Below are 72,089 nucleotides of genomic sequence, written 5' to 3' on the forward strand. Positions count from 1 at the left end.
TTCAGGCTTTGGGCTTCTGCTTCTTCCAGAAGCCAGCTTCTGTAAAGAACAAACCCTTATGATTCAAATAAAGTTATTGATAAAAATTCATATATGAATTCTACAAGTTTTGCCAATTGAAAAATGAAAACAAAAAAAAAAAAATTATGGATTTGTATGATCCAAACTAAAATTGAAATTTGGAATTTTAATGGGTTCATGAAACCCAACCAAAAATCGAAATTTGAACTTTGTGGGTTTGAATATCCCAAGCAAAAAAACCGAAATCTGAAATATATGGGTTTGAATAACCCAAGCATCGAATTATGAAATATATGGATTTAAATAACTCAAGCAAAAAAAACGAAATCTTAAATCTATAGGTTTGAATAACCCAAGTAAAATCGAAATCTAAAATATATAGGGTTAATGCCCAAAACGAAATCTGAATTTTAATGGGTATAGTACCCAAAACAATATTTGAATTTTATGGGTATAGTAATCAAAAACGAAAATTGAATTTTATGACATATGGATTTAATAACCATAAAGTTTCTATAAGATTTCAAAAAAAAATCTTGCCAAAATAGTAATCAAAATAGACTTTAATTCTATAATTGAGATTTATAATTAGAGATTCAAGAACCTATGGGTCCGATACCACATGTGAGATTTATAACATACAAAATCTTTATTCACATAACTATAAATCTATAATTTACCAAGATTTAAAAATCATTCTTATATATCAAGAAACCTATTCATATTCCTAAAAATCAAAAGTTTAGGGTACTTACCTTGTGTCATAAATTAAATCGACGATCCAAGATATAGTTGGAGATGTGTCTTTCATAATCCACGTGCAAAAGATCTGATGTATGCAAATTCCCAAGTCATGAACCTTGATCCACGTGTTCTTTAATTTTCAGACTCACCTTATCTCTCCTCTCTATGTTGGATCGACTAGAGTTCTAGTGATTGATTGAGATCACCTCAATTCAAGACCCAATCTCTTCTCACATTTTATGCGCATATCTTATTCTATTATAGGATGTTGATCCACTTAAATAGATGGAAATAGAGGGCCTAAAGATCATCTTTTAGTAGGATTTCTATCAATTAAGGTTTCCTACTAAAACCTAAAGTGTAATTCTAATTCTAATTTAATTAGAATTTTTCCTTATTCATTGATGTCTCTACAATATAGAATCCTTGTACAAGTCAAAAACTTAAAACGTGTAGGTCAATTGGGCCACACGGTTATTGAGTTCTAACACCACAATGCTCAAAGCAATGACTATATAAAGTTTGAGTTAATTGAAGTTATTTTGAATCATTTTTGAGTAAAAATTCAATTGAGCATTTGTACTTCGGAATAAAATTTAGGATACTTAATACAAAAGCATATCCATATAAATAAAATACTTGAAAAGTCATTTATAATACTGTAAAATCAACTTTTTAAAATAAATAAATGCGAAGCACAATTTTGTTGATGTTCCTAACAATAGAGTTGGAGATATGGTCTTGTGTTTCAAACATAGGGTTTTTTAATTCTTTATAAAATAATATTAAAAAAAAAAAAAAGACAATATTGGGTCAATGAATATAGTCTTTTGATTCCAAACTTTCCTTAAGGTGTTTTTTTCCTAGAAAAAAATAATAATAATTTAGGGAAGCTTGTTTGCAATGCATTCATGGTATAAGACCCTTGGAACATGAACATCAAAAGTGAACCAAAAAAAATAAAAAATCGAAAGTTTTACCCTAAGTCCCACTTTCAAAATTTTCTCAAAATTTCACTATTTGATTTCATAGATATACGACTTAAAAATTCAGGGAATTACAGATGATCTAAGATATACTTGGAGATGTGTTTTTCATAATCCACGCGCCAATGATCCGATGTGCGTAAATTCCCAAGTCGTGAACCTTGATTCACGTGTTTTTTTAATTTTTCAGACTCACCTTATCTCTCCTGTCTATGTTGGATGGGCTAGAGTTCTAGTGATTGATGGAGATCATCTCAATTCAAGACCCAACTTCTTCTCACGTCTTATGCGCATATCTTATTTTATTCTATTATAGGATGTCGATCCACTTGAATAGATGTAAATAGAAGGCCTAAAAATCCTCTTTTAGTAGAATTCCTATCCATTAAGGTTTCCTACTAAAACCTAAAGTGTAATTCTAATTCTAATTTAATTGAGATTTTTCCTTATTTATTAACGTCTCTATAATATAGAATCCTTATACAAGTCAAAAACCTAAAACGTGTAGGTCAATTGGGCCACACGGTTATTGAGTTCTAACACCACAACGCTCAAAGCAATGACTATACAAAGTTTGAGTTAATTGAAGTTATTTTGAATCATTTTTGAGTAAAAATCAATTGAGCATTTGTACTCCAGAAATAAAATTTAGGCGGCTTAATACAAAAGCATATCCATATAAATAAAATACTTGAAAAGTCATTTATAATACTGTAAAATCATTTTTTTAAAATAAATAAACAAAAATACTAAGCTCGATTTTGTTGATGCTCCTAACAATGGAGTTGGAGATATGGTCTTGCGTTTCAAATATAGGGCTTTTTTATTCTCTTATAAAATAATATAAAATAAAAAAAAGACAATATTGGATCATCGAATATATATAGTCTTTTGATTCCAAACTTTCTTTAACGTGTTTTTTTCCTAGAAAAAAAAAAAAAACAAACAAACAAACAATTTTGGGAAGCTTGTTTGCAATGCATTCATGGTATAAGACCCCTGGAACATGCATAATCTGCAGTTTTTACTAGCCAAGATTGCCCCATAAAATTTTGCATCAATCTTGATCTGTGGAGATATGATGACAAAAGCAAATAAATCCATGATGCTCGTATACAATTTGAATAGAAAGGAGATATTGGGGCTGTAGCCATCCAAAAGGTAAAACAGGCATTCATTGTAATAATAAAAAACAAATAAAGAATATCAGATGCAATCACAATAACTTACAAATGATGTTCAAATGTTTATCATCACACATACAAGCAATCCACATGAATTTATTTGTAATTTTCAATGAAATACAAGAATAAAAATAATGAAAAAAACAAAGTCGAAATAAAGATGACATAAGAGTTGCAACTCCTCCAGATTTCAATCCTTATTATAAATTCATGCATACAACCTAAAGCCATTATACAAATGATTTCCCTCAGCTGAAACGACAAAGAGGTCGAAGCACACCTTCAACTTTAGAATCTTCCCATACCAATGCACGCCACCAGTTTTCTTCACATTCAATCAGTCTCAGTTTTTTTGCATTATCCGTTCTCAAAGGTAGTTTCTTTAGCTCTTCACAACTTAATATCTGAATCTTTTCCAAAGATCGCCAAACCAATTCTTCTCTACAAATTTTTACCAATTTTGGTAGTTCAATGAGTGTCAGAGTAAGCAATTCCGGAAGCACGCTACATTCTTGTATTTCGTTGTCCGCTTCAGTAATTATTTGTTCAATCTTGGAACAATTCTCTAATCTCAGTTTTTGCAATTGAGACAGCTGTTTAATCACTCCCCTCGAGAAAATGTACTCCATCTCTGGACATCCTTTCAGTGTCAATGTCGTTAATTTAGCAAAACTTCCCGAATAAAGTTGCCCCTCCCAAATACACCTCAATTTTGGGAGATTGATCATCTCTAATTTCTGTAAGAATTTGAGTGCAGCTTTTGTTGTCCCGATACCGCTGTTGTTGATGCTCTCTATCTCATTGCATCCTTCAATCAGACAAACTTTCAGATTGGTCATCTTTTCTATTTCAAGGTCGCAAAATTTCTGAACACTTTTGTGATCAACTAATTCAAAAGCATCAGCGTGTCCGAGTACCTCCAAGATTGTAGGGTGGATGTCTTCTCCGGAAGAAAATCTTAAAAATCGCGTAATTTTATAATCATCAAGTCCTTGAGAGTTTACCGAGCCATGGGAACCAACAAGAATTTTGAATGATCTGAAGAGATCTTTCTTCCATGAGGGACTATTTCCAATAAAATTCTGAAGGCACTCCAACCTAGAGAAGTAAAAACAGATGCTGCTCAATTCTTCCAATATAGACATTCCCTGCACGACAATGTCTACAATGTCATTCCACCCTGGATCATTTCCTTCCACGTCAATGCTCAATTCTTCCAATCGCAAAAATCTTGAAAGTACTTGATGAAACATCACCCTTGCTGGCATCTCTTGAACATGGTTGTGCCTACCAACATCAATAAAAGAAAATCGTAGACACTTGAGATGAGCCAATTTTCCAGTCTCAATGGGTAGATTACTAATTTGAGTGCCACGTATATCAAGCACCTCAAGATCATCCAGTGCTTTTATTGTGATTGGGAGCTCCACCAAGTGTCTGCAAGAATTTAGATATAACGCTTTAAGGCTGGTCAAAGAAAACAGAGATGATGGTAGTGTCATGATTCCAGTTCCATGTAAGTCTAGAACTCGAAGACTACACATAGAACCAAAGAATGATTCGGGGATTAATGTCAAATCTGAATTCCTCTGTAATAACAATGTTGAAAGCATACAACAATCGAGCCTTTCTGGTAGACAACGTAATTGATTGTCCATCAATGAGACCCTCTTGCACCCTTTCCATTCTTCTTCTCTTGGGGCCTCTTGCATTTCTTTTCTTGTTCTCACCAACAACTTACATTTCTTTTCATTTGGGGAAGTAATCCTCAGCGCAAGTCTTCGAAGCAACGCATGCATCTTTACATATCTCACTCTTACTCTCTCAATCAAAGATTTATTGATAAGCTCTTCCAATATAGCATGACCCCTATCCCGTGCATCTCTTAATTTCTCTACACCAACAATAAACCCTTCTGCTTTCCAACATTCCATCAAATAATCTTCGCAAATTTCACCGTCTTCAGGATATAATGCACCATACAGAAAGCAATTCTTTTCAGCATCATCTGTTAACATGTCATAACCAAGTTTCAGGGTCCTCAATATCTCATCCAAATATTTAATCTGAGTGTTTGGTGACTGCAACTTCATCAAGGCATCCCTCCACAAACATTCATCATCTTTCCCTTTTAGTGATTTCGCTACTATGTCAATCACTTTTAGCAACCCACCGCACTCCTTGACCACTTGCTCAGCAAGGTATTTTATGCGTGGATAATCAACAACATCACCAACTGTATCTCGAAACAATTTCCATGCATCTATCTCGCACAATTTCTCTACTTGTATTTCATCATCGGCTTCCATATAGGAGCAGGAATCTTTGAATCTACTTGCAAAAACCACTTTGCTATCCTTCTCATTTTCACGAATTCCCACATCATGCAGATTAACAAATTCTTGAACATCATCAAGTAGAAATAAATACTTCCTCGTCGCTAGCGTTGCCGATATTATCTCTCCAATTGCCTTGCTGTCGCTGAGGTCATTCACGCTTATCTGTAGCCTTTGTATAATTTGTCGTTGCATGCTTGACTCTTTTGTGACATTCGCATAAATGACAGGATCAAACATTTCAGTTATTTTTACATTGTTCTTCAATTTTTGCAATATTGTTGTTTTTCCCACGCCTGGCATACCCCAAATTCCAATTCTCTTCACAGCCTGATCATTTAGGAAATCAATTATCTTTCCTTCAATTGCTTGATGAGATGGTATCTCTTTCTTTCTCCCTGGATGAAGCATCTTCGCAATTGCATCTGGTGGCCTCTTGACGACTATTCCATTTTCAAGTCTGCCTTCCTCCCTGAGATTACGAACATTCTCCATCATCTTTACCATATCTTTGCTAAGATTTAAACGTGAAAAGAAGGGGCACCAGCCACATAGACATTTCCTGCCATTACTATATTTGGTTTCTAAAGCCTTCACTTTATTTTCTGCCTTGTCCACCTTTTCAATCCAATGCAGACATTCATTTGTGGGCATCATTTGAACCTCATCCCTTTTTATCACACATTTTACATCCGCTATCCTTTTGTAAAGACTCTCTGCTTCATCCTTCAGCGCATTAAAATTCGTATCAATGTCTTTAACATAATCAACTTTGGAACCCACACACTTGCATAAGACTGTTATGCATTGGTATGCTGGTTGGATGACTCCCCCAACTACTGCCGGCAACATGCTTAGGTTCACTGCGAAAAGTTGAAAATGTGGACAAATAAAAACTAGTTAAACATTCACTCCAATGATTATTTGAAGAAAAAATTCAAGGTTTTTTCTTTAAAAAGACAGGCAGTAATGTAATTTCAATAAGAGAACAATTGTAAAAAAGTTATATTTGCTTGCTGAATATACAGTAACTAGAGAATGGTGGAGTAAATCTAGAAAATTAACTACTTGAGTAAACTCTGTCCCCTCAAAAAATTAACTACGTAAATAATGCTAACCAAGGTTCAAAATCGAGATAGTCTCAACAGAAATGTTATGTAACATCCAAAACATTCAATTCAGGGTCCATCCATTTTATATTAACCACAAACACTTAATTTAAATTCATATAAATCATTTCATCATCATCATCAAAGCCTTATCCCATAGATTTGGGGTCAGATGAACGAATCTTATTCCTCCATTAGACAAAAAACATTTGAGGTAGGAAAAAAAAGGTCTCTCATTAACATTTATGTGTTATCTCAAGAAGCACAAAATCAACCCAAGAGTCAAAAATTGCTATGCTTTACTAGTAACAACTCTTTTTATACCCCAAAGAGAAACTTCGACTACTTAAAATAATAGAAAAATATCACGCTGTTGACATATATTGTATCAACAAAGCTTAATTGGCTTGAGTGATGAAGACAACCCATTTAGGACCTTAATACGCACGAAACAAGTTCAGAAAAATTTCTAGATGATCCTTTACATGTCTACCATGTGCCTTCTGTAAAGAATTTTAATGCTCTGAGTGCTAAATTAGTGCCTACTATTTTGTTTGTGGTAAGAAATTTCACGAGTTCAGCGTTTGGGGTAATGTGTTCCTCCATCATAATTTTTTTCTTAGAGGTAATTTCGGTCTTTTGCATGGACTATAATTTAATAACCAACTTATATTAGGATTTATATGAGAGAGATTTTCAAGATGGACGTAGGTAATCTTGTCGAACCATGTAAATTTTGTGTCAGTTATCTTTGATTTGTGTTTTCTTTTGATTGTTATAACGTGTCCACATACAGCCGTGAAGAAAATATATCGGAATTGAAATAGATACCACACAAGAAAAATATAATTTCTTGAAATAACATAAATATAGAGAAGTGTTTCCACCAAAGTAAAATAATGAATAAAAGGTGCCAGATAGCTTAGTTAGTAATTCAATAGGTACCGATTCTAGGGTAGTCAAATATTGTGCTTAGGCCCTGCGTTGGCCGCTTAGACTATTCAAGCACCTAGGCTCCACCTGCTTTAAGTGGGACTCTAGAAAGTGAGGTTAAAATAGCAATTTTATATAATGGTGATTGATAGAATGCCTAGAGGAAGTCGTAAAGAAGTGAATAAAGGTGGGAGTAACAGAAAAGACACCGCTTGGAAGCATGAGGTTGAAGTTAATGAACCAAGTTCAGAGAAGTTATGTCTAAAAAAATGTCTTTATTGTTCTAAAATCGTTGCGGGAGGGGTCAAGAGGTTGAAAGATCATCTTACGGGAACAAGAAAAAATGTTACTCCATGCCCACATGTTCCCGAAGATGTTAAGAAAGAGATGAAAGAGTATTTATTGAAGAGGCAAGAAAAGAAGAAGATGAACCAAAGACAATTTGAAATTTTGGCCAATGAAGGGACATATTTGGTGGCACTATAGAAGACGTTGGCTCTACACCAAGTATTGGAGGAGGTAGTAGTGGAGGGTGTGGGGGATTATTCAGAGTTTGGAGTTATTTTTTTAAGGGAAATTATGGATAGGTATGTCATTAATGTTGATGAAGATGATGGAAATCCTTTGCCCCATGTCCACAAAATGCTCCTCCGATTATAAATAAAAAAGAATTAGGAGACTAAGCATGCTTGGAGATTAGGAGGATTCTTTTTTTTAAATGCAATATCTTTCAACATATGTAGTAGTCCATCTTTTGTGAACATGATACACTTAGTTGGTAGTTATGTGAAAGGTTTGAAGCCATCAACTTCACATGAAATGCGTACATGAGTTATGAAACAAGAGGTGAAAACTACATACAAGATGATGGATGAATACAAGAAGACTTGGAAAAAATTCGAGGTTACCACTATGGTGGATGGTTAAAAACACCACATACGTGGAAGACAATTGATTAATTTCCTCGTTAATAATCCAGAAGGGAGTGAGTTTTTGAGATCTATTGATTCATATAATGCAATGAAAGATGTTAATTTGATGTTCAAATTGTTAGATGCAATCATTGATGAGGTTGGAGGAGATAGTTGTGCAGCTTATGACATATAATGCTTCTAACATGAAGGTAGTTGGGGCAATGTTGATGGAAAAAAGGAAAAGATTATGTTGTGTACAGTTCATTGCATGGACTTGATGCTTGAGGAAATTGGTGAGCAACGTAGACATGTCCTAGCATTAAAGAAGAATGCAAGGAAGGTAGCGAATTTTATTTATGGCCATGAATGGGTGCTAGATTTGATGAGAAACTACACAAAGAGATTATTCGACCCGCATTGACTCAATTTGCCACTGTCTACTTGACATTATAGAGTAAGATGCAATGTAAGCAACCTCTTGAGTCAAGTTTGCATAAAAAAGTGGGCAACAAGCTCTTGGAAAAAGAAATAAAGAAGTGAAAGATTTGATTTTGAAAAGCAAAAAAATTTATCTGATAATTATTTTGCAATAAAGACCACGAAGTCCTTAGTATGTGTCTTGAGAAGAGTGTATTTAGAGAGAGTCGTTAATGTACTTTATATATGGGTTTATGGATGTTGCAAAAGAAGAAATTGCAAAGAACTTGGGTGGGAGAAGTTGATGGCAAATCCAAAGGAGAGAGAGAGAAGGCTCACTTGTAGATTGATGACTTCACACATAAGAAAGACTTCTTTGGTCTCAATCAAGCAATATCTACCAGAAACAAGTGTAATCTTGTTAAGATTTTAAAAGAGTTTTTTACTTCTAATTATTTTGTTATTAATCTATATTTATCATATTTGTCTCTTGTTAATGTGAATTATGTGATAGAAAATTGGTGGATTGCTTATGGAGATGCAACACCAGCATTGACAAGATTTGTCGTCAGAATCTTGAGCCTTACATACACATCTTTAGGGTATGAAAGAAACTGGCATGTTTTTAATCAAGTAATTAATAAAATATAAAAATAGTTACTATTGATTCATTAAATATTTATGATGTTACTTTACTTATGTATTTTCTCCCTCAATAAATGCACACTAAGAAAAGAAATCGATTGGAACAATCTAAGCTCAACTCCTTAGTATATGTTATGTACAATAGGAGCTTGAAGCAAAGGCAATTGAAATTGAGAAAGAAAATATATCATGACCCATTGTTGATGGAAGAAATCGAGTTGGATGATAAGTGGGTTGTAAACGATGGTCATGAGGATGGGGATCATAGGGTTGATGAGGACGAGGGTGAGAAAGCCGAGGGTGAAGATGAGGGAAATGGTATCATTTTTCAATTCTGACATCCCAAACCAGAATAACTATTTATAATAGGAAGAGAAAAAAACCAATAAGTCAGCATAAGGCAAGAGATGAGCAATCAATTAGTTTAGTCTATGTGGTTCACTTATTCTTAACTTGTATGTAAGTTCAAGCTTTCTTCAACTCTATGTTATGTAATTATTGTAATTTTGAATTTGTATAGACACAAAAAATGTTAAAGGCAAAGAAACCAACCCATTACATGTGATAGATGAAAAGGAGTACAAAGTAATAGAGACAGGTCTAGAAGATGATAGAGGCATCCGATATCATGATGACTCTTTGGAGGACCCTACTAGTGAAGATGATGAAAATGATTTTTAGCTATTTTTTTTAATTCTTCTCTAGTTTAGACTAGGGTCGAAAATTTCATTCCTAAGCCTAAACTAGTTGTTTATTTGATGTTTGACACTATGAGTAATGATGCATTGCTACCTCCCTACATTTTTATTATTTAATGTTTATTTGATGCTTAATGGTTGTTTATGTTGGTGTGTATAGAATAGTTAGAGGGGTGTGTATAATAAGATACATTTGAAATTATATTAATTTATTGTTAACATATATCCTTAGTTGAGCACAATAAGAGAGATTATTCTCAAACAATTTGGTATCAGCGTATACTCGGTCTATTCGTGTTCTTCATCGTTGATGACACCAGTCCTCGTTTTTTCGTCGAATCACTTCGAAACTTCAATGTCTGAAAGATCTTGCTCTCCTCAATCCCATGGGCTTCTTCCAAGTCTGCTATGATGATGTTGATGTGTTTTTTCTTATTCTAAAGGATTGTAGAACAATTTCCTCCAAACTCGTATTTTTAAGATCCAATCATGATCCATTTTTCCGGTTGCAAAACCCCCAAAAAGGTCTGGTCATTTTTGTCCTTAGAGGCCATCAATTACCCCCATTTGCCAATCCGTTGGCTGTTTAATGCTCTTTTAGGACCTCTATTTGTGTCATATGAGGGTTTGGACTCCGATCTTTGTTGTTTTCCTTTGGATTGATTGGTTTTATTCCTAGAGGCCATCTATTGCCACCTTTTGCCAATCCATTGGTTGGCTGATGCTTCTTTGGACCCATCTTTGTCAATCCATTGACCGACATTGTGAGTCACGATCTTAGATTGAATGGAGTTTCATATCTTTCTGACTATCTTCTTCACTATATCGCCAATATTAAATTTAATGGTGATAATTTCTTGGCTTGGTCTCGTGCTATCAAGCTTTATATGGGGGGCCATTCAAAGATGGGTTTTCTTACAAGAAAAACTCCTAAGCCTCTGCCTGGGTCTCCAGAGGCTGACAAATGGGAAGTTGAAAACTGCATTATTCTAAGGTGGATTTTGAACTCCATGGAACCCCAATTCACTACAAATTACATCTTCTACGATATTGTTCCTGAGTTGTGGGAAGCTCTCATAGGAAGCTATGCTCTCGTAGAGAATGATATTCACATCTATAAGTTGACACATGAGATTGCTCATTTCCAGCAGGTTGAGAGTTCAATTAGTAAGCACTATGGAGCTCTTAAGCATCAATGGGAAGAGTTGAGCCACTATGAGCCCTTATCAGAGTTGTCAATTGAGTTAGCCAAGATCATTGCCAAACACACTGAGACAATCAAATTTATGATCTTTTAGTGGTCTTTGATCTGACTATGAACAACTTCATACTCAAATACTTGCACAACACCTCCTCTCTATTCGATCTGTATACACTATTGTGTTTGGTAAAGAGCGACGTCGTGTTGTTATGACTTTTAGATCTCCTTCTCTTAGTGTTTCTCAGGAGCGTACTGCATTTGTTGGTTCTACGTTCTCACCTTTTGTGGGTCTTGGCAGAGGAAATGATCGAGGCCATAGAGGAGGTCGTGGGAGTGGTCGCTCTACTAATACTTGTTCTTATTGTGGGAGATTGGGTCATGACCATGATCATTGCTACTGGTTACATGGGTTTCCTGATAGTCGTCTTGATCAAACAGCAGTCACTACTACTTCTAGTTCTCCATCTAATATTGTAGTTGCTTCATCGGACACAATGGTTTCATTGCGGGCCCAAGTCGTTGAGATAATCCGCTCTAAGTTCAAGTCTCAGGCCTCTCCTAATACATCTGGTCCATTTTCATCATCAGTTCCCTCAGGTATCGATGTTACCTCTGCATTTGCTGTTACAACCTCTTCATCATCTCCTAGCTAGGTTATTGACTCAAGTGCTACAAACCATATAACCAGTCAGTCTCAGGGGTTTTCTATGCTCTTTCCTCCATTCACGTCATCCACTTAGGTTCACTTCGCAGATGGCTCATTTACTCATTTTATGGAGGTAGGAACCACTTTTGTATCGCCTTCTCTTTCATTGTCCCATGTGTTGCACTTTCCATATCTCTCTACCAAGCTTTTATCTGTTAGCAGTCTTACTAGAAGATTAAATTGTTGTGTTATCTTCTACCTATCTCATTGTATTTTTCAGGAGCTTACTACAAGGAGGATTGTTGGTAGAAGTATCGAGAGAGGGGGGTTATACTACTTCGATGAGCAACCGAACCAACATGTTGTTAAAGTTGTGGCTACTACAATTCCTTCCAAATCAATGTACATTTTTTATTCTCGTTTTTCTTTTCCTCTTGTAGCTACTCATGATACATTATTTTTGTGGCATGCCAAACTTGGTCATGTTGGTTTTCAGACTTCATGCACTATGATTCCTTCTTTTGGCACTTTTTGTAAGTCTGTTAAATTTCAATGTGATGTATGTGAACTCTCTAAACATATTAGGTATGTTTATCCATCTCGTATGCATAGATGTAATTCTTCTTTTGAGCTTGTTCACTCTGATGTATGTGGTCTGTCTTCTATTCCATGTATTGATGATTTTCAATATCTTATTACTTTCATTGATGGTTGAAGTTTAAGGATGAAGTTTTATCCAAGTTTCAGGAGTTTCATTCTATGGTGCACACCTAATTTGGTGTTCTCCTCAAATCTCTTCGTTCTGATAATGGTGGGGAATACATCTCTTATTTTTTTTCAATTCTCATGTCCATACACTCCTCAACAGAATGGTGTAGCCGAACAAATGAATAGACATCTTCTTGGTATGGCCAGATCCTTGTTACGGGGAATGCACATGCCAAAGTCCTATTGGTCTATGTCATTGCTTACTGCTTGCTTCTTGATTAATAGAACTTCCTCTCGAGCCTTAGCGGGTCACGCAACCCTTTTTCCCATTGAACCTAGGGTTTTTGGTTGTACATGTTTTATTCAATACCATCATCCTACCAGAAAAAAAAAATTGGATAATAAAGCTATTCGTTGTGTGCTCATTGCCATTTTAGTATGTCAAAGGGGTATCAATGTTATGAGTCACAGTCGAGGCATTTCTTAATTTCTATGGATGTCACCTTTTTTTAGCAGGTTCCTTATTTCTCTCCTGACATTCCTACATCAATTCCCTGATCTCATTCTTCTTTACCTGTTCCAGTATTTGGTTTTGATTCTTCTTTGCAGCCACAGGATTAACTCACATATTCTTACAGACAATTTTGTACTCCCTCCTCTATCGCACAACCTTCATACTCCTGGCAAGTTGCTCCAACTGGTATTGTCCATCCTTTATCTCCGCCTACTAGTACTACTACAATTCCACATTCTTCTCTTTCTGATCTAGATTTACCTATTACTCTTCGTAAAAGGGTTCATAAGTGTGTTTATACCCCTTATTCTCTTGCTCAATTTGTGTGCAATCAGGCTATATCTCCTTCCTACAGAGCTTTCCTTTGTACCATAGATACTGTGTCTATCCCTCGTTCTATTCATGATGCTCTTCTTCATCCTGCATGGAAAGATGCAATGGTGGAAGAAATGCAAGCCCTTCAGTATAATAAAACCTGGGAATTGGTTTCTCTTCCTTCAAAGAAGTTAAGTTGTTGGTTTTCGTTGGGTTTTGTTGTAAAATACAACTTTGACGACAGTGTTGCGAGGTACAAGGCTCGCTTGGTCACTCGTCGCTTCACTCAGTCGTATGGGTTGGATTATATCCCACCTTTGTTCTAGTAACAAAATTGTCGTATGTCCGCATTCTTATTTCTCTTGTTGTAAATCAAGGTTGGCCTCTATATCAGTTGGATATGAAGAATGCATTTCTCCATGGGTACCTTATAGAGAAAGTTTATGTGGAACATCCTCATGGCTTCCTACTTCAGGGGGAGAATATTGGGAAAGTTTATCGCCTTCGGAAATCAATATATGGTTCGAAGCAGTTGCCTTGAGCTTGGTTTCATCGATTTAGTGAAGTCGTTATTAGCATGAGTTTCAAGAGATGTCATTCTGATCATATTGTCTTCACTCATTCCAGTGCGTACTATTCTTCTAGTCTATGTAGATGACATCATCTTCACTAGGGATGACTCTTCATTTATCTTTCATGTGAAGGGTGAGCTTACTCGCATATTTAAAGTAAAAGATTTGGGTAGTTTGAAGTATCTTCTTGGCCTTGAGGTGGCTCTTTCCAAGAAAGGGAAATTTCTTTCTCAAAGGAAATATGACCTAGATTTACTTGGAGATACCAATATGCTTGGGTGTAAACTTGTTTCATCTCCTACGGATCCTAAGCATTCGCTTCATGAGGGTGATGGTGATCTTCTTCCCGATCCTCAAGAGTACAAACGCCTGGTGGGTCGCCTAAATTTATTTTACTCTCACTCGACCAGATATTGCCTTTTCTATTGGCCTAGTAGGCCAATTCATGCATACCCCTCAAGCATCTCATTTGGCTGTTGTTCATCGTATTCTTCAGTATGTAAGTCTAGCCCCAGTTATGGACTTGTATATCGCTCTCACGATCACCTTGATATATCTGGCAACATTAATGCTGATTAGGCTGGACCAGCTACAAATCGTTGATCTACTTCTGGGTATTGTGCCTTCTTTGGAAGAAACTTGGTCTCATGGAAAAGTAAGAAACAGCCTGTGGTTTCTCAATCAAGTGTTGAGGTTGAGTAGTGTGTTATTGCACATGGCTCATGTGAGTTGCCATGGCTACACTCCTTTATTTTTGGGTTAGGGATTCCATCATTGGTTCCATATCACTTCATTGTGATAATGAAGCAACTCAGAAAATTGCATTAGACTCAGTTCTTCGTGAGAGGACTAATCATATTGAAGTTGATGTACATTTTGTCAAAGAGAAAGTTAATGATGGTTCTTTTGTCATTCATTATGTGTCATCCTCTAAACAGCATGTGGATATCTTCACCAAAGCAGTTGGTCCTACTATTCTTCATGATGTTTGTACCAAGCTGGGCATGTTTGATGTATATGCTCCAGCTTGAGGGGGAAGTATTGTTGTGTATAGAATAGTTAGTGGGGTGCATATAATAATATGATACATTTGTAATTATATTAATTTATGGTTAATATACATCCTTAGTTGAGCATAATGCTCACTAAGAGAGATTATTTTCAGAATATCAATTGTTTACTTGTTTTAATATTTTTCATGAATTTATTATAACTGTAATACATTTTATAGGGATTTTTTTATTATTAATTGAGGCATACACCTTTGGTATTGTAAAGGAAATCTTAAAGTATTTGATAGAGGAAAGGAGGCTGAGATGGTTTGTGGCCATTGTGCAACAATAAGTTCTAGAACAAAGGAGAGGGTTGGGAGCTCCTATCCTACACCCACCTCCAGGAAATGTGACCCATGCCGTATATTGAGGAGAGAAGAAGTCCAAGTCTAAGAAAAATAAACAAGAAACAGAAGGTCAACCATGCTAGAGAAGTTTTTGAAGTTTCCAGAAATCCAAAGTTAGTGGAGACGACTAAGTACTTGGCAGCTAATCCAAGGTCTATAATTGCCTTCTCTGAGAAGGATCTGGAGATGGGGATTTCCCCACATGAAGATGCACTTGTCTTAACTAATTGTGGGAAACTTTGTAGCCAAGAGGACTATAATAGATAGTGGGAGCTCTGGCGACATACTTTCAAGGAAGCATTTGATAAAATGGGGACTGCTCAACAATCTATGGAACCAGCTAAGACAACCATCTATGGATTTAGTGGAGCAAGGACTGAACCCTTGGAGAGATCACACTGCCTATGACAGCTGGGCCTATCACTCTGATGACTCAGCTAGTTATCATTGACACCCTCTCCACTTACAACATGACACTGGGCAGGAAGTGGAATTAATGACTGCTACTCAACCACTCAGAGCTGCTATTCAGCCAAAGGAAAGTCAAAAGTGGGGGACAAATAGCAATTACAAAAACCATAGGATGTGGATGAGGGGATGCATATAGTGGAGGCAATGAACTTGGGAAGTGAAGTTTCATACATCAGGTAAGGTCTGACTTCTAATGAAAAGTCTAATTTAGTTTCTTTTCTTAAAAGTAACGTAAATGCATTTGATTGGACTGTTAATGAAATGCATGGTATTCCGGAGTATAGCATGTCGCATGCATTAAATGCCAAAGAAAATAACAACCTGTAAAACAAAATCTAGAAGAATTCCCCCTCGACTGGCGGATGTCGTATTAGTAAAAATAGATAAGTTGAAAATTCGTTAAGTGGATTGCCAATATAGTGGCATATCCAAAAAAGAATGGGAAGCTCAAATTGTTAGTATATGGAGTTTTTACTTGTCCATATTATTTGTGAATAATGAATTTTTTTTTTCTTTTATTCAAAAGTCCTAATTATTTTATTTTTTTTCTTTTGGTCCTTCTCATAAGAATCTCTAAAACAAATTCTTTTGAAACAATTCAATGTATTCTTCTTTGTAACAGTCCAACATTACACTCTTTAACGAGCTAGAGAGATTTAAGGGAATTGTGGAACATGTGGTTTCTACACGTTTAGAGTTGTTGGACTCCAGTGGCCTACAAACTCTTCTCCTCTAAGAAACCATGTAATTACTTCTCTCTCTAAAAGAAATCATATCTTCCCTTCTCCAAATCTGAGGAAAATCCTTAGGTATTCTAGGTTTCATGACTTTAGATTTTGAAGGCTCATTCCCTGTTCCAAATTTCCTCTTTTTTTGTTTTTGAAAAGCTCCTTGGCTGTTTTAGAGGGATTTCTGATTTCTTGGAGTACACATCAACGAGTTCCTAAATCCATCATCTAACAGTGTTGATTGGTGAGGGATTAATCAATGTATCCTAGGAGGTGATCACAACTACTTGGACAGCATCTTCATTCGAGTGCAGGGAGAATCTTAACTATAGGACAACAAGCTATGCTTGTGCCTCAATCAGATTTCTAACCGATAAGTTACTCTTTAACTTCTGTTTTATTTTCAGAGAAAGTGTGGTTGAATTGCTTGGAGTGCTCATACAAAATCAGATCTTAAATCTTCAGTCAAGGTATTTCTCTACTTCAACAGAATTGTTCCATTCTTGTTAATTGTTTAGTCATATTTTAGACCACATATCTAACAAATTGTTCATAAACTTCAGGGGTAGCTCTGCACCCAACGGTCACGTTGGGAAAATTTGTTCGATCTCCTAAGAGGAAGTGACTGCTCAAAGTAGTCAGAATCCTCTTTGTTCTGTACTGGGCCTTTAAAGCAAAAACGAGCCTTCGCGCACACCCACATGACGTATAAATCTGAGATTTTGCACCCCCCCCTGTGCGCACGTCGTACGTGCACCACGCATTAAGATTTTCAGACTAATGGGATCCAAATCCCAATTGGAACCTCGGTTTTCCTCTTGGGCCCCCGTGCATGTGTGAGCCCATCCAATACTTCTATCAACTTTAAAGCTAATAGAAGTACAACTATTTAAGAGTTGCAAATCAACTCTTCTCCTAATCAATGTGGACTAAAATTACACAAGGCAAAAACAATACTAACAACTAAAGCAAAAACGCATAAAGCATAAAGCAAAAACAAAAAAGCATAAAGTTGGGATTGGGTTTTTACCCTACGGTTAAAACTTAAAACCCATCAAATATTAAAGAATTTTCAAATTCAATCCTCTAAATTCCAACAATCCCCCACATGAATGCAAAAAACACAATATACATATATATATATATATATATATATAGAGAGAGAGAGAGAGAGAGAAAGAGAGAGAACTTTTTGATCAACCATGTTTTAGTATAAATGTCTTTTGGACTTGAACCTTACCTAGTATAAGTCTATTGGATTTAATAGTCGATTAGTGGACTTTAAGACTTGAACTGCCAACCTTTAGTGTAAACCAAAATAATAGACTATACACATAAGTTAATCAATCAACTGTCAAGTTCTATCGATGGTATTCATTTTGGCCTTGAACAAAATCTGGTATCATGAGTGCTTTACAGAGTGTAGCCTAAACTCCTACAGAATCAGCCACATTCTACACTCATTTAGGTGTGCCCATGAGAAGTATCCTGTTATACTTCACTTTTACAAGTATAGGCAACATTAAAAAGTTATACTTCAACCTTTCTTCTTTACAAGCAACACTAAATACTTCATAGGAATGGATTTGGAACAATATGTTCCATTAGTGCTTTCTTTTAAATCATATCCAATTGGTTTTCTCATTGAACCTAGATTTTGGGATCTCCAATCAATTAGGTTGGATTTCCATTAAAGTAATTTTTAATTGATAGACTTTAAGCCCATTCCCCTCGAAGTCGATGTAATTAACTCTCTAGATAATCCTTTTGTTAAAGGATTCGCCAAATTTTCCTTAGACTTTGCAAAATCAATGGAAATTATCCCATTAGAAAGTGGTTGTTTTACGGAGTTGTGTCTCCATTTAATATGCCTTGGTTTGTCATTATATATATTATTTTTGGCTATCGCAATGGTAGCTTGGTTGTCACAATGAATAGACATAGCATATATTGGCTTAGGCCAAATAGGAATGTTAACAAGAAAATTCCTAAACCTCTTAGCTTCTTCACCAATCTTGTCCATGGCAATAAACTCAGATTCCATGGTAGAACAACCTATGCATGTTTGCTTGGTGGATTTCCATAAGATTATTGCACTTCTAAGTATGAAAATATAGCCACTAGTGGAGTTCAACTCTTCTAAGTCTGATATCTAATTGACATCATTATATCCTTCCAATATGGTAGGATACCTATAATAATGCAATTTATAATTCATGATATACCTTAAGTATCTCATGATTCTCACCAAAACTTCCTAGTGATCATATCCTGGGTTGCTAGTGTATCTACTAAATTTATTTACTGAATACGCAATACCTGACTTTATAAATTCATAATATACATTAAACAACCAATAACTTGAGAATATTCTAATTGAGAAACACCTTTACCAACATTTTTCATCAATTTACAATTTGGATCAAAAGGTATTTTTGCAAGAATACAATCAAACTAATTAAAACGTTTCAAAACATTTTCAATATAATGAGATTGAGATAAACCAAATCCATTAACATTTCTATAAATTTTTATTCCAAGAATTACATCAACAGGACCTAAGTCTTTCATGTCAAAATTTCTAAACAACAATTTCCTAGTTTGATTCACAACATTTATATTAGATCCAAAAATAAGCATGTCATCTACATATAGGCAAATAATCACATAAGAATCAACTATAATTTTATAATAAACACACTTATCAGCTTTGTTGATTCTAAATTCATTTAATATCATTACATTATCAAACTTTTCATGCTACTATTTTGGAGCTTGTTTTAAATTATACAGGATTTTATTTATCTACAAATTTTATTTTCATGTCATTTAGTTACAAATCCTTCCAGTTGGTCCATATATATTTCTTCATCAAGTTCTCCATTTTAAAAAATAGTTTTTACATCCATTTAATGAATTTCTAAATTATAAATGGAAGCTGTAGCAATAATAAGTCTAACAAAAATGATTCTAGAAATAGGAGAATAAGTGTCAAAAAAGCCAATGCCTTTTTTTGTTTATACCCTTTAGCCACTAATTTAGCCTTATATTTATCTATAGTATTTAAATTTCTTTTGAAAATCCATTTACAACCAATTGTTTTATTTCCAGGAAGTACATTGACGAACTCCCAAGTGTTATTACTCATAATTGAATCTATTTCACTATCTATAGCTTCTTTCCAAAATGGAGCCTCAAGTGTCGAATTTGCATCTTTAAAAATATGAGGATCTCTTTCTAAGAGAAAACTAATCAAATCTAGTCCAAAAGATATTACTGTTGTAGTTCTCTTGCTTCTCCTAGGTTCTATATCAGATTCGTGTTCTTTAGGTTCATTATTAAATATATCATTGTGAGATCTGTTTAAACGTCTTTTAATTTTATCCTTACAAGAATACACATCCTCAAATATTTAGAATCTCTAAACTCAATTATAGTGTTATTATTAATATTATTTACATCAAATTTATATATAAGAAATCTAATTCAACTATCTAAATTCCAACAGTCAACCGTGAGTTGAGGCCAGAAACATCCTAATGAAAATTATGCTCAACTCAAACAAATGGTGTTGCCTTAGCTCCATAGAATTAGGTGCCGAGTCACCCCGAAATCCAACCGAGTCAAGACAAGTTTGAAGTGAGTTGCCAATTCTAAAAACATTTTGGTGTGTTACTGTAACAAGGTGCAGTTATAAACGGTGGAAATCATTTTCCAAAGATTTCGTATTCCCTTGAAAACGACTTCCCAGCAGAAGGCCCTAAAATATAAAAGAAGATCTGATTTTTGGGAATTAATTGTGATTTTCCTCTAATTTCAATCGTGTGCTTAATGGAAGCATTTGAGGTGATAAAAGCCACAATTAAACTTAATGAACAATAATAAAGAATAAAAGTAAGAGAGAACGAACTTACATAGCAGCTAGCGACTTTTCAACTCTTCATAATATAATTGAGAAAAAGAGAGAGAATCTAAAATCCAAACTCCAAAGAGTTGTTTCTCCTTCAAATTTTCGGCTACTTCCGCAGAATGATGAGACAATTTCATGGAATCTTAACGCCCTTTTACAAAGATGATCAAACTTTCAACCAAAGTTAAGTGATTTTGTGATTTTGAAATATGCCTCATTATCTCTCTACTTTGATAAGCCTCTCCTCCTAGTCCTGGAAAGTCAATTAATGTAAAAGGTTTACATTACAGCTCATTCATTTGTGTTAAAAAAAAAATTAATAATAATAATAAAGAAAGAAAGAGCATTGACTTGAGAGTTGACCAAACCAAATGACTTGACCTTGGGAGATTCACCAAAGTATTTTTGGGTGATTTAGATTTAGATATACCCCTTCACAGTTTGATCAATCCTATTACTTGTTTCCCTAAAAATCCAACCGAGTCAAGACGAGTTTGAAAAATCTACTCACTTTTTGATATGTTTGTTATTACAAGATGCAACCAAACAGATTCTGAAACTAAAACTTGGGGAAAATTATGTTTTGGGAGGCGTTTGAGGTGAGAAAAGTCACAATAAAAACCGTATTGAACAAGAAGGAATGAACTAATTAGGAATAAAAAGTAAGAGATCTTACCAAATAATTGTGATAGCACAGCACAGCACTGCACTGCACTGGCCTTTCAACTTTTCCAAATAGAGAACAAGAGACAGATAGAGAAAGAGACAAGGTGGTGGAATCCAAGGACGTAGTACAGAGGCGATCCCTCTTCCTGGTCTTGGAATGTTAGTCAATGTAAGAGGTTTACAGCTCATTCAGTTATGGATTACATTACAATATTAACAAGAGAAAGAGACCATCGTAGATCCATCCAATGTTTTTATTTTATTTTTTTTTTTGTAAGATTTAGATGTAGAGCTTCTATTGGCACCCCAACTTTTACTTCTTACACCTTAATTAAAAATAAAGGAAAAAAATATATATATATTTACCGCAACTTATGACAAAATTTCAATTCCAATACACCGCTCATTTTAATTCCCAAAAAGCATTATTTCCTAGCAATATCACCACTTTTATAATCAACAATCTTGTCAAAAAATTACTAGCAAGATTATAGATAATTTTATAATCTTACTAATAAATTATTTTAAGTAATATAAAAGTCAAGTACCATTGATATTTTTAATTGCAAGATTAATAGTAATTTGTGAACAAAATCATTGATGATAAAAGTGGCAATCTCATTAGAAAACATGTTTTGAGAATCAAAATGAACAATGCACCCGGATTAGAATTTTGTCACATTCAACACACAAAATGGCAATTTACCCAAGAAAATAAGTGAAAAGTTGCAGTGCCAATACTAACTCCTTTTTTATGCTAGATTTCTGTTTTTGGGTTTAAGACTTTATATGATCCTAACCATATATATGTTTTAATTTTTAATTGGGGGTGTGATAAATAATTTAAGAAAATTGGGTGTAATAAGTAAAGTTAGGGTGCTACTAGTAGCTCTCCTTGGATGTGCCCCACAATATTTTTCATCAATGTCAAAGATACCTATTGTGTTTTCAAATTGAAAATATTTTCATAAATGTCCTTGACTTCTACTTCTTGCCTTGGTTTCAAATCTTGGTTTCATGGGTCATCTCATTCATGGATGAGATTGAGTTGTCTTGGACAATCTAAAATATTTAAATTAGTTTATAATTATTTATTTATATCAATATAATAAAACACAACTAAGTTGGAACAATTTTGTACACATAAATGTCTAATCCACTACAATGTTATAGGGGACAAATCCAACTACGACAAACCTCCCATTATTTACAATTTTTTTGGTTACACCTCCTGCCAAGCTATAGTTTCATGGTACCCACTTTATTTTCTTTATTCTTCACCTCCTCTAATTTTATTATATTTCTTATTCTACTCATTTAATCTATTTTATTATTTTTCATCTTTTACCCTTCTAATCTCAATTTTTTTTAATAATACCCCTTCAATTCTATTTTCTTTCACTTTTACCCCATAATCCAAAAAAAGATGCCTCCTCTTCTAATTTTACAATATTTTCTCCTTTATCCCTTTAATCCACTTTATTAGTTTTCATCACTTACCATTTTAATCTCAATTTTTTTATTAATACCCATTCCATGAAACTATAATTTCTTGAGATCCACTGTATTTTATTTATTCTTCACCTTCCCTAATTTTATTATATTTCCTCTTTTACCCCTTTAATTTTTTATTATTTTTCATCTTTTACCCTTTTAATCTCAATTTTTTTTATAATAATACCTTCTAACTTTATTTTGTTTGCTTTTACCCCCTTAACCCGAGAAAAGATGCTCGTGCCGTAGGCATAGGTGAACTCTAGTTTATTTATATAGAATAATGTTGATTAGAAGATACTCATACAATCATATTTTATTTTAATTATAAAAAAATTAATTAAAAATTACAAAATTCCAATAAACTTAGGGAATTTTACTTAATCAAAATTTTCAAAATATCATTCTAGTCATCTCGATTGTCAAACGAGACAATGTGTGAGATGAGACACATCAAATATTATATATTCCACGAATGATACCATGATAATTCCGACGAATCATCTCGGACTTGAACAATATTTGAAACTATGCTTCTTGTTAATTTTCTCCTCAAAATCAGCCATCTTTAATATTAGATTAAAGTTTTTTACCCTTTCCGTCATGATTAAGATGATATATTCTTTAACCTTCAATCCTTAAGAATATGATAGGATATTTTGAATAAGAACTTTTGTGTAGAAAAATAAGAGTTCATACAAGGCATTGAAGACAATGGATTAAGAAGAATTTTAGAATTGTCAAGTCTCTAATTAAGAGCTGGGCAGATATTCATAATAATAAAAAAAGTGAATGGACACAAATACCCTTACATAGGTGAATGGACATAAATGCCCTTACACAAAAATAACAGAATTAAATTACTACCATCTATTATTTTTCAATACTCCCCCTCAAGCTGGAGCAAATATATCAACTAAACCCACTTAATAAGATGAGATTAGAGATAGAAGAACCAACAGACTTTGTAAATATGTCAACGAGCTGATCTAAAGAAGATACAATGACTACCTAAAGAGCACAAAATCGAACTTTCTCCATGAGAAAGTGAACATCAACCTCTATATGCTTAGTTTGTTCAAGAAGAATTACGTCAGAAACAAGCATAATAGTAGACTTGTTGTCGCAGAACAATAAGGAAAATCAGAATGAGGAAATCCCATTTATGATAGTAAAAATCAAAGTCAGAGAAGCTCAAATGTGCCAAGAGTCATAGCACAATACTCAGCTTCAGAAGAAGAAGAAGATACCACACTTTATTTCTTACTTTTCCATGAGATAAGGTTACCTTCATGGAATGTATAGAAACTAGATGTCGATCTCTAATCTGTAAGAAAGTCAGCATCAGTGAAACACGACAAATGTGTCTGAACAGTGAATGAGTAGAAAAGTCCAAGACCAGGACGTGACTTCAAGTAGCGAAGAATATGATGAATGGCGTCAAGATGAGACGTACTCGGAGTATGCATAAACTGACTGACTACACTAGTCGCAAAGCTCAAATCTGATTTAGTGTTAATCAAATAAATCAGATGACCTACAAGCCTCTGATAAGAAGCCGGATCAGATAATAAATCACCAAATTAAATATAAAGTCAATGATTTTAATCCATAGAAAAAGAGACATGATGACAACCAAGCATATTAATGTCCTGAAGAAGGTCCAATGTGTATTTGCACTAAGATAACGAAATACCACATTGAGAGTGAGCTACTTCTATCCCCAAAAAGTACTTGAGAGGACCCAAGTCCTTAACCTCAAAGGCACGACCCAACATCATCTGCACCTTGTCAATCCACTATGCATCATCTCCTATCAGGATAATATCATCTATATACACTAAAACAATGGTATAGCGACTATCCAATCCTCAATGAACAAAGCAAGTATGATCTGAGTGGCATCTGATAAAGTCCATAGACAAAATTACTTCTGAAAAACGCTAAAACCAAGCTCGCGAAAACTATTTCAGGTCATACAAAGATTTGAGAAGGCGACATAGCTTCCCACAATACTTTTCCTAAAGACGAAACCCATGAGGGGGTCCATATATATAACTTCAATTAAATCACCGTTCAAAAAAGCGTTCTTCACATCGAGTTGATGAAGGGGCCATGAGTGACAAGCAGCTAAAGAAATAAGAAAATGAACAGTAGAAAGTTTGGCAACAGAGGCAAAGGTGGCACTAAAATCTTTTCTTGAAGTCTGCGTAAATCCCTTAGCAACGAGTTGCATCTTAGCAACGAGATATTTCGCCATAAAGACTCATTTACAATTAACGATCCACTCCCCAGATGGAAAGGTAACAAGTTCTCAGGTATTATTTTTTTGCAAAGCATTCATCTCAACAGTCGTAGCTTTAGTCTACTGAGGATCTTACAAAGCCTTTGATACAGACCGATGAACTTGAATAGAATCAATGAGAGCACAGTTTAACCTGATAAGAAGGAAAAAGACCCTGATAAGAAATAAACTAGGAAATGGGATGATTAATAACACACCATCGCTTACCTTTGCGAAGAGCAATAGGCAAGTGAAAGTTAGAAATAAAAGGAATAAGAGCAGGTATAAGTGTAAGGGTAGGAGATGATATACCTGAGTCCAAGGAGTAGGTTGGCAAGGGTGGAGATAGACGAGAACGATGAGTGTAGACCTGAAACTCCGACAAAGGTGAAGGAAAGATTGGAGAGGGTAGCACTATAGGTGATGGGTCCTATGAAGAAAAAGGTTCTTGCAAAGTAGAAGTAGTACGAAAATGTGGAATATTTTCAAAGAATGTAATATTAAGAGAATGTATGACACGGTGAGAAATCAGATCATAACACCGATACCCCTTCGACATAGTGGAATAATTCAAGAAGACGCACCAAATGGCTTTATCATCTAATTTAGTACGAGTGGGAGTCCTATCTTGAATAAAGCACGTGCACCCAAAGACTTTAGGAGTAATAGGGAGGAGAGTGCGGTCGGGTTGAAGAACATGAAAAGGTACCTATTCCCCTAAGATGTGACCCAAAATGCAATTAATAAGAAAAGTCGCAGTTAGAACTGCCATATTCCAATAGGCTTTAGGCACATGCATGCCTCAAAGAAGACACCGAACTGTATTTATGAAATGAAGATTCTTACATTCTGTCACCCCATTTTGCTCAGGAGTATATGGACATGTCAACTGATGGAGATTACCATTCTCATGAAGATGGGAACGAATCCCATCCGAAATATATTCCCTCTCATTATCTGACCTAAGAGATTTAACCGTGATGTTGTATTGAGTTTGAATCATCTTAAGAAAATTAACAAAAATAGGGAGTGCCTTAGAACAAAAATGCATCAAATAAACTCAAGTGCAACAAAAATAATCATCTATAAATGTAACATAGTATCTATGACCATTAAACGCAGTAACAGGGGAAGGCCCCCAAACATCAGAATGAACTAAATCAAATATTGCATTAAACTGATGCATACGAGAAATATAAGAGGTACGAGTGTGTTTAGAGAGTTCACACACAGAGCACTGAAATTTTTGCCCATTACAAGAAGTTTTTAAAACAAGAAATAAAGAACACAAATGCTAAAAATTAGCATGTTCTAAACGAGCATGCCATAAACCTAAAAATTAAGATGAAAAAGTATGGCTTTTAGAAGATGGAAGCATGGAAGCCAGAGTCGCAATCGTCGAGATTCAAACATGTACAATATATCCTTCTCATACCCCTTGCCAAAAATCTTCCTTGAAGCTAGGTCCTGAAAAATATAGTGAGTAGTAAAAAGCTTACAGAACAATTTAAAGATTTAGTAATGCTACTCACAGATAAAAAGTAAAGAGATAAGTGAAGGACATGAAGCACAGAGTCAAGAGAAAAATTAGGGGATAATGAGATAGTACCCTTGTTGTGGATAGGTGTAAGAGACCCATCAGCAAGACGAACCTCCCAATGAGCAATACAGAAAATAGAGGATGTAAAATAACTAGACTCACCAGTCATGTGATTGGAGGTGTCATAATCAATTACCCATGTTAGAGGAGCAAAGCTAAACTGAGTAGCATGAAGTACAGAAGATGTACATGAAAGTGTAATAACTGACGCAACAGTTGAGGATGAGGGACTGTGAGCTTGGATCTGATCCCATACAATGGCTACAATCTGAGTCTGGAGGTATTGCAAATCGATAGTGCCAAGAGTACTTTGAGAAATTGATGCAGACTCTACAGTAGCAGCATGAGGAGAAAGTTGTCCCACAGAAGATCTCAAAAGGTGAGGATAGAGCTGAAAGTAATGGGTTTTCTCTTGTCTAATCTTCCCACAATGGCTACAAGTAAGGCCACTCCCTTTACCACATCCACGGTCTTCACGGGCTCAACTTCCATGTCCTTGAGTACGAGAGTCAGAGAACCCTGAATTAATTGCGAGAGCTATCTGATCTGTAACTGGGGCAAAGATAATTTCAGGGACCTAAGTCTGAGAAGAAACTACACGGCGACAACTCTCATTACTATCAATGGTCACAAATATCTCAAATAAAGATGGTAAATGAGTGGTGTTAAGGATCTGTGTCCGAAATACTTCAAACTCAGGACGTAGACCCATGAAGAACCGATATGTCTGATGTCGACCAATCTGTTTAACCATATACCCAGCTGCTTCTGCAGACAACTCAACCATAAACTCATAGTATGAGAGCTCCTCCCAATGCGACTGAAGGAAACCAAAGTAATCCGCCACACTCTGAGTGTCTTGGGTAGCTTGAGTAATATCTCGATACAACTCATAAATCTTCAAGTCATTCATAGTATGCACATATGTCTGAGTGAGGGCTGACCACAAAGAAGAGACAATCTCATGGTACATGAATATGGTATAGATGCACTGCTCCATAGAGTTAAATAACCATCAAAGAATGGTACAATTATCAATTTCTCATTGTTCAAATTTGGGATCAGTAGTAGGGATGATGCCCAATAACCAATCGGATTTACCTCTACTACCCAAATAAAATCGCACAAATCGAGACCAGAACTGAAAGTTATGACTATCTAACAGAGCAGTAGTAATCCGTTGTTTAGAAGAATTTCCCCCAAGAGTAGTATGGGAGTCCTATATCTCGTGAGTAGATGTCATAGCTTATGTTGAACAAGAAGTGACGATACTTGTGGATTGAAGGGAGATCTCGTATAGTAGAAATTAAGGAGGGTTACCTAAGTAACAAGCTTTATTACCGAGAATTAAAGCCAGGAAGTCGTAGTTACTGTCGCCAATTCCACACAACACTATAGCTACTGTCACAAGTATTGTAGGCCTCCCAAAGGGGTTTTCTCACTATCGTGGGTTGCTAAACAGTCCCAAAATAAATACTGATGCCGTTGTAGATCATAGACAGCCCTACAGTTGTTGTCGTAGGCCTCCCAAAGAGGTTTACTCTCTGTCGTAGGTTTCTAAAGGCACCCTAGGTGCTGTCGTAGGCCTCCCAAAGAGGTGTTCTTACTGTTGTGGGTTGCTAAACAGTCTCAAAAAAGATGTTGCTGTCATTAGAGATCATAGACAACCCTATAGCTGCTGGCGGGTCTCTAAGGTACCCTAGGTGCTGTCGTAGGCCTCCCAAAGAGGTTTTCTTACTGTCGTAAGTTGCTAAACAGCACCCAAATAGTTTTTGTTGTCGTCACAAATCACAGATAGCTCTATGGTTTTTGTTACAAGGTTTGTAGACCTAAAAAAATCTTTCTTGCCGCTGTAGGTTGTTGAACAACCCTTTTTTCTATCACAAATCACAAACAGACTTTGTAGCCACTATCAAAGGTCTCTAAAGGCACCCTAGGTGTTGTTGCACACCTCCACAGGCTACAATACTACTATCGCAGACAAAAAAGGGACCCAACAGTCTAGCCAATAGGCTAATGATGAACAAACTAGGGCATGAAACACAATGCATAAAGTTATCGCAACATGTGATCAAAACCCTAGCAAAAAGAGGGAAAAAAGAACCCCTGAAGGGGAGACTACTTAACGAGGTTATTTTAGATTAGTTGATTTTTCTATAGAATGGAGGAGAAAAGAAGAGAAAAAGAAAGATGAATGAGATCGAAGGAAAACCAAGAAATAGATTCTAATGGCTTTGATACCAAGAAGAATTGTCAAGTCTCTAATTAAGAACTTGGCAGATATTTATAATAATAAAAAAGGTGAATGGACATAAATGCTGTTACATAGGTGAATGAACCTAAATGCCCTTACACAAAAAAAACATAGATATAACAGAATTAGACTACTATTATCTACTATTTTCCAATAGATTAGACATGTTAGAAATTGTTTACCAGATAAATAGTTCCCTTGTACCCTTAGGCACACTTTAAAGTGCAATAAATAGACTTTGAAAATTAAAATCTAAGGGTATTTTGTAAAAACAAACTTTTTAAAGGGTATTTTCCGTACAAAATTTAAATTCCAAAGTGTATTTAATGCACTTTAATGTGTGCTTTAAGGGCATATGTTGACAAGACCCATAGTTTAATTATGAAAGATTCTTACCTTTGTTTTCAAAATGATAGATTTACGTAGAAAAATCAAAGATTTTCAATAATACATTGAAAACAAGTCTGGATGAGTTAATAGTAATTTATCTCAAAAATTAAGAGGACAAATATTCTGGAAGAAAAATTTAGGGATTTTTTGTTAATCCCTTAATGATTCCAAACAACTTTGATTAATTCAAAGTTTTTTCCGGAGGACTTGGGAGACAATGCCATTTTCCAACGAGTTCAACTTTGAAACGGGTAGCTTGCTTCAAATTTTGAAGAAACCCTCATCTTTACAAGACACATGCTAAAAAGTTCGTTGCTTGGTTGCATTCTCTAACGCAGAAAATGAAATTAATTCGTTGGAAAAGCGAAGCTCTAGCTCTTATGGCTTTGACCAACCTCTCTTCCCTCCATGGGGGGGGGGGGGGGTACACTTTCCCTTGATGCACTTAATAACCACCTTGGAATCTGCTCTAACCTGCAGGTGCTAGATATTCTCTTATGCCGCCATATTAAAACCCTTTAGGAATGCTTGAAGCTCGTGGAAAAGGATGGACTTAACAAATAATTTAAGGGTCTTGTTAACGTGTGGCAATAAATACACTTGGGGACTTGAATTTTGTTTCAAAAGTACCCTTAATTATTTTTTTTTACCAAAATATCCCCATTCTAATTTCCCATGTGTATTTATTGCTCTTTAATCATGCGCCTTAAATTAATTAGATTACTTGAACAATAAATATCTTACAATTTAGTAATGCTTTTTTTTTTTTAATAACTTTTACTGTCTAAATCTCACCATTTCTAGAATCCATCCAAGAAGACTATCTAAATCTCACCATTTCTAGAATCCATCTAATAATTCTTCTTCCACACTAGCTTAGTAACTTCCAAACGTATTATCCCTAATTTGTAGCCAACAAGAATAGGATTGTCCATGGATAAGCTTGATCCGACATTAGCTAAGCCCAAACCAAGTCCACGCAATCTCTAGTAGTTTTGTAGATGGGTATTGTGATCTTCCGAAACTCAAAGTAAAGAAATTTGTTTTCTTACAGGACAAGGATGGGTAGTTTTAGCACAATATAGTATTAGGGGCCTTTGGAAGCACCAACACTAATGGGTAAGGTCGACTTGTTTCCTATTGGGTAGCCGCACCACCACCATCACTAGGAGGTATTATTGAAAATTTGAAATGTTGTCGTGGGGGTAACAAAATTCCACATGAACGCCTTACTAATGGAACCTCGATATATTTGTATAATAAAAACAATTTTAGGGCCCACTTTGTTATAGTTATGTGGGGCAAATGTTCCATCCACACCAGTTTTGTGTGGGATAAACAACCCACTAAGTTATAATTTTGTGGGGCCCATTTTATTTTCTTTACAATTCACGTCTTCTAACTTTACTATATTTCATTTTTTACCTCTTTAATCACTTTATTGATTTTCATCTTTTACCCCTTAACCTCAAAAACTTTTAATAGTACCCTTCCAACATTTTACCCCCTTACCATAACTTTACTAGACTTTTTTATTTACACCTTTAACCTACTTTAATTTTGTTCATCTTTTACCCTTTTTACCTCAATTTTTTTCTAACACCCCTCCAACTTTTTTTTTTCATTTTTACCCTATTAACCCCAAAAGTATGTCTGTGCAATACTCTAGTCTTTATAATTAAACACAATTGTGGGATTCACAATTGTTATAGTTTTGTAAGGATAAAAGTCCCTTTAGCTACAGTTTTGTGGAAGGTAACCCTCTCATCCAACCATTTTATGAACTATCTCACATTATTATTTTCCTTTTCAACCCCTTCAACTTCATCCAATCCAATTGTTTGTTGTCGTAGATTATCGAATAAAATAACATAAAACAAATAAAAATAAAATCTTGGCAAGCAAGGGTCGATCCACAGAGACAACGTTGATTTAGATTTCCAACTTAAAATAAGAAGGGATAAAGAAATCAATTAAAATTGATTTATAATGATCAAAACTATTGAAAATAGTAAAAGATGGAATCAACAATGTAAAAAGAACTTAGATCAGTCGAATCCACAAAAAAAATCAATCTTATCAGCTTGTCTATGTTTAATCCTTTTTACGTCAATCCAATCAACAATATAATGTTATTAGATCGGAAGATGAATTTTATAAAAAATACAAATATAAACCTAAAACTTGTGATTAATCCTAGACATACAAAATCATAAGAAGTGCCTTTAATTACCATTAATAAAATATGATTTAAATTGAACTAATCTAAGTCTAAACCATCAAATCTAAGGTGACCCAAGATAGTTTCAATGATTAACTACTAAAAAGTGATCACATGTAAACATTAAGCATAAACAACACAAAACATAGATTATCCAAATATAATTATCTTGCTCCTGGCTTCCTCGACCTCTCTAATCGAGGGTCTAGCCATAGATTATTGCATGTTAATGAAAAATATAAAATGAAAGAGAAAATAGAAAAAAAAAAAAAGAAAAAGAAACGATGCTTCTTATTAATCTTTATCTGAAAACTGGTTGTTTGCTCCTTCTAATTAAAAAGCTTAAAAGCTTGAAAGAGAAGAAAACTATAGAAGAAAAAAAAAGATATAAGATGTCTTTTTGCTCTGATTTGGTCTCTATTTATAGAGATAATTAAGGTTATCTCTAAATTTCTAATATCTTCCCCGTATCTTCAACGTAAGAATCAAGAAATCCTAATTTATAGTGTAACGAGCAAGTTAGAGCCATCTCAATAATTGTTTTTCTGTCTCCACTACGCCATGTGGTCACTTTATCGCGCCGCGATAAATGTGGGCCGAAAAAGCCTAAAACTTGGATTGGGCCTTTAACATGGACTTTGGATTGTAATTGAAGCGCGAAGTTCTCCTAATTTGTCTAGTTAATTCTTGTATCTTTGACCTATCAAAAATAAATAACTCAAATTAGATCCAAATAAAGATTAACAAAAAATAATCAATAATCAAAGACTATGCAATGCATTATGTCAATTTAGGAGAATTGTCGAATAATTTTTCTTAAAGTTTCTGTAAATTGGGCCTTAAAGATGACTTTCTAGGCTTTGATCACACCTCCAAACCTAGATTGTACTACTCTCGAGCAAAAGTAAAATACAAGTTACTTTTATAGGTTACTTGACTGCATTTAGCAAATGCAACAAGCCCTTAAACCCTTAGTTTACCCTTAATAGATGAGTTTGACTCGTGAGTCTTTACAGTGAATTTACCCACAAAATTCAAACAACTTTATTAAATATTAAGGTCGAGATCAAGATACATAGTGAAAACACAGAAAAATTTCATCAATCAATTAATTGGTTGTTATATTTGACAAGAGTCCTAATCATTATTCCTCATCTTAGAAAATCCTAGAAATTAATTAACCTTGAGTATGTGTGCAATTTTTTTGACTAAGAAACCAAAAATGTCAATTTCTTAGAATAAGGTTTAACTCCTACCTACTCAAAGTGGTCGGTTCAACCTAAGTTCTAACTCTAAACTAAGCAATTATGTTGAGGTAGTGAGAGGTATAGATGTTCACTTTAATACCTTTAAAGGACTTTATTTGTGATATTCCTGCTTACTCAAGTTTTTACCATTGACGGCTTTCACCCTACTGAAATATTCTCATGTGACATCATTGGGCTCTCTTTTATACTTTTGTCTTTTCTTTTCTTCACTTTCACCATTTTTCAGTTATCAACATTTTTTTCTCTTAAAAAAACAGGTAGTCTTTTTCAAGATACCCAGTTTAATCCTATGGTGCTGTCCAAAACATCATAAATCTCAATTCTATTTTTCTTCTAATCAACCAACCAAAGGACAAGGAATTCAAAGTTCACTAGACTTAGTTTTCCCTAATACTGTAAACAAATAAGAGGGTCAACACTTATTCAGTTAAGCTTCGATTTCTAATGACTCAATTAGAATTGTCATAAATTTTTTTTAAAGCAATCATATTCTATAATTTTCTAACAAGAAATACTAAAAAGGACTCAACATCAGAATTTTTAAAACATGACACTGATTATTGAAATTCAAATGTTGAAAGTAGATACTTAGATCTTGAAAATAATATTTTCGAAAGTATATATGTTTTCTAAATGAAACTAATTAATCCTAACATTATGCAATGAAACTAACTCATATCCCTAAATCTAAACTAAATATTGTCTTCAATATGTAATGTAGTGCAAAAAAAGGTCAAATCACACTTAAACTCGAATTGGCATTAAGTTCAAAATTTTGTTACAACTATATCTGAGAATATCACAAATTATAACAAGCATAATATCCAACAAATTTCCTAAACTACATACAAGAAAATGTAGAAATCCTAAATGTTGAAAAAAAGTATCCTAATATGAATCAAAGCTTTGAGTTGTTCTCATTCTCGTACAAGCCTGTTTCTCCTAGATGCAGGCCAAAATTTGCCCCTACTTCTCTATTAGTTGTTGGCCCGTCTACATCTCTTTGTAGTGCTCAGTGATCTTGTGCACCCCTTGAAAAGTTTCCCAAAGACATTGCGATGCCCCTATTGTGGGATCTGATTGAGCCAGGCCTTTTTGGTAAAATCTGGGCTCGGTGTATGCTCATCCTCAAAAGGAGGCTCATCAAACTCCTTATCGAGTCTCGCATAGTCATAGGGGTTATCATATTCCTCCATGTGTAGAAGGATATGACTTTAGAGTCCTTGCTCACATGTGATGAATAATCGCTTCCCTTTGAAGGGTTAGATCCTCTCAATATGACCATGCAGAGCCATGGTAGTGGGATGTACCCCATTATTGAAAAATGCGACAAATGAGATGGGGCATAGCTAACAAACGGTTCTTACCCAATGGGTTCACCAATGAGTCAAGGAGGGTGTCAATCAAAAGACGAGACACGTAGAAACTCGGTCTTGGGTCTAGATAACATAGAAAAGGTAGAGATGCTTGGTGTATATCGATGGAGTTCTGAGTACCTAAAGCGTTGGTTGTAAGTCGCCACCAACATAGTAATTGGTTCTCAAAAATACTTTTTGACGTCAAGCTTCCTTCTTCAATCCATATAGCTTGAGTCTTGAGGCCCAAATGTGTAGCATAGTAGTCAAAGGAGAAGGACGACGTGCAAGACCCGTTCTCAACCAACCCGATCCCCAATAATGCCTCAATGTCTCCAGTATCAATGGTTAAGGTGATGCCTTGAAAAGTGATGGTAAAAATATGAGGATCTCTTTCTAAGAGAAAACTAATCAAATCTAGTCCAAAAGATATTACTGTTGTAGTTCTCTTGCTTCTCCTAGGTTCTATATCAGATTCGTGTTCTTTAGGTTCATTATTAAATATATCATTGTGAGATCTGTTTAAACGTCTTTTAATTTTATCCTTACAAGAATACACATCCTCAAATATTTAGAATCTCTAAACTCAATTATAGTGTTATTATTAATATTATTTACATCAAATTTATATATAAGAAATCTAATTCAACTATCTAAATTCCAACAGTCAACCGTGAGTTGAGGCCAGAAACATCCTAATGAAAATTATGCTCAACTCAAACAAATGGTGTTGCCTTAGCTCCATAGAATTAGGTGCCGAGTCACCCCGAAATCCAACCGAGTCAAGACAAGTTTGAAGTGAGTTGCCAATTCTAAAAACATTTTGGTGTGTTACTGTAACAAGGTGCAGTTATAAACGGTGGAAATCATTTTCCAAAGATTTCGTATTCCCTTGAAAACGACTTCCCAGCAGAAGGCCCTAAAATATAAAAGAAGATCTGATTTTTGGGAATTAATTGTGATTTTCCTCTAATTTCAATCGTGTGCTTAATGGAAGCATTTGAGGTGATAAAAGCCACAATTAAACTTAATGAACAATAATAAAGAATAAAAGTAAGAGAGAACGAACTTACATAGCAGCTAGCGACTTTTCAACTCTTCATAATATAATTGAGAAAAAGAGAGAGAATCTAAAACCCAAACTCCAAAAAGTTGTTTCTCCTTCAAATTTTCGGCTACTTCCGCAGAATGATGAGACAATTTCATGGAATCTTAACGCCCTTTTACAAAGATGATCAAACTTTCAACCAAAGTTAAGTGATTTTGTGATTTTGCAATATGCCTCATTATCTCTCTACTTCGATAAGCCTCTCCTCCTAGTCCTGGAAAGTCAATTAATGTAAAAGGTTTACATTACAGCTCATTCATTTGTGTTTAAAATAAAATAAAAAATTAATAATAATAATAAAGAAAGAAAGAGCATTGACTTGAGAGTTGACCCAACCAAATGACTTGACCTTGGGAGATTCACCAAAGTATTTTTGGGTGATTTAGATTTAGATATACCCCTTCACAGTTTGATCAATCCTATTACTTGTTTCCCTAAAAATCCAACCGAGTCAAGACGAGTTTGAAAAATCTACCCACTTTTTGATATGTTTGTTATTACAAGATGCAACCAAACAGATTCTGAAACTAAAACTTGGGGAAAATTATGTTTTGGGAGGCGTTTGAGGTGAGAAAAGTCACAATAAAAACCGTATTGAACAAGAAGGAATGAACTAATTAGGAATAAAAAGTAAGAGATCTTACCAAATAATAGTGATAGCACAGCACAGCACTGCACTGGCCTTTCAACTCTTCCAAATAGAGAACAAGAGACAGATAGAGAAAGAGACAAGTTGGTAGAATCCAAGGACGTATTACTGAGGCGATCCCTCTTCCCGGTCTTGGAATAGTAGTCAATGTAAGAGGTTTACAGCTCATTCAGTTATGGATTACATTACAATATTAACAAGAGAAAGAGACCATCGTAGATCCATCCAATGTTTTTATTTTATTTTTTTTTTAAGATTTAGATGTAGAGCTTCTATTGGCACCCCAACTTTTACTTATTACACCCTAATTAAAAATAAAGGAAATATATATATATATATATATATTTCCCGCAACTTATGACAAAATTTCGATTCCAATTCACCGCTCATTTTAATTCCCAAAAAGCATTATTTCCTAGCAATATCGCCACTTTTATAATCAACAATCTTGTCGAAAAATTACTAGCAAGATTATAGATAATTTTATAATCTTACTAATAAATTATTTTAAGTAATATTAAAGTCAAGTACCATTGATAATTTTTAATTGCAAGATTAATAGTAATTTGTGAACAAAATCGTTGATGATAAAAGTGGCAATCTCATTAGAAAACATGTTTTGAGAATCAAAATGAACAATGTACCCGAATTAGAATTTTGTCACATTCAACACACAAAATGGCAATTTACCCAAGAAAATAAGTGAAAAGTTGCAGTGCCAATACTAACTCCTTTTTTATGCTAGATTTCTGTTTTTAGGTTTAAGACTTTATATGATCCTAACCATATATGTGTTTTAATTTTTAATTGGGGGTGTGATAAATAATTTAAGAAAATTGGGTGTAATAAGTAAATTTAGGGTGCTACTAGTAGCTCTCTTTGGATATGCCCCACAATATTTTTCATCAATGTCAAAGATACCTATTGTGTTTTCAAATTGAAAATGTTTTCATAAATGTCCTTGACTTCTACTTCTTGCCTTGGTTTCAAATATTGGTTTCATGGGTCATCTCATTCATGGATGAGATTGAGTTGTCTTGGACAATCTAAAATATTTAAATTAGTTTATAATTATTTATTTATATCAATATAATAAAACACAACTAAGTTGGAACAATTGTGTAACACATAAATGTCTAATCTACTACAATGTTATAGGGGACAAATCCAACTAGGACAAACCTCTCATTATCTACAATTTTTTTGGTTACACCTCCTGCCAAGCTATAGTTTCATGGTACCCACTTTATTTTCTTTATTCTTCATCTCCTCTAATTTTATTATATTTCTTATTCTACTCATTTAATCTACTTTATTATTTTTCATCTTTTACCCTTCTAATCTCAATTTTTTTTAATAATACCCCTTCAATTATATTTTCTTTCACTTTTACCCCATAATCCAAAAAAAGATACCTCCTCCTCTAACTTTACAATATTTTCTCCTTTACCCCTTTTATCCACTTTTTTAGTTTTCATCACTTACCGTTTTAATCTCAATTTTTTTATTAATACCCATTCCATGAAACTATAATTTCTTGAGATCCACTGTATTTTATTTATTCTTCACCTTCCCTAATTTTATTATATTTCCTCTTTTACTCATTTAATTTTTTATTGTTTTTCATCTTTTACCCTTTTAATCTCAATTTTTTTTATAATAATACCTTCTAACTTTATTTTGTTTGCTTTTACCCCCTTAATCCGAGAAAGAATGCTCGTGCCGTAAGCATAGGTGAACTCTAGTTTATTTATATAGAATAATGTTGATTAGAAGATACTCATACAATCATATTTTATTTTAATTATAAAAAATTTAATTAAAAATTACAAAATTCCAATAAATTTAGGGAATTTTACTTAATCAAAATTTTCAAAATATCATTCTAGTCATCTCGATTGTCAAACGAGACAATGTGTGAGATGAGACACATCAAATATTATATATTCCACGAATGATACCATGATAATTCCGATGAATCATCTCGGTCTTGAACAATATTAGAAACTATGCGTCTTGTTAATTTTCTCCTCAAAATCAGCCATCTTTAATATTAGATTAAAGTTTTTTACCCTTTCCGTCATGATTAAGATGATATATTCTTTAACCTTCAATCCTTAAGAATATGATAAGATATTTTAAATAAGAAATTTTGAGTAGAAAAATAAGAGTTCATATAAGGCATTGAAGACAATGGATTAAGAAGAATTTTAGAATTGTCAAGTCTCTAATTAAGAGCTGGGCAGATATTTATAATAATAAAAAAGGTGAATGGACACAAATACCCTTACATAGGTGAATGGACATAAATGCCCTTACATAGAAATAACATAATTAGACTACTACCATCTATTATTTTCCAATACTCCCCCTCAAGCTGAAGCAAATATATCAACTAAACCCACTTAATAAGATGAGAGTTAGAGATAGAAGAACCAACAGACTTTGTAAATATGTCAACGAGCTGATCTGAAGAAGATACAATGAGTGCCTAAAGAGTACAAAATCAAACTTTCTCTATGAGAAAGTGAACATCAACCTCTATATGCTTAGTTTGTTCAAGAAGAATTACGTCAAAGCAAGCATAATAGCAGACTTGTTATCCCAGAACAATAAGGAAAATCAGAATGAGGAAATCCCATTTATGATAGTAAAGATCGAAGTCAGAGAAGCTCAAATGTGTCGAGAGCCATAGCACGATACTCAGCTTCAGAAGAAGAATAAGAGATCACACTCTATTTCTTACTTTGCCATGAGATAAGGTTACCTTCATGGAATGTATAGAAACTAGATGTAGATCTCTTATCTGTAAGAAAGTCAGCATCAGTGAAACACGACAAATGTGTCTGAACAATAGATGAGTAGAAAAGTTCAAGACCAGGACGTGACTTCAAGTAACGAAGAATATGATGACGTCGTCAAAATGAGACGTACTCGGAGTATGTATAAACTGACTGACTACACTAGCCGCAAAGGTCAAATCTGATTTAGTGTTAGTCAAATAAATCAAATGACCTACAAGCCTCTGATAAGAAGCCGGATCAGATAATAAATCACCAAATTAAATATAAAGTCAATGATTCTAATCCATAGGAAAAGAGACATGATGACAACCAAGCATATTAATGTCCTGAAGAAGGTCCAATGTGTATTTGAAATAAGATAACGAAATACCACATTGAGAGTGAGCTACTTCTATCCCCAAGAAGTATTTGAGAGGACCCAAGTCCTTAACCTCAAATGCACGACCCAACATCATCTGCACCTTGTCAATCCACTATGCATCATCTCCTATCAGGATAATATCATCTATATACACTAGAACAATGGCATAGTGACTATCCAATCCTCAATGAACAAAGCAAGTATGATCTGAGTGGCATCTGATAAAGTCCATAGACAAAATAACTTCTGAAAAACGCTAAAACCAAGCTCACGAAGATTGTTTCAGGTCATACAGAGATTTGAGAAGGCGACATTGTAGACACCCCATTTTTACACTCACCTGATTAATCAACTCGTCAACCCGATCGCAACGATTCCCAATGATGGATGTGTATTCCATTGCTTTATTTTGTTACTAGAAATATTTCAGAAATCTGGATGAGGTATCTCGAACTGACAAAACTTAGAAACCACGGTATGCTAGGAAAATACAATCCCAGAAACATAGAAATTATCATCTTGCAAACAAAAAAAAGCTTTACGATAAAAAAATTGATCAAATTACCAAAATACCCCTAACATCAAAATAACCCTAGAGCCTACATTACGCTTAGGAAAACTCTTTCGAACACATAAAACAACAAATCGAAACCAAATAAATCATTTCACCAATTTTCACGGAATTAGATAAAATTACGAAAATACCCCTCATAAAGTTCATGACCATTTCACACAAAAAATTTCATAAATGACACAAACTAATATTTCCATTGAATTCCTTATAAAAAATCGATTCTAAAACATCCTAGAACACTAAAAACTGACTTAAAACGCGAAAAGTCCTCTCCGGGGGTAAAACGGTAATTTCATAATTTTCATAATTAAAATTTTTGAAATTCATAAATAAAACATTAAATAATTAAAGTGAAACATTAATGAAATTAATTTAAAATTTTGAATTAAAAAAATCGATTAATCGGGCTCTTATGAAAAATTGTTGAGGGTTCGTGAGATATTTCTTTAAGGACCCCTCCATTTGGGGGTCCAAAGAATTAAAAAATATAATAGAAGAGGGTTCTCCAAAAAATTAAAGTCAATCTAGCAAGACTAAGGTCAAGGTATTAAAAGACAATCAATTAAGACTAAAGTCAAAATTAAAGTCAATTAAACAAGACTAAAGTCAAGATACTTAAAGTCAATTAATTAAAACTAAAGTCAAAATATTGAAAGTCAATCAAATAAGACCAAAAGTCAAAATCATAATAGAGTTCTAATTAAATAATAACTTTATCTAATAGAGTTCTAATTAAAACACAATTCTACCTAAAACACAATTCTACCTAAAATAATTCTAATTAAAATACAATTCTACCTAAAACAATTCTAACTAAAACACAACTCTAATTAAAAGAACTCTAATCAAATACTAATTCTATCTAAATCAACCCTTAAAAAAATCTATAAATAGAGGTCCTCACACCCTATTTTCGGATGAAATCATAAACCCTAAGAGAAATAGGTCTAGAAGCCCCCCTAGCCTCCCATAAACCCTAGGTTCTGAGTCCCAACTCCTTACCTAACATCCCTTCTTCGATTTTAGCCTAAAAAACACCTAAAAATCCTTCAAAACCACCCTAAAATTCACAACAAACTCAAAGAATTCAGATCCAAGGAAAAAAAAGATACCTTACCTCGGAGATCGAAAATCAAATCCGGAGACAGAACGAAGCAAGGAGTACGGTACAGGAAGCAGTTTTTGTCAGATCTGAGGGAACAAGATCTTTGCGTATCAAAAGGTAAAATTTATGTTATTTTTCTATCTAGGTTTTATTGTTAGCGATGTAATCTTATTTGGGAAATTAGTAGAGACCGACTTTGGCCGGGCGGGGTTGGTACCTAACACCTTCCAACCTCGTAACGTGATCCCCGGACCTTTTTTTCTTTCGTAGATTAGTAATCTTTGTCTTTTTCTAGAGTCAATTTGGTTCCTAGACCTTAATAACTAGGTGGCGACTCACAAACCTCAAGGGTTAAAAGCGGATCCGCGCACCCCACGGAGTAAGGGCGCTTTCAGTGGCGACTCCACTGGGGAAATTTGAGGATCAGACTTGAAAAGTCCCAAGTATGGGAAACATTGCCAGTAGGACCTAGTTTTTTAAATTATTTTATTTATTTATTTTTTTAGTTGTTTATTTTATTTTTTTATCATTCTTTTTGGTTCAATTATTGAGCATTGGTTTGGATGTTAAATATTTTGTTTTGACATTTTTTATGGATCATCAAGGGTTATTCGGAATGACCTTAAAATCATGCAGGATTTCAGGAAGATAATGGTCTAAAATAATGGGTGTTGACTCATTTTTTATTTGGATTATTATTATTATTTTTATTTGGTATTATCCTTTATTAATACCTTTTGGTTCAATTTTGGATATTTCGGATTTGGCATAATTTTTCTTTTTGATTCAATCTAGGGTCATTTTGGGATGACCCTAAATAATGAAAGATTTAAATTGACATAAATTGAGGATGGAATGATGGTGGTTGGAATTTGAGTTATGAATTTTTTTTTTTTTTTAAATAAAAAAATGTTAGCACGTTACTAGGCATAGGTGGCGGCGAGTTGTGAAAATAAATTATTTGTGAGTAATGTGCTAAGAAACAAAAAAAGTGCATTTTTTAATGTTGTTCTTGATGAGGAGAGAATTCCAAGAAAAAAAATCAAAAAAAAAATTGCAAAAATTGTTTTTTTTACGTGTGGTGTGCTATTAGCAGAAACCTGTTTCTGCTGTTTTTATCTCCTTCTCCAACAGAAAAAATGAAAATTAGCAGAGAGAGAGAGACGTCTCTCTCTCATCTCTCTCTCTCTGTCTCCCCCCTGTAGACACCCCATTTTTGCATCCGCCTGATTAATCAACTCGTCAACCCGATCGCAATGATTCCCAATGATGGATGTGTATTCCATTACTTTATTTTGTTATCAGATATGTTTCAGAAATCCGGATGAGGTATCTCAAACTGACAAAACCTTAGAAACCACGTTACGCTAGGAAAATACGACTCCAGAAACATAGAAATCATCATTTTTCAGACAAAAAGAAGCTTCACGATAAAAATCACTAAAAAACTATCAAATTACCAAAATACCCCTAACATCAAAACAACCCTAGAGCCTACATTACGCTTAGGAAAACCCATTCAAACACATAAAATAATAAATCGAAATCAAATAAATCGTTTAGCCAATTTTCACAGAATTCGACAAAATTACGAAAATACCCCTCATAAAGTTCATAACCATTTCACACAAAAAGCTTCATAAATAACAAAAACTAATATTTCCATTGAATTCCTTACGAAAAATCGATTCTAAAACATCCTAGAACATTAAAAACCGACTTAAAACGTGAAAAGTCCTCTTCGGGGGCAAAACGGTAATTTCACAATTTTCATAATTAAAAAATTCGAAATTAATAAATAAAATATTAAATAATTAAAGTGAAACATTAATGAAATTAATTTAAAATTTTGAACCTAAAAAATCGATTAATCGGACTCTCAGGCAAAATTGTTGAGGGTTCGTGGGATATTTCTTTAAGGACCCCTCCATTTGGGGGTCCAAAGAATTAAAGAAATAATGAAGGGGGGTTCTCCAAAAATTAAAAGTAAATCAAGCAAGACTGAAGTCAAGGTATTAAAGTCAATCCAGAGACTAAAGTCAAAATTAAAGTCAATTAAGCAAGACTGAAGTCAAGATATTAAAAGTCAATCAATTAAGACTAAAGTCAAAACATTAAAAGTCAATCAAATAAGACCAAAAGTCATAATAGAATTCTAATTAAATAATAACTCTATCTAATAGAGTTCTAACTTAAAAACAATTCTACTTAAAACAATTCTAATTAAAACACAATTCTACCTAAAACAATTTTAACTAAAACACAACTCTAATTAAAAGATCTCTAATTAAACACTAACTCTATCCAAATCAACCCTAAAAAACATCTATAAATAGAGGTGCCACACCCTATTTTCGTAAAAATTATAAACCCTAAGAGAAGTAGGTCTAGAAGCTCCCCTAGCCCCCCATAAACCCTAGTTTTGGAGCCCCAACTCCTTAGCTAACATCCCTCCTTCAATTTTAGTCTAGAAAACACCCAAAAGCCTTCTAAAAACATCCCCAAATCCGCAACGAACTTGAAGAGTTCAGATTCAAAAACAAGGAGATACCTTGCCTCGGAGATCCGAAGTCAAATCCGGAAGCAGAACGAAGCAAGGGAGCACGGTACAAGGAGTTCTTTTTGTCAGATCTGAGGGAACCAAGTCCTTGCCATCGGAAAGGTAAACCTTTTATTTTTATTTATTTTCTTATCTAGGTTTTAGCAATGTAATTTACTTGGGAATTTAGTAGAGACCGGCTTGGCCGGGCGGGGTTGGTGCCTTACACCTTCCAACCCCGTAACTTGATCCCCGAATTCAGTTTTTTTTGTTTTAGATTAGTTTTTATCCGTTTAGAGTCATTGATCGGTTCCTAGACCGTAATAACTAGGTGGCGACTCCCAAACCTCAAGGGTCAAAAGCGGATCCGCGCACCCCGCGGATCGAGGGCGCTTTCAGTGGCGACTCCGCTGGGGACTATTGAGGATCAAACTTGAAAAACCCCAAGTATGGGAGCATTGCCAAGATGACCTAGTTTTTTTATTTAGTTGGATTTATTTTATTTTATTTTTTTCTTTATTTTTTTTTTTTTTTATTGTAGATGATTTTGGGTATTGCATTTTTTTTCCAATTAAGGATCACTTTTTGATGACTCCTAAATAATGAAAGATTCAAATTAACCTATGAAAATGATGGAATGATGGAGGTTGGACAGAAATATTAAAACATTTTTAGAGAATATTCTAGCGAGAATTAAGTCTGGGAGCCTCTTAATAAAATATAGATCTCGTCGAGTAGATTAATTTAGAATCTGAGTTCACTCAATTTCGTTATCGGAAGCCTTAGATATCATCGATGCAAGTTCAATCTGTAAATCTGAAATTATTTCTGAATGAAAGTTGGGACAGCAACGTTAAAACTTTTTTATAGAATATTCTAGTGAGAACTAAGTCTGGGAACCTATTAATAAAACGTAGATCTCGTCGAGTAGATTAATTTAGAATCTGAGTTCACTCAATTTCGTTATCGGAAGCCTTAGATATCATCGATGCAAGTTCAATCTGTAAATCTGGAATTATTTCTGAATGAAAGTTGGGACAGCAACGTTAAAACTTTTTTACAGAATATTCTAGTGAGAATTAAGTCTGAGAACCTTTAATAAAATGTAGATCTCGTCGAGTAGATTAATTTAGAATCTGAGTTCACTCAATTTCGTTATCGGAAGCCTTAGATATCATCGATGCAAGTTCAATCTGTAAATCTGAAATTATTTCTGAATGAAAGTTGGGACAGCAACGTTAAAACTTTTTTACAGAACATTCTGATGAGAATTAAGTCTAGGCACCTATTAATAAAATGTAGATCTCATCGAGTAGATTAATTTAGAACTTGAGTTCACTCGATTTCGTTATCGGGAGCCTTAGATATCATCGATGCAAGTTCAGATTGTATTTTCCTAATTTACAGAAAATCTGAATTTATCTAATGTTGGCACAATTAATGTTCTTGAGAGTGAGCTCATCTCAACCATTGTCATTCTATCATCAATGTAACACCTATTGGAATCTCGATTTATTTTGGATCACCAAAAAGTGATCATTGATTGGACCTTAAAAATTATAAAAATTATGCCTATTGCAATGTTTGTTTGATCATTATCATATGCCATATTTATTGATTAATTTACCATGATCTTGCTTGAAATACATGATTGATGTTGATCGTAATGTTAATGTGCTTATGTGATGGGAATAATGTGATCTTAATTGAATATTCATATGATTTGAATGATTTTGGTTTTGATTAAATGTATGATTGGTTTGATTGGATCCATGGGCCCATTTGTTTGAAAAAGGTCCCGGGCACACCCCACCCTGTTTTGCACACACCACATGCACGTTTACTGTTTTACTCACTTACACGTCCCATTTAGCCAACGTGACACTAGTGCGTGGCCCGGTCTCTTCGGAGATGCGACGTCATTCATGAAATCCACAACTCCAGTCACGTACCTTAGGGTATATCAAACTGGGGGCATCAATACCATCTGATCAGGTGATTCTGAGAAGTATGTTGATGCACCCGGCTGGAGCGACCTGAGCCTTTGACCTATTGTAAGCCACACAGTCACATGTCCCGATTGCCAACGTAGTACTAGTACGTGGTCGGTCCCCTCGTGGGATGCCAAACCATTTATGAAAGCTACAACTCTTGACTCGTACCCGTAGGTATAAAAGATAGTCTAAGTATATCAATTGTACTTCTTGGTTAAAACCGGTGCCTAAGCAAGATCTTGCCCCGCTGTACCCTACTGTACGAGGGGGATAGACTACGTCTATTCTAGACGAGAGGTATTTAAGTGGGCCCTTGCTCAGCATTGTGCGCCACCTCTCAACTGGAGATCGAATTGGCTGTTTTTGGCTTTAGAGAAGTGAATTGAGGTTTTAGATTATCACCTATACGGTATATCAAACCAAGTCACCACGTATCGAAAGGTATATAGGTGTGCTTGGGCAAGGGTGGCTAGATAAAAATGCATTGCACGTAGTAAACCTAGAGTCTAGAAGCCTTCATATAGGTCACGACCCGAATTGACTATGGGTGTTCCTAGGTTGCTTTATTCAATCCAACCAACAGGTAGGTGGGCAGACCGATCCAGAATAATCAAACAGAACTCGCAATATCGGTCTTACCCAATCGGTGAAATGTACTGATTAATTTGAACCACTTAAACCAGTTGACCCAATGGACAAATGGATCAAACTGATCAATACCAAATCAGTTGGACTAATTGGTTTCACTTTTAAAGATCCAGACCACTTTATCTAGAAATATTCGATCTTAAGATCAAATTAATTTATCTGATCAAAGGTTCAATCCCAATTAGGGGTAGACCCGCATCTAACCTTTCTCACTTTCTTGGTCACTATAGACTTATGGTGCATTTGGATTTGATATTTTCCACCGGACTTGGGCTATTCTATATCGAAACTTTAATCATGTGGATAAGAGTCAAACCTTCAGAATCGATGGTTAATCTTAGGTGTCCCTAAACGTTCTAAACCCTCATCTGTGTCATTTTGGGTTATTCAAAAGAATCGTCTAGTCCAAGTACCAATGTCAAGTCTAAGTAGTCCATCCACCCAGAAGGACCTTCTCTCTTTGTAGATAATTGTCCCTGAGTTTTCTTTGAGATTCAATCCAGTTTTTGTCAGTCTTTAGATCCAGTTAGTTGTCTCAGTTACGTTAGCCTTTCTTCAACTTTCAAATTTTAGTCGAGTTTGTCAGTCTATGTTTTTTCAATTCCAATAAAATATAGAAGCTTATGATTATCATGCGTGTAATAATGATTTGAACATACAATCTAACATGAGAAATGACTTAAAGCTCACTAATCAAATTTGATAAATATTAGAATTAAAGAGTACACTTAAGAAGTGCAAATGGGTACTACATTTTCCTTAGCAGAACATGAGAAGAATAATAAATTTACTTGAGAAATTCAACAACGTTCCTGCATGGTCTCGTGAGAATACATGGATGGATTGCACCAAAATAGATCAAATCCTAAAGTTGGGGTGAACTTCAAAATCAAAGATTATCAAGAAGGATGTAGTTGAAACCATCAACTAAGGTGTTAAGATCTACAAGAAAGGATTCATCATATTTTTCACTTAAGAAAGAAGAGTTCTCATTCGCGAAAGAATATAAGATTTTTTCGAAGTTTGGAAAAGGTTGAACGAGTCAACGCCAAATATAAAGAAGTCAATCACACTCAACTTTGTAAAAGAAGACTGAAGATTTCTCTTTATCAGAAAAAGACTGAAGATTATTCATTCTTAGAAGAAGATTGAAGATTACTCATTTTCAGAAAGAAGACCTTGCTTGACAGAGCAATCCAAATATCAAATTCTTGAAACTTTGACCAAGTCGAGCAGCATTCACAAAATGAGGCCTTCTTTGGTCGAACCATTTTCCTGTCTTACCAAGATGAAGATAACCTTCTTTAGCCCCTCGTAGCCTTTAAAAAAAATCAATAGCATTTTTTTCTAAACCACGCCGACCAACCTTGGGAGGGAATCTTAGTATGAACTACGTTTTGACCTGATCCCAAAAGGAAAAAAAGAAATATTTGGGGTACGTAGGCAACCTGAGAAGTTACTTCAGGCCCGGTCATTAAAAGAAAAATGTATTCTCTTAAGGAAAGTGTCATCCAAAAGAAAAATCTACTATTGAAATGTTCAAAAGAAAAGAATGCCAAACTAAGGGCATTAGAAAAAAGAATCAAAAGGATTGACAAAAAGAAAAGAATGCCAAACTAGGGGCATTTAGAAAAAAAAATCAAAATAATTGATAGAAAAGAGAGAATATCAAACTAGGGGCATTTTGGGAAGTTGAGCCTTATATCTTTTCTTTCTAAACCATATCCTAAGCCCACCTATTAAGTCCTCCTGAAGGCTAATTGACTCGGTTAAGGTGCAGGAAACTGAGAAATTGTCGATTTGGTCACACAAGATCATCAAGAAAAAAAAGAGAAGCCCGCTAAGTCGAAAACCTGAAAAGGCGGCTTAGGCAAAATTTAGGGCATAACCATAAAAAAGAAAGCCTGCTAGGTTGAAAACCTGAAAAGGCGACCTAGGCAAAAATCAAGGCATCATAAAAAAAAGAAAAACAAAGCCCGCTAGATTGAAAACCTAAAGAGGCGATCTAGGAAAAAATTAGGGCATCATCAAATGGGAGGAAAGGTCCCGTCAAGAAGAAAAATTCAGAAGGAAGCTTGTGCAAAAACTGCAGAACCATTCAAGTCACGATATTTGTCTTTTAGCCAAGAGCTCACATCCGACAAAGACAATATTGAAGTCGAAAAAATCAGAAGTCATCTTGAACATTGTAGGATCTTCAAAAGTATGTTTACTTGTTCAAGTGTTCGCTAATGGAAGATGTAGAATCATCAACCACTTTGAAGAGGAAGATCTTTTATTCTAATATTTATCAAGATTTTTTAAGTCCAGCTCAAGCATTTTTCAAAAGAAATTCAAAAGAAAATGATCAATTCTTTATTGCACATATGATAATCTTAAGAGTCTTAAATTTAAGAGAATGTCAGTTCTTCTATCTATCATACATCAGAGTCCATATTTTTCAAGCGTAATCCATTCCATCAGTCTCGTAGTCAAGTCCCAGTTAAAGTCAACCTTGAAACTAGGGGCATTTTTGAAGGTCATTTAATTCTAAAGTTTTTGTTCTTAATCACATGATAAAAAGAAAATAATACAAAAGCTTAAAAGTTCGGCGAAACCCAATGATAATTACGAATCCAGATGCATGATAAGCCAATAAAGGCCTGATCTTTCAAACTTTGAGCTCGATTTTGAATCATATAATCAATTAATAGGATTGTTTAAGTTCCTATAAATCTAAGCTCGAGAAATGTGGCTTAGTAAGTTCGAGTCTGAAAAATGAAATTCTAACTTTTTGAATCATAGAATGAATAGGCTTTTTGAAGTGCCTACAAACCTAAGTTCGAGTCCGAGAAACAAGACTCCAACTTGTTGAATCATAGAATGAATAGGCTTTTTGAAGTGCCTACAAACCCAAGTTCGAGTCCGAGAAACGAGACTCCAACTTTTTGAATCATAGAATGAATAGGCTTTTTGAAATGCCTACAAACCTAAGTTCGAGTCCGAGAAACGAGACTCCAACTTTTTGAATCATAGAATGAATAGGCATTTTGAAGTGCCTATAAATCTAAGTTCGAGTCCGAGAAACGAGACTCCAACTTTTTGAATCATAGAATGAATAGGCTTTTTGAAGTGCCTACAAACCTAAGTTCGAGTCCGAGAAACGAGACTCCAACTTTTTGAATCATAGAATGAATAGGCTTTTCGAAGTGCCTACAAACCTAAGTTCAAGTCCGAGAAACGAGACTCCAACTTTTTGAATCATAGAATGAATAGGCTTTTTGAAGTGCCTACAAACCTAAGTTCGAGTCCGAGAAACGAGACTCCAACTTTTTGAATCATAGAATGAATAGGCTTTTTGAAGTGCCTACAAACCTAAGTTCGAGTCCAAGAAACGAGACTCCAACTTTTTGAATCATAAAATGAATAGGCTTTTTGAAGTGCCTACAAACCTAAGTTCGAGTCCGAGAAACGAAACTCCAATTTTTGAATCATAGAATGAATAGGCTTTTTGAAGTGCCTACAAACCTAAGTTCAAGTCCGAGAAACGAGACTCCAACTTTTTGAATAATATATAGGCTTTTTGAAGTGCCTATAAACCTAAGTTCGAGTCCGAGAAATGAGACTCCAACGTTTTGAATCATAGGCTTTTTGAAGTGCCTATTAATCTTAGTTCGAGTCCGAGAAACGAGACTTCAATTTTAATAGGGTTGTTTAAGTTCCTGCAAACCTTAGCCAGAGTCCGAGAAACGAGACTCCAGCTTTGTTTGAAATCATATTGAATTAATAGGATTGTTTAAGTTCCTTAGCCTGAGAAGCTTGGCTACAATAGGCTCCAGTCCGATAAATGAGACTCAAACTTTTTCGAACTCTAAAAAGAATTTCAAATAGGATTTAACGAAGTTCCTACAATGTTATAACTCCAATTACCTTTGTTAAACCTTGCTATGATTGTTTTCGTTGCATAAGTGCATCTCAATTTTGAATCATTATTGTCAGTGAGAGAAGATCTCTAGGACCTGGCACATTTTTACTTAGTTTCACACAGCATCACACCATTGCACACACGTGCACTTTTGCATCAGTCAGGGAGAATCTTCTAAAATTCGAGGATCTGACATCGTCAGTGAGAGTTCAAGCTCGAGGACCTGACAACCTTTTAGTTCGGGAAGAGTTTTACGCTCAAGGATCCGAACACCCTGACGAATTGCTAAATCAGGCTGCAAAATGAACTGTCACTAGCTTTGGCATTCAGATATCGCACTATCTACCAAAATAGATTTGCTATCTAGTTTGCTTCAACCCTCTGCCAAAGAGGGGCATCTGTAGACACCCCATTTTTGCATCCGCCTGATTAATCAACTCGTCAACCCGATCGCAATGATTCCCAATGATGGATGTGTATTCCATTACTTTATTTTGTTATCAGATATGTTTCAGAAATCCGGATGAGGTATCTCAAACTGACAAAACCTTAGAAACCACGTTACGCTAGGAAAATACGACTCCAGAAACATAGAAATCATCATTTTTCAGACAAAAAGAAGCTTCACGATAAAAATCACTAAAAAACTATCAAATTACCAAAATACCCCTAACATCAAAACAACCCTAGAGCCTACATTACGCTTAGGAAAACCCATTCAAACACATAAAATAATAAATCGAAATCAAATAAATCGTTTAGCCAATTTTCACAGAATTCGACAAAATTACGAAAATACCCCTCATAAAGTTCATAACCATTTCACATAAAAAGCTTCATAAATAACAAAAACTAATATTTCCATTGAATTCCTTACGAAAAATCGATTCTAAAACATCCTAGAACATTAAAAACCGACTTAAAACGTGAAAAGTCCTCTTCGGGGGCAAAACAGTAATTTCACAATTTTCATAATTAAAAAATTCGAAATTAATAAATAAAATATTAAATAATTAAAGTGAAACATTAATGAAATTAATTTAAAATTTTGAACCTAAAAAATCGATTAATCGGACTCTCAGGCAAAATTGTTGAGGGTTCGTGGGATATTTCTTTAAGGACCCCTCCATTTGGGGGTCCAAAGAATTAAAGAAATAATGAAGGGGGGTTCTCCAAAAATTAAAAGTAAATCAAGCAAGACTGAAGTCAAGGTATTAAAGTCAATCCAATGAGACTAAAGTCAAAATTAAAGTCAATTAAGCAAGACTGAAGTCAAGATATTAAAAGTCAATCAATTAAGACTAAAGTCAAAACATTAAAAGTCAATCAAATAAGACCAAAAGTCATAATAGAATTCTAATTAAATAATAACTCTATCTAATAGAGTTCTAACTTAAAAACAATTCTACTTAAAACAATTCTAATTAAAACACAATTCTACCTAAAACAATTTTAACTAAAACACAACTCTAATTAAAAGATCTCTAATTAAACACTAACTCTATCCAAATCAACCCTAAAAAACATCTATAAATAGAGGTGCCCACACCCTATTTTCGTAAAAAATTATAAACCCTAAGAGAAGTAGGTCTAGAAGCTCCCCTAGCCCCCCATAAACCCTAGTTTTGGAGCCCCAACTCCTTAGCTAACATCCCTCCTTCAATTTTAGTCTAGAAAACACCCAAAAGCCTTCTAAAAACATCCCCAAATCCGCAACGAACTTGAAGAGTTCAAATTCAAAAACAAGGAGATACCTTGCCTCGGAGATCCGAAGTCAAATCCGGAAGCAGAACGAAGCAAGGGAGCACGGTACAAGGAGTTCTTTTTGTCAGATCTGAGGGAACCAAGTCCTTGCCATCGGAAAGGTAAACCTTTTATTTTTTATTTATTTTCTTATCTAGGTTTTAGCAATGTAATTTACTTGGGAATTTAGTAGAGACCGGCTGTGGCCGGGCGGGGTTGGTGCCTTACACCTTCCAACCCCGTAACTTGATCCCCGAATTCAGTTTTTTTTTGTTTTAGATTAGTTTTTATCCGTTTAGAGTCATTGATCGGTTCCTAGACCGTAATAACTAGGTGGCGACTCCCAAACCTCAAGGGTCAAAAGCGGATCCGCGCACCCCGCGTATCGAGGGCGCTTTCACCCCCCTCTCTCTTGATCTCTCTTTTTCTCCCTCAAGAACACATAAAAGAAGAAGAGAAGAATGGAATCGACTGAGTTCCATATATTCTCACGTTTTTTTTTATCTTGCTGAAAGAGATGAAGATGGGTATTTCACTTGTGTTTTGCTGAAAAGTTTTAGTTTAGCAAGAAAGTTGCCCCATGGAAGAATTTGTTGTCTTTTCAACTAAGGTTTTCGAGTTGGCAAGATAGGTTGAAGGAATCTGGGTTGTTATAGAAGATGCTGCCTATTTCGATTTCGAGCTTTAACAGAATGTTAATGGCGATTGGGTTGGTTTTCTTTTTCTTTCTTCCAGATTTATGGTTGTTTTGTTCCTTCCTTTAACTCTCTCTACGTATCCCGGCCTCCATTAACGAACCAGTGAGAAAATTCGAACGCACTTATCTTTTCTTTATAATCAATATGTGTATTGATTAACTTCAATCTGTTTGGTGTTTTGTTTCTTTGCGGATAATCCACGATGGATCTCATGAGCTAACCTCAATGTGTGAGACATGAATTAAATAGGACTCTGCCGGAGAATTGAAGCTCAATTCTTGAGAAAATTGATCAGGGGAACAGGTCTCCAATCTTTGTCAATTGAAATATCTTTGCAAATTGTTCTCTGCGGAAAAAAAAAAACAAGAAAGTTCAAATCCTTAAGAGAGAAAGGACTTTTGAGAATTCGAATGTGTTCTTTATAGATGTGTTTATAATTTTCTATTTTTAAGAGATTAAAAGGCATTTGTAAAGAAGAGGAAAAAAGATAATAAACTATGAGACTTGAAGGTAGTCCTTACGCTGACATTAAAGAAAGAATTTTTTTTTTGGCACACCAATTTTTACATGTAGTGCATTACTAGATTATTTGTGAATTTTCTTCTCAAACGTGTAAAATTGGTATGGTAATAGAATTTTATTTTGGGTAGTTTTTTTTAGGGCTTCTTTAATTCTTTAATAAAAAAAATAAAATAAAAATTCAATTTTTGTAATTTGTTTAGTAATAGTTAATAATAGGTTTCTTAAGTTTCTCTTTTTTTAGAATTTTTATTTTTTTATATTTTTCTAAAAAAAAAAGATCATACCTCCTTATGCTCAACAAGCATCATTCTATCCTCAATTCGACGTTCTTTGAAAATCTCAATTTATTTAAGGTCACCCAAGTAATCAATCCTTGATTGAAACATATAAAAAATATTTGGATTGAATGTTTGCTTCTGACATTGCCACGATCTGGATATATATTGGATGTGCTCATTATTCATGAAATATTTTTGGAATGGTGTTTGTTTTGATTAATATTGATGTGGTATTGATTATGATGATATGATCAGGGCCTTGGGCCCGTTTGTTTGAAAGGCCCCGGGCACACCCCACCCTGTTTTGCACACACCACATGCACGTTTACTGTTTTGCACACTTACACGTCCTATATAGCCAACGTAGCACTAGTGCGTGGCCCGGTCTCTTCGGAGATGCGACGTCATTCATGAAAACCACAACTCCAGTCACGTACCTTAGGGTATATCAAACTGGGGCATCAATACCGTCTGATCAGGTGATTCTGAGAGATATATTGATGCACCCAGGCTGGAGCGACCTGAGCCTTTAACCTATTGTGAGCCACACAGTCACATGTCCCGATTGCCAACGTAGTACTAGTACGTGGTCGGTCCCCTCGTGGGATGCCAAACCATTTATGAAAGCTACAACTCTTGACTCGTACCCGTAGGTATAAAAGATAATTTAAGTATATCAATTGCACTTCTTGGTCAAAATTGGTGCCTAAGCAAGATCTTGTCCCGCTGTACCCTACTGTACGAGGGGGATAGACTACGTCTATTCTAGACGAGAGGTATTTAAGTGGGCCCTTTCTCAGCATTGTGCGCCACCTCTCAACTGGAGATCAAACTGGCTATTTTTGACTTCAGAGAAATGAGTTGAGGTTTTAGACTATCACCTATACGGTATATCAAACCAAGTCACCACGTATCGAGAGGTATATAGGTGTGCTTGGACAAGGGTGGCCAGATAAAATGCATTGCACGTAGTAAGCTTAGAGTCTAGAAACCTTCCTTATAGGTCACGACTCAAACTTATCGTGGGAGTTCCCGGGTTGTTCATTGAATGGAACCCTATGAGATTGATGATTGTATGTGAATGATGTGAATGATGAGATCAGGAATATGCGGGTTTGACCTCAAGGATATATTTTTTGTTGTTTAATCTGATTTGAAATAACAGTATCACTAGGTACACCAACCCAATAAAAAATCCATTTTAAACTTGACCCAGTCCATCTCGATCCAACGATCATTATGGGCCGAGTCATTTGAATCAAAATGAAATTCAAACTTTTTCTAATTTGGATTTTTAACCTATTTTAAAAGAAGAAAAATGTTTTCCAAAAGAGAAATGCTTTTAAAAAGTAAAATATTTTCCAGAAGAATAAGATTTTTCAAAGGGAAATGCTTTCCAAAAAAAAAAAAGTTTTCTAAAAGAAAATATTTTCCCAAAAAAGAGAAAAGGAAGTAAAATATTTTTCAAAGAAAAAATGATTGAAATATGTTTGTGAAAATTATTATTCAATAAAAATATTGTTTTTCAATAATTTTCAAGAGTGTAATAAAATTATTTTCCTTTTATGGATGAATTGTTTAATGGATTGGTGTACATAATTCAATATAATCTCAAGGTTCATTTAAAATATTATCAAGGGGGTAACATTGGAATTGATAATCCACATTTGATGGGGTTACTAGGTTATCATTGTATCTAAGCTCAATCGTCCATCGTCTAGATAGGGTTGTAAATCTTGTTAGTTAGAACAAACGTCAATATCAAGTCAACAGTCAGAAATGATCTCAGAATTTCTCAAAATTACACAGTTATTCCCTAAAGATCATAGTGTTTCAGTCTTGCCGGTTATAAGTAATGTCTCGAGTCCTCAGTCCATAATCAAGCCCGTTGTTATAACTTGTCTTGAGTTTTCATGGGTCATTTGGATTAGCTCGAGTCCATTTTTTTATCAATCCAGTAAGATCATGTTTTCTTTAGATTGAGTCAACTCTTCTTTTTGTTGAGTCGAGTATGTCGAGTCATAAAGGTGTCTGTTGCCCCTTCTGAATTTGATTGGATAAAGAAAATTTTTGAATACCTCGAGCGCATTAACGAATTAACTACTAATCTGGCTTCAATGATAGATTTCTTTCCCGAACAAGAAGATAAGAGTCGGGCTCAACGTTTAATAGAGAAAACAAAGGTCATTGACCTCGGAACAGAAAATAATTCCTAAAGAGATTCAAATAGAAACCCTCCTATCCCTAAAGGAACACGAGGGGATAATGAATTTACTCAGAAATTTCAAAAGACTTGTGAAAGTGCCCTCGATCCGCGGGGTGTGCGGATCCGCTTTTGACCCTTGAGGTTTGGGAGTCGCCACCTAGTTATTGTGGTCTAAGAACCAAACTGACTCTAAAATGGATAAAAACTAATCTACTACAGAAAATCTGAATCCGGGGATCATGTTACGAGGTTGGAAGGTGTTAGGCACCAACCCCGTCCAGCCATTGCCGGCCTCTACTTATCCCAAATAGATCTACATCGCTAATGACAAACCTAGATTAAAAAATAATAAAAAAGCTTACCTTCGATCTGCAAAAGTGTTATTCCCTCAGATCTGGTGAAAACGGCTCATTGTACCGTATTCCTTACTTCGTTCTATCTCCGGATCTGATTTCTGATCTCCAAGGTAAGGTCTCTCCTTCTTGGATCTGGGTGCTTCGAATTTGTTGTGGATTTTTGGGATGTTTTTGAGAGGTTTTTGGGTGTTTTTTAGGCTAAAATCGAAGCAGGGGTGTTAGGTAAGGAGTTGAGGCTCCAAAATTAGGGCTTTGGAGAGGTTGTGGAGACTTCTTCACCTACTTTTCCTAGGGTTTTTCCTTTGATACGAAAATAGGGTGTGGAGGCTCCTATTTATAAAGTTTTTAGAAGCATTAGGGTTTGATTAAGGTTTCTTTTAGGGTTTCAATTAGGATTTTGGCTTAGTCTTTAGGGTTTTAGGGTTTTGACTTTAGTCTTATGAGATTGACTTGATTAGTTTAGATTAGGGTTTTGATTTAGGGTTTTGACCTTAGTCTTATAAGATTGACTTGATTAGTTTAGATTAGGATTTTGATTTAGGGTTTTGACCTTAGTCTTATGAGATTGACTTTAATACTTCACTCTAGTCTTACTTAATTGACTTTAATTTTGACTTTAGCCTTATTTGATTGACTTTAATATCTTGACTTTAGTCTTGCTTGATTGACTTTAAATTTTTGGAGAACCCCCCTCTATTATATCCTTGATTCTTTGGACCCCCAAATGGAGGGGTCCTTAAAGAAATATCTTGCGAACCATCAACAATTTTTCTTGAAAACCTGATTGATCAATTATTTTGGTTTAAATTTTATAATTAATTTTATTAATGTTTCACTTTACATTATTTAATGATTTATTTATTAATTTCAAAATTTTTAATTATTAAAATTGTGAAATTACCGTTTTGCCCTCGGAGAGGATTTTTTACGTTTTAAATCGTTTTTCAATGTTCCAGGATGTTTTGGAATCAGTTTCTCGTAAGGAACTCAATGAAAAAGTTGATTTTTATCATTTATGAAATTTTTTGTGTGAAATGATCGTAAATTTTATGAGGGGTATTTTCGTAATTTTGTCGAATTTTGTGAAAATTGGTGAAATGATTTATTTGGTTTCGATTTGCTATTTTATGTGTTTGAACGGATTTTCCTAAGCGTAATGTAGGCTCTAAGGTTGTTTTGATGTTAGGGGTATTTTGGTAATTTGGTCATTTTTAGTGATTTTTATCGTGAAACTTCTTTTTGGTTTGGAGGATGATGATTTCTATGTTTCTGGGGTAGTATTTTCCTAGTGTAGCGTGGTTTCTAAATTTTGTCAGTTCGAGATACCTCATCCGGATTTCTGAAACATATCTGGTAACAAAATAAAGCATTGGAATAGACATCCATCATTAGGAACCTTTGCGATCGGGTTGACGACTTGATTAATCAGGCGGATGCAAAAATGGGGTGTCTACAGATGTCCCTCTTTGGCAGAGGGTTGAAGTAAACTAGATAGCAAATCTATTTTGGTAGATAGTGCGATATCCGAATGCCAAAGTTAGTGACAGTTCATTTTGCAGCCTGATTTAGCAATTCGTTGGGGTGTTCGGATCCTTGAGCGTAAAACTCTCCCCGAACTAGAAAAATGTCAGGTCCTTGAGCGCGAGCCCTTACTGGGAGTGTCAGATCCTTGAAAATTAGAAAATTCTCCTTGACTGATGTAACAACTGTGCAAGTGTGTGGGCTCAAAATCTGAGATAGATTTCAAAGAGTTTGAGTTGAAAATGGTCAAATCTGAGCATGAAGTAAATATAAATTGAGCATAAACTGAGCATAATTCTAAGAAAACCCTCGGCGGTAACTGAGCATAGTTCCGAGAAAACCCTCGGCGGCATCTGAGCATAATTCCAAGAAAACCCTTGGCGGCATCTGAGCATAGTTCCGAGAAAACCCTTGACGGCATCTGAGCATAATTCCAAGAAAACCCTCAACGACATCTGAGCATAATTCCAAGAAAACCCTTGGCGGCATCTGAGCATAATTTCAAGAAAACCCTTGGCGGCATCTGAGCATAGTTCCGAGAAAACCCTCGGCGGTATCTGAGCATAATTCCAAGAAAACCCTTGCCGGCATCTGAGAATAGTTCCGAGAAAACCCTCGGTGGCATCTGAGCATAATTCCAAGAAAACCCTTGGCGGCATCTGAGCATAATTCCAAGAAAACCCTTGGCGGCATCTGAGCATAGTTCCGAGAAAACCCTCGGCGGTATCTGAGCATAATTCCAAGAAAACCCTTGGCGGCATCTGAGCATAATTCCAAGAAAACCCTTGGCGGCATCTGAGCATAGTTCCGAGAAAACCCTCGGCGGCATTTGAGCATAATTCCAAGAAAACCCTTGGCGACATCTGAGCATAGTTCCGAGAAAACCCTCGGCGGTATCTAAGCATAATTCCAAGAAAACCCTTGGCGGCATCTGAGCATAGTTCCGAGAAAACCCTTGGCGGCATCTCAGCATAATTCCAAGAAAACCCTTGGCGGCATCTGAGCATAGTTCAGAGAAAACCCTCGGCGGCATCTCAACATAATTCCAAGAAAACCCTTGGCGGCATCTGAGCATAGTTCCTAGAAAACCCTCGGCGGCATCTGAGCATAATTCCAAGAAAACCCTTTGCGGCATCTGAGCATAGTTCCGAGAAAACCCTCGGCGGTATCTGAGCATAATTCCAAGAAAACCCTTGGCGGCATCTGAGCATAGTTCCGAGAAAACTCTCGGCGGCATCTGAGCATAATTCCAAGAAAACCCTTGGCGACATCTAAGCATAATTCCAAGAAAACCCTGGCGGCATCTGAGCATAATTCCAAGAAAACCCTTGGCGGCATCTGAGCATAGTTACGAGAAAACCCTCGGCGGTATCTGAGCATAATTTCAAGAAAACCCTTGGCGGCAACTGAGCAAAATCCAAGATAACCCTTGGCAGAAACTGAGCAAAATCCAAGATAACCCTTGGCGGAAACTGAGCAAAATCCAAGATAACCCTTGGCGGAAACTGAGCAAAATCCAAGATAACCCTTGGCGGCAATTGAGCAAAATCCAAGTTAATCCTTGGCGGAAACTGAGCAAAATCCAAGATAACCCTTGGCGGAAACTGAGCAAAATCCAAGATAACCCTTGGCGGCAACTGAGCAAAATCCAAGATAACCCTTGACAGAAACTGAGCAAAATCCAAGATAACCCTTGGCGGCAACTGAGCAAAATCTAAGATAACCCATGGCGGCAACTGAGCAAAATCCAAGATAACCCTTGGCGGCATCTGAGCAAAATCCAAGATAACCCTTGGCGGCAACTGAGCAAAATCCAAGATAACCCTTGACGGCAACTGAGCAAAATCCAAGTTAATCCTTGGCGGCAACTGAGCAAAATTGGCGAAGGAATGAAGGACTTTTGGGAAAGAATGAATGAATTTGGAAAAAACTGATCAGAGTGAATTGAATAAATCTAGAAGATACTGAATCTGGAAGAGAAATGATCGAATCAAGGAATGATTGGATCTGGGAATACCATATTAGTTGATCTCTAGACACAGTCAAATGTGAGATCCGAAGTGCTTTTGTTTGAACCTCAAGGATTTATCCAAAAGTTTTATGAATTTAAAACCTGAGTTTTTATTTCTTTTGAACCTCAAAAGTTTTTTGAAGAACTGTTATCAAGAGGGTAACATTAAGTTTGGAGTTCTCATTATCTTTTAGGATTAACATTGCTCAAAAACAAAATGTCCCTAGTTTTACAATAAACATGGCATTGAACACATCATTAAAAAATGCCCCTAGTATAAGGGGGAGAATTACATATTTAGAGGAAAAAGAAAAATGCCCTTTTATGAAGGTTTGAAATATTTGATTACCACAAACGCAATAAAGATCCAACTTTTAATTTTGATTAATTTTATTGAAGATTTTGAGTCAGGCTCAAGAAAACAAAATATTTCCTTTTGAGACTTATCATAGAATTCACCCTTCTCTCCATTGGTTCACTTGGGGAAGTAAGAATTTTCAGATCGATCATAGACAAGATACTTGTGGCTTCTGAATCTATGCCTGGTTTAAGCTGAGTATTGAACTTGATGATTCGAACTTCTGATGTTTCAGCTCGGGCCGCTTTCAGCTTGGGATTTTCTTCTGTTTTTCTTTATTGCTCTAACTTTTGCCTAGATCGCCTTTTCAGGTTTTCAATCTAGCGAGCTTGCTCTAGCTTTTGCCTAGATCGCCTTTTCAAGTTTTCGATCTAGCGAGCTCTTTCTTTTTTCTTTGCTCTGATTGTTGCCAAAATTGTCCTTTCAGATTTTCAACCTTGCAAGCTTGCCTTAATTTTTGCCTAAGTCGCCCTTTCCGAGTTTTCAACTTAGCAGGCTTCTTCATTTTTTTTTATCTTTTTCTTCTTTTCTGAAGTTCTAGAATTACTGTCTGATTATGCTTCGCTACCCTCCTTGACTTTTTCACACGGTACTTAGGAGGACTTTTATAGGTAGGCTTGGGACTAGGCATAAAAAGAAAGGAATTTTGAGGCTCAAAAACCCAAATGCCCCTTGTGTGGCATTTCATTTAAAATTTTTTCTTGAACTTTCTTCCCCATTTTGGATGATATTTCTTTTTCTTTTGAATTTTTTTCTTTTTAGATTTTTCCTTTGTCGGGGAATCTATATATATTTTTTATTTTGATGTAGTCGGGCCTGAAGTAACTTCTCAGGTTGCCTACATACCCCAAATTTTTGGGATCAGACCAAAACGTAGTTCAAATTTTTCCCTCCCCTGGGTTAGGTAATCAGGCTAAGAAATAAAAGACACAATTTTTCTCTTTTTGAACAGGCTGCAAAGGGGTTGAGAAAGGAGAATAAAGAACTAGGTAATAGGAAAATTGATTCGGCCAAAAATGACCTCCTTAAATGTAGTACCGTTTGATTTGGTCAAGGTTGGTTGGTTCTGGTAACTCGATTCCATCATGATCTTGAAGTCTGACAGCTTTTCCTGACAATATTTCCATAATGAATGAATTTCTCCAATTGGGTTCAGACTTTCTCCTATAGTCGAGGAGGAGTGTTCAATTTTCTTTGAAGTCTGATAGTTAAATCCTTGACTTGTAAATGATAAGCTTTGACCTTTTTGTCAAATGCACGGGTGACTCTTCTTAGATAAGCTTGCACATGGTACAGGGCTTTAACTCGTTTTCTTCGATCAAGTTTAATTCTTCATACTACTGTCGAACCCAATCTGTTTCTAACAAATGATTTTCCAACAAGACCCTGAGAGACGAAATTTCCATTCCAACTAGCAAGACTACTTCCATGCCATACACTAAGGAGTAGGGAGTAGCTCCAGTAAAGGATCGAATTGAAGTTCGATATGTCCATAGCGTGAATGATAATTTTTCTGACCAATCTCGATGTGATTGACATATTTTCCTGATGATAGTCTTGAGACTCTTAATAACTGCTTCAACCGTTCCATTGATCTGAGGATGGTAGGGGGATGATTTGTGCTTCCGGATCTTCAACTTTAAACATAGAGTAATGATTTATGCTTTGAAGTACGACCCATTATCAGAGATCAGTTCAAAAGGTACCCTTATATCGACTGATAATATGTGATTTGAAACTCAAGATGTAGTGCTGATACCTTTTATAACATCTTCTTTGATTCCATCGATATAGACGAGTATCTATTCCGTGTTGAACAACACCCAAGCTTGTACCTAACATACCCTCATATGATCACACGAACAAGTCTTTTGAAATTTCTAAGTAAATTCATTATCTCCTCGTGTTCCTTTAGGGATAAGATGGTTTCTATTTGAATCTCTTTAGGAATTATTTTTTGTTTCAAGGTCAAAGACCTTTCCTTTCTTGATTAAAGGTTGAGCCCGACTCTTATCTTCTTGTTCAGAAACGAAATCTATCAAATTATTAGTTAATTCGTTAATGCGCTTGAGGTATTCAAAAATTTCCTTTATCCGATTAATTTCAGATGGGGCAACAGACACCTCTATAGACTCGATGAACTAACTTGACTCAATAGGAAAGAGTAGACTCAATCTAAGGAAGACATGACCTTGCTGGAAAAAAGGACTCGAGCTAACCCAAATGACTCATGAAAACTCAAGACAAGTACCCACACGAGTGTGATTAGGACTGAGGACTGAGATATTGCTTATAACTGGTAGGATTGAAGCACTATGATCTTCAAAGAACAACTGGACGATGTTGAGAAATTTTGAGGTCATTTCTGACTATTGATTTGATATTGACGTTTACTTTAACTGACCGGATTTACAACCCTAGCTAGACGATGGACGATTGAGCTTAAACACAATGATAACCCTTAAACCACTTTGAAGGTGAATTTAACCAATTTCAGTGTCACCCCCTTGATAACATTTTAAATGAACCCTGAGATTTTATTGAATTTTGTGCACCAATCCATTAAACAATTCATTAATGTAATGATTATTCAGAAAATTAATTTTATTGCACTCTTGAAAAATATTGACAAATAATGTTTTCATTGAATAACAACTTCCACAAACATATTTCAATAATTTTTCATGCAAAAATAGATTTTTTGTAAATCATTTTTTTCTGAAAAATATTTTTTTTTCCTTTTCTTTTTTTTAGAAAATATTTTCTTTTAGAAAAATTTTTGGGAAAGCATTTCCTTTTGGAAAATCTTATTCTTCCTGAAAATATTTCACTTTTGAAAAGCATTTCTCTTCTGAAAAATATTTTTCTTTTGGAAAATATTTTTCTTCTTTTAAAATAGGTTTAAAATCCGAATTAGGAAGAAGTTTGAATTTCATTTTGATTCAAATGGCTCGGCCCATAATGATCGTTGGATCGAGATGGACTGGGTCATTATTGTAAAAGAATGGATTTTTTATTGGGTCGGTGCACCCATTTTAATTTTCAAAAACAACATTTGATCCTTGAGGACAATCATACACTCTGATCTACACCATTCACATCACTCACATACATTCATCAATTAACAGGCTCCATTTAATAAACAACCCGGGAACACCCAGGATAATTTCGAGTCGTGACCTACTGGGAAGGTTTCTAGACTCTAAGCTTACTACGTGCAATGCATTTTTATCTGGCTACTCTTGCCCAAGCACAGCTATATACCTTTCGATACGTGGTGACTTGGTTTGATATACCGTATAGGTGATAATCTAAAACCTCAATTCACTTCTCTGAAGTCAAAAACAGCCAGTTTGATCTCCAGTTGAGAGGTGACGCACAATGCTGAGCAAGGGTCCACTTAAATACCTCTCGTCTAGAATAGACGTAGTCTATCCCCCTCGTACAGTAGGGTACAGCGGGGCAAGATCTTGCTTAAGCACCAGTTTTAACCAAGAAGTGCAATTGATATACTTAGATTATCTTTTATACCTACAGGGTACAAGTCAAGAGTTGTAGCTTTCATAAATGGTTTGGCATCCCACAAGGGGACCGACCACGTACTAGTACTACGTTGGTAATCGGGACATGTGATTGTGTGGCTCACAATAGGTCAAAGGCTCAGGTCACTCCAGCTTGGGTGCATCAATACATCTCTCAGAATCACCTGATTAGATGGTATTGATGCCCCAGTTTGATATACCCTAAGGTACGTGACTGGAGTTGTGGTTTTCATGAATGACGTCGCATCTCCGAAGAGATCAGGCCACATACTAGTGCCACGTTAGCTATATAGGACGTGTAAGTGTGCAAAATAGTAAACGTGCATGTGGTGTGTGCAAAACAGGGTGGGGAGTGCCCGGGGCCTTTTTCAAACACATGGGCCCATGGGCCAAATTATGTCATCACATATGGATATCAAATGAATATTGATCAAGAAAATAATACAAAACCCATCACATCGAAATTAAGATGAAAGCAAACACATCACAAATATATCTGTAGAGATCATGGCACGTTATATGGGCATATAACACAAATAATAATTAATCTGATCCAACATTAAAAAAGCCCATAAATTTGTTGTCTATGGTCTAATCAAGGGTTATTTTTGGGTGATCCAAAATAAATCGAGATTCTAATAGATGTTACATTGATGATAGAATGACAATGGTTGAGATGAGCTCACTCTCAAGAACATTAATTGTGCTAACATTAGATAAATTAGAATTTTCTGTGAATTTGGAAAATACAATCCGAACTTACATCGATGATATCTAAGGCTCCCGATAACGAAATCGAGTGAACTCAAGTTTTAAATTAATCTACTCGATGAGATCTACATTTTATTAATAAGTGCCTAGACTTAATTCTCAACAGAATGTTCTGTAAAAACGTTTTAACGTTGCTGTCCCAACCTTCATTCAGAAACAATTCCAGATTTATAGATTGAACTTGCATCGATGATATCTAAGGCTTCTGATAACGAAATCGAGTGAACTTAGGTTCTAAATTAATCTACTCGATGAGATCTACGTTTTACTAAGAGGTTCCCAGACTTAATTCGCACTAGAATATTCTGTGAAAACGTTTTAACATTGCTGTCACAACCTTCATTCAGCAACAATTCCAGATTTACAGATTGAACTTGCATCGATGATATCTAAGTCTTCCGATAATGAAATTGAGTGAACTCAGATTCTAAATTAATCTACTCGATGAGATCTATGTTTTATTAAAGGTTCCCAGACTTAATTCTCACTAGAATATTTTGTACAAAAGTTTTAACATTGCTGTCCCAACTTTCATTCAACAACAATTCCAGATTTACAGATTGAACTTGCATCGATGATATCTAAGGCTTCCGATAACGAAATTGAGTGAACTCAAGTTCTAAATTAATCTACTCGATGAGATCTACGTTTTATTAAAGGTTCCCAGACTTAATTCTCACTAGAATATTTTGTAAAAACATTTTAACATTACTGTCCCAACCTTCATCATTCCATCATTTTCATATGTCAATTTGAATCTTTCATTATTTAGGGGTCATCAAAAAGTGATCCTTAATTGAAAAAAAAAATGCAATACCCAAAATCATCTACAATCAAGATAAAATAAATAAATAAACAGAAAAAATAAATAAAATAAATCCAACTAAATAAAAAAAAACTAGGTCATCTTGGCAATGCTCCCATACTTGGGATTTTTCAAGTTTGATCTTCAATAGTCCCCAGTGGAGTCGCCACTGAAAGTGCCCTCGATCCGCGGGGTGTGCGGATCCGCTTTTGACCCTTGAGGTTTTGGAGTCACCACCTAGTTATTGTGGTCTAAGAATCAAACTGACTCTAAAATGGATAAAAACTAATCTACTATAGAAAATCTAAATCCGGGGATCATGTTACGAGGTTGGAAGGTGTTAGGCACCAACCCCGCCCGGCCATTGCCGGTCTCTACTTATCCCAAATAGATCTACATCGCTAATGACAAACCTAGATTAAAAAATAATAAAAAAAGCTTACCTTCGATCTGCAAAAGTGTTATTCCCTCAGATCTGGTGAAAACGGCTCCTTGTACCGTATTCCTTACTTCGTTTTATCTCCGGATCTGATTTCTGATCTCCGAGGTAAGGTCTCTCCTTCTTGGATCTAGGTGCTTCGAATTTGTTGTGAATTTTTGGGATGTTTTTTAGAGGTTTTTGGGTGTTTTTTAGGCTAAAATCGAAGCAGGGGTGTTAGGTAAGGAGTTGAGGCTCCAAAATTAGGGCTTTGGAGAGGTTGTGGAGGCTTCTTCACCTACTTTTCCTAGGGTTTTTCCTTTGATACGAAAATAGGGTGTGGAGGCTCCTATTTATAAAGTTTTTAGAAGCATTAGGGTTTGATTAAGGTTTCTTTTAGGGTTTCAATTAGGGTTTTGACTTAGTCTTTAGGATTTTAGGGTTTTGACTTTAGTCTTATGAGATTGACTTGATTAGTTTAGATTAGGGTTTTGACCTTAGTCTTATGAGATTGACTTGATTAGTTTAGATTAGGATTTTGATTTAGGGTTTTGACCTTAGTCTTATGAGATTGACTTTAATACTTCACTCTAGTCTTACTTAATTGACTTTAATTTTGACTTTAGCCTTATTTGATTGACTTTAATATCTTGACTTTAGTCTTGCTTGATTGACTTTAAATTTTTGGAGAACCCCCCTCTATTATATCTTTGATTCTTTGGACCCCCAAATGGAGGGGTCCTTAAAGAAATATCTTGTGAACCATCAACAATTTTTCTTGAAAGCCTGATTGATCAATTTTTTTGGTTTAAATTTTATAATTAATTTTATTAATGTTTCACTTTACATTATTTAATGATTTATTTATTAATTTCAAATTTTTAATTATTAAAATTGTGAAATTACCGTTTTGCCCTCGGAGAGGTTTTTTACGTTTTAAGTCGTTTTTCAATGTTCCAGGATGTTTTGGAATCAGTTTCTCGTAAGGAACTCAATGAAAAAGTTGATTTTTATCATTTATGAAATTTTTTGTGTGAAATGATCGTAAATTTTATGAGGGGTATTTTCGTAATTTTGTCGAATTTTGTGAAAATTGGTGAAATGATTTATTTGGTTTCGATTTGCTATTTTATGTGTTTGAACGGATTTTCCTAAGTGTAATGTAGGCTCTAAGGTTGTTTTGATGTTAGGGGTATTTTGGTAATTTGGTCATTTTTAGTGATTTTTATCGTGAAACTTCTTTTTGGTTTGGAGGATGATGATTTCTATGTTTCTGGGGTAGTATTTTCCTAGTGTAGCGTGGTTTCTAAATTTTGTCAGTTCGAGATACCTCATCCGAATTTCTGAAACATATCTGGTAACAAAATAAAGCATTGGAATAGACATCCATCATTAGGAACCTTTGTGATCGGGTTGACGACTTGATTAATCAGGCGGATGCAAAAATGGGGTGTCTACAACTTGTTCGCGTGATCCGTTGAGGATGTGTTAGGTGTAAGCTTGGGTGTTGTTCAACACGGAATAGATACTCGCTTAATGAGATGAAAATATCGATAGAGATGTTATAAAATGTATCAGTGCTATCCTCACTACATAGTGAGTTGCAAATCACATATTATCAGTCGATATGGGGGTACCATTCGAACTGATCTCTGATAATGGGTCGTACTTCAAAGCTTAAGTCATTATTCTGTGTACAAAGTTCAAGATTCGGCATCACAGATCATCCCCCTACCGTCCTCAGATTAATGGAATGGTTGAAGCAGCTCGTAAGAGTCTTAAGATAATTATCGTGAAAATGTGTCAATCACACTAAGATTAGTCAGAAAAGCTACCATTCACACTATGGGGGTGTCGTACTTCAAATACAGTCTTCCACTGGAACTATTCCCTACTCTATAGTATATTATTTTAAAGCAGCCTTACCAGTTAAAATAGAAATCCCGTATCTCAAGGTCTTGATGGAAAGTCAATTGTTAAAAACAGACTAGGCTCGTCATTGGGTATGAAGAGATAAACCAGATTGAAAAGGAAATAACTTAGAGTTATGTGCCACGTACAAACTTATCAGAGGAGAGTTACCCGCACGAAGGTCAAAGTTCATCACTTACAAGTCAAGGATTTAACCATCCCTCCTCGATCATAGGAGGAAGTCTGAACTTAATTGAAGAGATTCATTAGCAAGGAAACACTACTTTGGAAAATCATCAGATTTCAAAGAGAATCGAGTACTTATCTTTGACCCTAGAAGGAAGTTCAAACCAAATTGGGGAGGTCCGTTTATCATCAAGGAAATATTACCAGGAAAAGTTGTCAGGCTTCAAGATCATGATGAAATCGAATTACCAGAACCAACCAACCTTGACCAAATCAAACGGTACTACATTTAAGGAGACCATCTTTGGCCGAATCAATTCTCCTATTACCCAGTTCAATATATCCTTTCTCAACCCCTTTGCAGCCTTTTCAAAAAGAAAAAAATTATGCCTTTTTATTTCTCAACCTGATTACCTAACCTAAGGGAGGGAAGGATTCGAACTACGTTTTGGTCTGATCCCAAAATTCTGGGGTATGTAGGCAACCTGAGAAGTTATTTCAGGCCCGACCACATCAAAATAAAAAATAGATTCCTTGACAAAGAAAAAATCTAAAAAGAAAAAAATTCAAAAGAAAAATGAATATCTTCAAAATGGGGAAGAAAATTCAAAGCAAAATAAAAGAAATGCCACACAAGGGGCATTCGGGTTTTTGAGCCTCAAAATCCCTTTCTTTTTATACCCAGTCCTAAGCTTACCCATGAAAGTCCTCCTAAGTACCGTGCGAAAAGTCAAGGAAGGTAGTAAAGCTGATCAGACAGCAACTCCAGAAGTTTAGAATGAAAAAAAAAGTAAAAAGCCTACTAAGTTGAAAACCCGAAAATGACGGCTTAGGCAAAAATTAGAGCAAGCTCGCAAGGTTGAAAATCTGAAAGGACGACCTTGACAACAATCAGAGCAAAGAAAAGAGAAAAAATTGTAAGCTTGCTAGATCGAAAACCAAAAAAGGCGATCTAGGCAAAAGCTAGAGCATGCTTGCTAGATTGAAAACCTGAAAAGGCAATCTAGGCAAAACTTAGAGCAACGAAAAAATAAAAGAAAATCTCCGTTGAGTTGAGAAGCTGAAAAGGTAGTCCAAGCCGAAACATCAGAAGTCCGAATGATCAAGTTTCAATACCTAGTTTGAACCAAATATAGACTCAGTGGAGACAAGTATATCGTCTATGATTGATCTGAAGAATTTCATGTCCCTAAGTGAACCGACGGTGAGAAAGAACAAATTCTATGATGAATTTCAGAAAGAAATATTTTGTTCCAATTTCTTTGAGCCTGACTCAAAATCTTCAATATAAAAAGTCAAAATCAAAAGTTAAACCTTTATTGCGCTTGCGGTAATCAAGGATTTCAAACTTTCATAACAAGGGCACGTCCTTTTTCTAAAGAGTATAGTTTCCTCCCATACACTAGGGGCATTCATTTTCAAATTTTATTCAATTATCCCCAGTGCAATGTTCTCTATCAAACTAGGGGCATTTTGATTCTGAAACCTGATCAATTCCAACCCCAAAGGATAAGGTTAACTTTGAATTAAAGGTTACCCTCTTGATAGCAATTTTGAAAACTCCTCAGATTCAAAGAGAGTTAAAATGTTTACCGAACCTTCATAAAATCCAACTTTTTATTTAAAAAAAAAAATTTCAAATGCGAGGTTAATCCCTTGTTTGTTCCCTCAAAACTTAGTTCATTACTCTTTCACTCCGAGTAGGTAAAGTAGAACTTCCCAAAATAATTAGTTCATTACTCTTTCACTCCGAGTAGGTAGAGTAGGACTCCCAAAACAATTAGTTCATTACTCTTTCACTCCGAGTAGGTAGAGTAGAACTTCCCAAAATAATTAGTTCATTACTCTTTCACCCTGGGCAGGTAGAGTAGAACTTCTAAAAAAAGGCTTAGTTCATTACTTTTTCACTCCGAGTAGGTAAAGTAGAACTTCCCAAAATAATTAGTTCATTACTCTTTCACTCCGAGTAGGTAGAGTAGGACTCCCAAAACAATTAGTTCATTACTCTTTCACTCCGAGTAGGTAGAGTAGAACTTCCTAAAACAATTAGTTCATTACTCTTTCACCCTGGGCAGGTAGAGTAGAACTTCTAAAAAAGAAAATTAGTTCATTACTCTTTCACTCCGAGTAGGTAGAGTAGAACTTCCCAAAATAATTAGTTCATTACTCTTTCACCCTGGGTAGGTAGAGTAGGACTCCTAAAACAATTGGTTCATTACTCTTTCACTCCGAGTAGGTAGAGTAGAACTACCCAAAATAATTAGTTCATTACTCTTTCACCCTGGACAGGTAGAGTAGGACTCCCAAAACAATTAGTTCATTACTCTTTCACTCCGAGTAGGTAGAGTAGAACTTCCTAAAAAAAAAAAAACTTAGTTCATTACTCTTTCACTCCGAGTAGGTAGAGTAGAATTTCCCAAAAAATTAGTTCATTACTCTTTCACCCTGGGCAGGTAGAGTAGGATTCCCAAAAAGCTTAGTTCATTACTCTTTCACTCCGAGTAGGTAGAGTAGAACTTCATAAAAAATAAAAAAAAATTCACCCTGGACGGTTAGAGTAGGACTCCCAAAAAGCTTAGTTCATTACTCTTTCACTCCAAGTAGGTAGAGTAGAACTTCATAAAAAAAAAAAATTTCACCCTAGGCAGGTAAAGTAGGACTTCCAAAAAAAAATTAGTTCATTATTCTTTCACTCCGAGTAGGTAGAGTAAAACTTTCCAAAAAAATTAGTTCATTACTCTTTCACCCAAGGTAGGTAGAGTATAACATTCAACATTTTCTCAACTTTTGTTCAAATTTGTTTCAAATCTCATTCAAATTTTCTCGAATTTTATTTTACTCAGTTTCACACAGTGCATACACTTGCACATTTGTTCTTTTGGTCAGGGAGAATTCTTTAAAATTCAAGGATCTGACACTGTCAGTGAGAGTTTGCACTCAAGAACCTGTCAATTTTTTAGTTCGGGGAGAGCTTTACCCTTAAGGATCTGAACATCCCGACGAATTGCTAAATCAGGCTGTAAAATGAACTGTCACTTGCTTTGACATTCGGATATCGCACTATCTACCAAAATAGATTTGCTATCTAGTTTGCTTCAACCCTCTGCCAAAGAGAGGCATCTGTAGACACCCCATTTTTGCACTCGCTTGATTAATCAACTCGTCAACCCGATCGCAACGATTCCCAATGATGGATGTGTATTCCATTGCTTTATTTTGTTACCAGAAATATTTAAGAAATCTGGATGAGGTATCTCGAACTGACAAAACTTAGAAGCCACGGTACGCTAGGAAAATACAATCCCAGAAACATAGAAATTATCATCTTGCAAACAAAAAGAAGCTTCACGATAAAAAAATTGATCAAATTACCAAAATACCCCTAACATCAAAACAACCCTAGAGCCTACATTACGCTTAGGAAAACTCTTTCGAACACATAAAACAACAAATCGAAACCAAATAAATCATTTCACCAATTTTCACAGAATTCGATAAAATTACGAAAATGCCCCTCATAAAGTTCATGACCATTTCACACAAAAATTTCATAAATGACACAAATTAATATTTCCATTGAATTCCTTACAAAAAATTGATTCTAAAACATCCTAGAACACTAAAAACTGACTTAAAACGCGAAAAGTCCTCTCCGGGGGCAAAACGATAATTTCACAATTTTCATAATTAAAATTTTCAAAATTCATAAATAAAACATTAAATAATTAAAGTGAAACATTAATGAAATTAATTTAAAATTTTAAATTAAAAAAATCGATCAATCGGGCTCTTATGAAAAATTGTTAAGGGTTCGTGAGATATTTCTTTAATGACCCCTCCATTTGGGGGTCCAAAGAATTAAAAAATATAATAGAGGAGGGTTCTCCAAAAAATTAAAGTCAATCTAGCAAGACTAAGGTCAATGTATTAAAAGTCAATCAATTAAGACTAAAGTCAAAATTAAAGTCAATTAAGCAAGACTAAAGTCAAGATACTTAAAGTCAATTAATTAAAACTAAAGTCAAAATATTGAAAGTCAATCAAATAAGACCAAAAGTCAAAATCATAATAGAGTTCTAATTAAATAATAGCTCTATCTAATAGAGTTCTAATTAAAACACAATTCTATCTAATAGAGTTCTAATTAAAACACAATTCTACCTAAAACAATTCTAATTAAAATACAATTCTACCTAAAATAATTCTAACTAAAACACAACTATAATTAAAAGAACTCTAATCAAACACTAATTCTATCTAAATCAACCCTTAAAAAAATCTATAAATAGAGGTCCTCACACCCTATTTTCGGATGAAATCATAAACCCTAAGAGAAATAGGTTTAGAAGCCCCCCTAGCCTCCCATAAACCCTAGTTTTGGAGTCCCAACTCCTTACCTAACATCCCTTCTTCGATTTTAGCCTAAAAAATACCTAAAAACCCTTCAAAAACACCCTAAAATTCACAACAAACTCAAAGAATTCAGATCCAAGGAAAAAAGAGATACCTTACCTCGAAGATCGGAAATCAAATCCGGAGACAGAACAAAGCAAGGAGTACGGTATAAGAAGCAGTTTTTGTCAGATCTAAGGGAACAAGATCTTTGCGTATCACAAGGTAAAATTTATGTTATTTTTCTATCTAGGTTTTATTGTTAGCGATGTAATCTTATTTGGGAAATTAGTAGAGACCGGCTTTGGCCGGGCGGGGTTGGTGCCTAACACCTTCCAACCTCGTAACGTGATCCCCGGACCCTTTTTTCTTTCGTAGATTAGTAATGTTTTTCTTTTTCTAGAGTCAATTTGGTTCCTAGACCTTAATAACTAGGTGGCGACTCCCAAACCTCAAGGGTCAAAAGCAGATCCGCGCACCCCGCGGATCGAGGGCGCTTTCAGACATACCTTCCCACAATACTTTCCCTAAAGACGAAACCCATGAGAGGGTCCATATATATAACTTCAATTAAATCACCGTTCAAAAAAGCGTTATTCACATCGAGTTGATGAAGGGGCCATGAGTGACAAGTAGCTAAAGAAATTAGAAGACGAACAGTAGAAAGTTGGGCGATAGAAGCAAAGATGGCACTAAAATCTT

The 72,089-nt window shown here is 35.1% G+C and overlaps 2 protein-coding genes across 6 annotated transcripts; one reads left to right on the top strand and one right to left on the bottom strand.

Annotated features, from left to right (window-relative positions):
- Positions 1-2,984: 2,984 nt before the first annotated feature.
- Positions 2,985-35,946, bottom strand: LOC147382443 (disease resistance protein At4g27190-like). 5 transcript variants are annotated; one of them, XM_086427786.1, is made up of 4 exons: positions 35,736-35,922; positions 35,057-35,305; positions 20,456-20,704; positions 2,985-6,134 (listed from the first exon to the last, which is right to left on the bottom strand). In XM_086427786.1, exon 4 carries the CDS (start codon positions 6,121-6,123, stop codon positions 3,184-3,186), a length of 2,940 nt encoding a protein of 979 aa, XP_086283912.1. In that variant the 5' UTR covers positions 6,124-6,134; positions 20,456-20,704; positions 35,057-35,305; positions 35,736-35,922; the 3' UTR covers positions 2,985-3,183. The 5 variants fall into 5 exon arrangements, 4 of the variants coding, with proteins under 4 accessions (XP_086283912.1, XP_086283913.1, XP_086283914.1 ...); XM_086427787.1 differs by lacking the exon at positions 35,057-35,305; XM_086427788.1 differs by lacking the exon at positions 20,456-20,704.
- On the top strand, positions 10,893-11,285 carry LOC147382444 (uncharacterized). Its single transcript, XM_086427165.1, has one exon. It carries the CDS (start codon positions 10,893-10,895, stop codon positions 11,283-11,285), a length of 393 nt encoding a protein of 130 aa, XP_086283291.1.
- Positions 35,947-72,089: the final 36,143 nt, after the last annotated feature.

Source organism: Akebia trifoliata, chromosome 16, assembly GCF_017979445.1.
Source record: "Akebia trifoliata isolate Shusen 1 chromosome 16, ASM1797944v1, whole genome shotgun sequence".
Classification (NCBI taxonomy): Eukaryota; Viridiplantae; Streptophyta; class Magnoliopsida; order Ranunculales; family Lardizabalaceae; genus Akebia; species Akebia trifoliata.

Excerpts from the sequence above, each read along its gene's own strand:
- LOC147382444 (XM_086427165.1), top strand. The coding sequence starts at position 10,893 with ATGGGTTTTCTTACAAGAAAAACTCCTAAGCCTCTGCCTGGGTCTCCA.
- LOC147382443 (XM_086427787.1), bottom strand. The coding sequence starts at position 6,123 with ATGTTGCCGGCAGTAGTTGGGGGAGTCATCCAACCAGCATACCAATGC.